This window comes from Megascapheus bottae, chromosome 29 (genome assembly GCF_031878675.1).
Source record: "Megascapheus bottae isolate mThoBot1 chromosome 29, mThoBot2.hap1, whole genome shotgun sequence".
Taxonomy (NCBI): domain Eukaryota; kingdom Metazoa; phylum Chordata; class Mammalia; order Rodentia; family Geomyidae; genus Megascapheus; species Megascapheus bottae.
Genome location: NC_143537.1, coordinates 10,869,739 through 10,941,012, shown reverse-complemented (window position 1 = coordinate 10,941,012; position 71,274 = coordinate 10,869,739). Strand labels below are relative to the sequence as shown.

Here is a 71,274-nt window from a genome sequence, read left to right as displayed (position 1 = left end):
CTCAGTTAGGGCATACAGGGGGTTTAGGATTTTAAACTATTCATTCCTTTTGACATTAAGTTTTACTACCCACTATTACCTACCCAGGTGTGAAGTAGATAGACATGGATATTTTTTTTTTGCCAGTCCTGGGCTTGAGCTCAGGGCCTGAGCACTGTCCTTGGGTTTTCTCAAGGCTAGAGCTCTACCACTTGAGCATCAGCACCACTTCCAGCTTTTTTCTATGTATGTGGTACCAAGGAATCGAACCCGGGTCTTCATGCATGCTAGGCAAGCATTTTAACCACTAGGCCAAACTCCGGGCCCAGACATGGATATTACAAAGAAATTCTTACAAACTGTTCTATGACCTCACAACTCTGATTAATTGCGAAAGGAAAAACACAAGTGACTCTAGGATCTGACACCATCTCTGCCATCCAAACAATGGCTTGTTGCATCTGGAGGTTCCATTGCTTTAGTCCCAGGAACGTCTTTTTCACACAGGGGTAAATGCACCTTTGGCATTCTCCTCGCTTGCTGGACTTGAACTCAGGGCCTGGGTGTTGTCCCTCAGCTCTCCAGCTGAAGGCTAGCACTCTGCCACTTTGAGCTCCAAAGCAATCCTTCTCCTCAATGCGCTGCTGGTTAATGAGATGACAACCTCACGAGGACCTTTCTCTACCTGAGATGGGTTCAAACTCCAGTTCTCAGATCAAGGAGTCATTTAAAAGACCACTTTACTCCAATTAAAAGCAACAAGTCAGCCAACAAAAAAGTAGTCTTTAAGCTTGGTCTTACATGGAACTTGTTAAGGACCAAAGTGACATCTGACAAACTTAATAGCAATGAAATAATCATTTCGGTGCTCCTATTTTTCCTTTTTTCACTTTGAAACAATTAGGACAACCTCACTTCCAAGTTTTATCCAGAAACACATTTCTATTTTTTTTTAATTTTTCTAATCTTTTCTTTAAAACATCACACTTTAGGGGCCAGGAGTTTGGCCTAGTGGTTAAAGTGCTTGCCTAGCATGCATGAAGACCCGGGTTCGATTCCTCGGTACCACACACATAGAAAAAAAAAGCCGGAAGTGGTGCTGAGGCTCAAGTGGTAGAGCTCTAGCCTTGAGAAAGTCCAAGGACAGTGCTCAGGCCCTGAGCTCAAGACCAGGACTGGCAAAAAATAAAAAAAAAAACAAAAAAAAATCACACTTCAGCCTTTCTTTGCAGTTGAAGAACTCTCATGGGCTCAAGGCATTCCCCTTGCCTTCAGGACTCCTTTTAAAAGAGGCATTTTTTTTCTGCAGACTGAGCTACTGTCCAGAACTCCAAGAACAGTTTGAACTCAAATAACAGTTGTTCCTTAATGCAAGAATTACAAAACTGTAAGCCGGGCACAGTGGTCCATGCTTCTAATCCTGGATACTCAGGAGGCTGAGATGTGAGGATCAATTCAAAGCCAGCCCAGACTCTCAAGACCGTACAAAACAGGAAGTAGGGCTGAATCTCCAATGATAGGGGAATAGCCTAGAGCTGAAGAAGTCAGGGATATCGCCTTGGCCCAGGGGTAGAGCAGTAGCCTTGATCTGAAGACCTCAAGGACGTTGCCCAGGCTGAGAGTTCAATCCCCATGATTGCGACCATCCTCCGCCATCCCACAAAATAAAATTGCAAAAGCATCATTGTAACAAAAATTCATATTTAGCACCTTTTTTTGACCTAAAATATATCCAATTGCAAAATAGCATTGAAACCAAATCATCATATAGATAAAGTTTAAACCCATCATTCAAACTTTTTTTTAAGGGGGGTTGGGTTGTGGACTGGGAACTGTTGCTGACCTCTTCAGCTCAAGGCCACCACCCTACCCCAGGGCCTGGGAATTGTCCCTGAGCTCTTCAGTTCCGGGATAGCACCATATCCTTTGAGCCACAGCCCTATTTCTGGTTTTCTGGTGGTTAATTGGACATAAGAGTCTTAAGGACTTCAGTTACCAGGCTGGCTGTGAACCAGCCCTGGCACTAAAGAACCTGAGACTCATTTTTTTTTGCCAGTCCTGGGGCTTTGAACTCAGGGCCTGAACACTGTCCTTTGGGTTTTCTCAAGGTTAGAATTCTACCATTTGAGGCACAGCACAACTTTCCAGAATTTTCAATGTAGGTTGTCCCGAGGGATTGAACCCTGGTCTTGGTACATGCTAAGCAAGCACTCTACTAAAAACCTCGGCGCAATGTGAGACTCTTATATCCAATTAATAACTAGAAAACGGAAAGTGACGCTGTGACTCGGGATGTAGAGCGTTAGCCTCGAACCGAAGTGTTCAGGGAAGCACCTATACCCCGAGTTCAACCCTCATGAACCAAAAAAACAAAACAAAACAAAACAGGAAAATAAAGAAAAAAGGGTGGGAGGGGAGGGGAGGAGCGCTAGCTCTCTAAGAGCTGACATGGAGGACAGAGGAACAGGAGGAGGATGGAGCTGAAGGATTGAAGCAAACCGGGTGGGGGGCAGTGGGATAGTGGGGGCTTCTGGCCCCATCGCACCTGTCTGGCTGTGGGAACCAGCGCCGCTCCCGTCCTCTCCAGGTGCGCTCGGGCTGCTGCTCCCGCTGCAGACTGCAAAGCCACAGGTTGGGCGGGCTGGGCAGGCAGACCAGGGCCTGGTCCAGAGCCACCCACTGCGGAAGCTGCTTCTCTTTCGGCCTCTGCAGAGACTTTGAGCCCCTCGACCCCTGCTCCAGGCCCCAAGACCGTCCCTGCTGTGGTCCTATGACCCTGCCCCAGGCTCCGTGCCCGGCGTCTGCACTTCCCGTGGCTGTAGAGGTGAAAGCACCAGCTCCTAGAGCACCAGCGGTAGTGGTGGTGATGACGGAGGTAGAGGTGGAGCAGGCCATGTGCCAGGTTTCGCCGCCCTTCTGCTCCTTGATGGCCGGAAGCCAGACTCCACCACTAAGACTTGGCTGCGGGGGGGGGTGTCACCCCACCAATGCCAGTGCTGGGCTGATGGAGTCACCGAGCCCACAGATGCTCTCTCTTATCATAGCAGCAAAAGTCTGTATCCGTCCACATTGGTCTTGCTGTGCGCCGTCATCCGGGAGCGATCTGGTGGGTCTCACATCAGACCTCCCCCTCCCGGGCCTCAATGGTACGTCCCGCACCTCCCTGCCTACAAGGTGGAGAGAAAGCGCCAGTGTTGGTTTGCTGGGCGCTGCTGGTGCATGCTGGGAGCTGCTGTGCAGGGCTCCCTTTGGCGCCCTTCCTGTGGCCTCTGGGATCCAATCCCATCCTCCTCTGCTGCTGCTGACAGTTAACCTCCTGTGGCTTTGCAGACAGTTGTGGATCCCTGCTAATGCCCAGCAGCGTTAGATTGACAAGGACCCTTTTAAGCACTCTCACCTACGGTGTTTATCTTGCTATGATTGCATTTTTTTTTGCCAGTCCCAGTGCTTGTGCTCAGCGTTTGAGCACTGCCTTGGGCTTTCTCAAGGTTAGCGCTCTCCAACTTTGGTCCCAGCACCACTTCCAGCTTTTTCTATGTATATGTTATCAAGGAATTGTACCCAAGTCTTCATGCATGCTAGGCAAGCATTCTACCACTATGCCAAACTACCAGCCCCAGGCTATATGTAATGAAAACTACAGTTTTCTTCAAGTGTTTCATCCTATGATGAAGTGTTTTTCTTTGAAACTTTCTAATAAATATGTAATGTTGTAAGGATCGGCTCTTAAGCAAGTCACCAAGAGACGCTTCTTTTTTTTTTTTGCCAGTCCTGGGCTTGAGCTCAGGGCCTGAGCACTGTCCTTGGACTTTCTCAAGGCTAGAGCTCTACCACTTGAGCCTCAGCACCACTTCCGGCTTTTTCTATGTATGTGGTGCCAAGGAATCGAACCTGGGTCTTTGTGCATGCTAGGTAAGCACTTTAACCACTAGGCCAATCTCCCGGCCGAGATGCTTCTTATGCAAAAGCAAGAGCGAGCTTTATTCGGGCATGCTCGGGCTCTCAGGTACACGTGACCTCGACATCCGTGAGGTTCGGGTCAGTGGCTGAGAGCCCTGAGGCTTTTTGGAGAGGATCTTATATAGGGCTATACCTTCCGTTACCACAGAGCCCGCGCATTGATAACCAATAAGTTTAAAGCTTTACAGTGAGGTCTGCACTCAGACAGCCAACCCGTTCCATTGTGAAGGAGGTACGGTCACTGCTCAGGGCCCAATGACCTAAGCGGCTTTTCATATAAGACCTACCTGAACACAAACTGGAGGCCAAACACCCCTTGCCACAGTGCAATGTGGACACCTAGACAACATAAAAATCACACCTTGTCTTTTGAATCCTGAATTCCTCAGCTAGGCCTAGATTTTGTCCTGGACTGGGCTCCAAGAAGCCATTCCTAGGTCACATCAATACTTCCTTTGTCACAATTCCTCTCATCCTGCACAAATCATTTTGTCTCTCTGATCTTGCCATGGACTTTCTGCACACTTTGCTGACATTAGAACTCAGGACATTGTTAAGTGTTTATAACCTAAATATCAGATTTCCCTTGAAACCCCTTTGTGTTGTTCTGCAGAACAAATACTCATATTTATGTAATGGGACATAAAGACTTATCTCAAACAGTGTTATGCATCCTCATATGTACACAGGAATGAATGAGATTAGAAATATCATGCCTCTGGCCCTGCATAGGCAAACATAGCTTGTGGGATTGCATTTTCTGCAGAAAATGCTGTGCCTGTCAGAAATAGAACTGGGAGAAGAACAGTCTAGGCTATTTTGGGTAAAAGTGAGACCCTATCACAGAATATTTAGACTAAAAAGAGAAGAACAAATCCAGAATACTTGCCTTACAAATTGGAAGCATTGTTTTTATACACCAGTATGGATTGACTGCCTCCCCCCAACACACACAGTGAGTACTGGAGCCTTATCCCTCTAGTCTAAGTTACTCAGTAGGCAAAAATTTTGGGGTCAGGGTTTTGAACCAGCCTGCGCAGAAGCATCCATGAGAGTCTTCACTCCAATTATCCACCACAAACTGACAATTAGATCTTTTATGAAAGTTGTACCGAAAACACTTCAGGACAGTGTGCAACAAAACATACATAAATATACATGGTTTTAGAAGTAAAATAGGGCTGAGCGTGGTGGCTCCCACCTGTAATCCTAGCTACTCGAAGGTTGAGCTCCTAGGATGATGATTCAAAGTCACCCCGGGAATATACAACCTGAGATTTATCTCCAATAATTCACTAGAAAATGGTAAGTGGGACTGTGATGGTAGACTTGAGCTGAAGAGCTCAGGAACAGTGGCCAGGCCCAGATTTCAAGCCCCATTACCCACAAAAATTTGTACAATATGATCTGTGAAAGGCATGACAAGTTCAAATCACAGGTCTGGAAGTTGCAGGCTAGTGTTTGGTAAATAAAATACTGGATTTGCCCTTAACTGTCCACTAGGATGGTACTATGGACTTTATAAACAGTTTACTTAGAAATATTTTAGGTATGGTGTATAATTCTAGTAGTTAGAGGCAGTAAGTTATTGGGTGTGTAGTGGCAGTGGTATATACTGCAACATTCTCAATAAACCTAATAATTATAATTATGATAATAAAATGAATATTCACTTTCTATGATTTCTACTTTCAATTTATGTATTGAGTTCTTTTCTGATAGGATTTAGATTAAGATATAAAGCTATCCTATAACTCAGTAAACACATTTCCTTTATGTATGTACTGACAAATTTTTCTATCCTCATACTTCTTTTTATTAAAGAATTTATTAACATTCATTTTTACATCATATTTCAAATGACATATTTAACAAACAAGCATTCAAGAAGGGAATCTCTATATACAATCACAGGAACTTTGATTTTAGAAAATAGTTAGAATAAGACAGGTTTTGTTTGTCATAGGTACATATTAATCTATGTAATAAAACATAATTTCTATAGAATCATAAATTTTTGTCTATGTAGTTATGTTTATATTTCCACTACCATGTCCACAATATTGAGCATGCAAATATTGAGTCCTTGCTCTTGTACTGTTTGGACCTAATAGCCACCATACCTTCTTATACTTTTTTTTCTACTAAAGTCTCAGACACAGGTACATGCATTAGGAAGCACTAATGAATGTTAATTCTTTTTTTTTTGCCAGTACTGGGCTTGAGCTCAGGGCCTGAGCACTGTCCTTGGACTTTCTCAAGGCCAGAGCTCTACCACTTGAGCCTCAGCACCACTTCTGGCTTTTTTCTATGTATGTGGAATGGAGGAATCGAACCCGGGTCTTCATGCATGCTAGGCAAGCACTCTATCACTAGGCCAAACTCCCGGCCCCTGAATGTTAATTCTTTATCTTTTACTCTACATCTTTCTTCTTGAAATGTCTGGAGAAGTTACATTCATGGAACTGTCAGCTCTCATCAATCTCTCATCAACTGAGAGGCATCTGGGTTGGTTCCATATCTTTGCTCTGGTAAATAGTGGTGCAATGAAATCGTTGTGCTAGTGGATTTAGTATGTCCTTGTTTCTGGATGATTGGGCAAATGAGAAGTAGTGGAATTGCTGGGTCATAGGAGAGTTCTATGTTTGTTCTTTTGAGGAATCGCCACACTGCTTTCCATAGGAGTTGAGCGAGTTTGCACTCCCGCCTAGTGTTCCCTCCTGCCCACATGTCCTCTAGCATCAGTTATTAGATTTCTTGTTTGGCTTAGGTAAAAGCATTTGGTCCACAGATAAATATGGCTTCTAAAAGGGAAATATTCATTTTCAATCAAAGGTAGAATAAGGGAAAGCAATGAATCAGCACAGAATACACTAAAACATGAAAATCCTGAGTTTTGAAAGAAGTTATAGGCCATAGTTAAATCAAAATTCAGTAAAAAGAAACACCAGAATACAGGCACTTTAAGGAGAAGGGAGTAATCAAATGGAAGCAGGTAGCATAAGGAAAAAGGAGGGGGAAAAGTAGTAAAACTTTAATACATACAAAAAGTGAGCAAAGTGGGGTTGTGAGGGATGAGTGAGAATGTTCAAATGGGCAAAATTAAGCAAGGCCTATTGTGTATATAAATTGCCTGAATGGCAGCTACTTTGTATAACTACATAAAAATATTACATATATAAGTAAATACATAAAATAAGGAGAACAATGTAAACTTAAATGATGAAAGGAATGCAAACAACATTATCAGAATGGTAGAAACTCAGAATTAAAGAGAAAGACATCACCTCAGTCTGAGTAATCACTGCAATTGGTATAATAGGGAAACGAAAATAATTTCAGTTAAAGGATGAGACTTACAAGAAAGAGAAGAGGTTGGTGTTTCCAAACAAATGAAACAGCAATGTTAAGGTTAAAGCCTCATGCCTATAATCCTAGCTACTCAGGAGGCTGAGATCTGAGGATCAAAGTATAAAGCTAGCCCAGGCACTGAAGACCAAGAGACTCTTCAATTAATCACTAAAAAATGGAAAATGGGGCTTGGCTCAAGAGGTAGGGTGGTGGCATTGAGCTAAAGAGTTCTGAGACAGCGCCTAGGCCTAGTGTTCAAGGCCCATCACCTACAGAAAAAAAGTGTCACATAAAAGCTAACTTTGAAAATAAGATAACCACAGTGGAGATGTCAGAAAGCTTAAAATATTAAAGCAAAGACACAAGCAAATAACAGAACTTCCAGCTTTTTTCTATGTATGTGGAACTGAGGAATCAAACCAGGTGTTCATGCATGCTAGGCAAGTATTCTACCACTAGGCCAAACTGGTGCATCATCAGTCTTTTCTAATCACTTTCCAAATCACCCTGGAGATGATGTGACTCCAGTATCAAAGGGTACATCTCTTTATTTCTCAGAAGAGTTCATAACATTACTTTGACAAACCATTCCTCAGTACAATAGGCAAAAGTCAACAACTTCCATCTTTTATTTGTCAAGCCCAGAAAAAATTAAGGCACATCACTCATGTCCAAATCCTTTGAATAATAACTAGGTACATCATCCCCACTCCAGGTAAGAAGAGGACAAGAAATGTTGGTTCAGTGAAAGACCAAGGGTGTAAAATGGTTTCCCAACACATCTAGTTTACCTGTGTTATGAAGCATTTCTCAGTATCATTTCCTGAGGTTTCTGACAAAGATTTTCATGAACTGGGATTTTTCCTACACAGGTGTTCCAACGGTTGCTGAAGATACGCTTCTGGTAGGAACACTACCCCTAATGTTTACACTTACATAGATTCTGTCATGTGTTCAGGTCTCTAATATGTGTTGAAGAGTGACTTCTGGTTAAATTATTTTTCCCCATATGTCATACTCAGAGTTCCTCTCCTGTGTATGTTTTCCAATGCAGCGAGGACTGAATTCCAAATAAAAGTCTTTGAACATGAGTTATTTTCTCATTGTTGATCACTTCTCACATCAACACTGAGGTATTGGTTCCAGATGTCCTTTGTGTGTTTTATATAGTTCTTTCAAGGACTTTCCACAGTTGTCGCATTTATACCATTTCTCCCCTGTGTGTGTTCTCTGAAGGACAACGAAGTATGCTTTCTGGGTGATTTTCCATGATTGTTATATTGATAAGGTTCTGTCTGGTGTATGTTCTTTGATAGAAGTTCACTAAAAGATATGAATAGCCTACAAAAGTTAATGCATAGAATACAAAATACAAAAAGTGAGCAAAGTGGGAGTGTGAGGGAAAGGTGAGAATGTTCAAATGGGCAACACTGAGCAAGGCCTACTATATTTATAAACTGCTGGGTTGAATGGCAAATACTTTGTATAACAACATAAAATATTACATAAATAAGTAAATACATAAAACGAGGAGAACAATCTAAACCTATATGATGTAAGAAATGCAAACATCAGAATGGTAGAAACTCAGAATTAAAGAGAAAGACATCAACTCAGTCTGAGGAATCACTGAAATTGGTATAATAGGGAAACAACAATAATTTCAGTGACAGGTTGAGACTTACAAGAAGGAGAAGAGGTTGGTGTTTCCAAACAAATGAAACAGCAATGTTAAGGTTATAGCCTCATGCCTATAATCCTAGGTACTCAGGAGGCTGAGATCTGAATACCAAAGTTCAAAGCCAGCCCGGGCACTAAACACCAAGGGACTCTTTTTTTTTAATTTTTTATTGTAATTAATAAAAGGGTTACATGATATTTACCAGATAGAAGGTGCATTAATTCACATACATTGATACCCTTTCACATGTCTTAGTACCCATTACCCTCCCCCCCACCCCCCCCAAGAGACTCTTATCTCCAATTACTCACTAGAAAATGGGAAGTGGAGCTTGGCTCTAGGGAGAGGGTGGTAGTGTTGAGCAGAAAAGCTCCCAAACAGCGCCTAGGCCCAGTGTTCAAGCCCTATGATCCACACAAAAAAAGGTTCACATGAAAGCTAAATTTGAAGATAACCACAGTGGAGATGTCAGAAAGCTTAAAATATTAAAGCAAAGACACAAGCAAATAACAGAACCTCCGGCTTTTTTCTATGTATGTGGTACCGAGGAATCAAACCCGGGTCTTCATGCATGCTAGGCAAGCACTGTACCAGTAGGCCAAATTCCAGCCCATCACGATCTTTTCTAATCACTTTCCAAACCACCCTGGAGATGACATGACTCCAGTATCAATCTCTTTATTTCTCAGAAGAGTTTATAAAATTACTTTGACAAACCATTCTTCAGCACAAAAGGCACAAGTCAAAAACTTTACTCTTTTAATTACTTGTCAAGCCTAGAAGAAATTAATGCCCATAAGTTGTGTCCAAATCCTTTGAATAATAACTATGTACATTATCCCCTCTCAAGTAATAAGAGGACAAGAAATGTTGGCTCAGTGAATGACCAAGGGTAAAAAATGGTTTCCCAACATAGCCAGTTTACCTGTGCTGTGAAGCCTATCTCCGTATCATTTACTGAGGTTTCTGACAAAGATTTTCATGAACTGGGATTCTTTCCTATGCAGGTCTTCCAATGATTGCTAAAGATAGACTTCTGGTGGGAAGACTCACCCTAACGTTTACATTTACAGAGATTCTGTCATGTATTCAGATCTGTGATACCTGTTGAAGAGTGACCTCTGCTTCAATTATTTTTCTTCATATATCATACCCAGAGTTCCTCTCCTGTGTATGTTTTCAAATGCACTGAGGACTGAATTACAAATAAGTCATTGCACATTATTTCTTTTTTCTATGTTAATCACTTCTCAGATGAACACTGAGGTATGCATTCCAGATGATAGATTTTACAGTCGCAATATTAAGGTTTCTGTCCTTTGTGTGTTTTATACACTTCTTTAAAGGACTCCTATAGTTGTAGCATTTATACAATTTCTCTCCTGTGTGTGTTCTCTGGTGGAAAGTAAGCTTTTTGGGTGAATTTCTGTAACTGTTACATTGATAGGGTTTCTCTCTGGTGTTGTTACCATATTCATCACATTCATAAGGTTTCTCTCTTGCATGTACTCTAAAGGATAGAAAGGTGTGCATTCTATAGAAAAGACTTCACATTTTCTTCATTTATAAAGTTTATCTCACGATTTTCTTCATTTATAAAGTTTATCTCACGTGTGTTCTCTTATGAAATGAAAGTCTGCCTTATGAGCCAAAGACTTTCCACATTTGTCACATTCAAAGGTTTCTCTCTGTGTGTCCTTTGATGACGGAGAAGGTGTGCCTTCTGAGTAAAAGATTTATCACACTTGTTACATTCATGAGGTCTCTCTCCGGTGTGTATTCTCTGATGAACATTAAAGGCTGACTTTTTCCTGAAAGACTTTCCACATTCTTTACATTCATAAGGTTTCTCTCCTGTGTGTGTTCTCTGATGAACCTTCAAGTGTGCCTTTTCCTTAAAAGACTTTTCACATTTGTTACATTCATAAGGTCTCTCTCCTGTGTGTGTTCTTTGATGAACACGAAAGCATGAGTTTTGCCTGAAAGACTTTCCACATTTGTTACATTCATAAGGTCTCTCTCCTGTGTGTGTTCTTTGATGAACAAGAAGGCTTGAGTTTTGGCTGAAAGACTTTCCACATTCGTTACATTCATAAGGTCTCTCTCCTGTGTGTATTCTCTGATGAACATTAAAGGCTGACTTTTGCCTGAAAGACTTTCCACATTCGTTACATTCATAAGGTTTCTCTTCTGTGTGCGTTCTCTGATTGTGTAACTTACTGGTCAAAGACTTCCCATATTTAGTATATTCATAAGGTTTCTCTCCTGTGTGTGTACTTTGATGAACACAAATGTCTTTCTTCTGGGTGAAAAGACTTCCTACTTTTGTTACATTCATATAAGGTTTCTCTCCTGTGTGTGTTCCCTGATGCAAAGCAAGGTATGACTTCTGTCTGAAAAACTTCCCACATTTGACACACTCATAAGGTTTCTCTGTCCTCATCTCTAAGGAGTTTTCATTATTCCTTATTAGCCCTGGTCTATGTCTGGAGCTCAAATGAAAACTTGTTCCTAATCTTACTCTTTCCTCAATGGTGTTACAATTTGTGACTGCTACTTCACACACACTTCCATGTGGACTTTCCGGGCATGTCTTAATTGCATCCTCCATTTCTTGGACATCTAAAACAAGTCACAGAAAAAAGTATAAAAATATAAATGAGATAGAAAGGTTCTCTAAAGTTAAAAGATATTTTCTCCCATCTGAACTGTAAGAGATTTTAAAGTATCAAAGTGGGAACTGAAATGTATGATTTTTCACCATAATGTATTAATTTAGGAGGGAATACTGATATTTTACCATGGAAAATAATGTTCCTCTGTAATTCAGTTTTTTCTTCTTTTTCATACCTCCTTTTTACTCAGATTATTCAACTACACATTACTAGAGTTTTAAGCTAAGCACTTTAGCATTTTTGGAGTTTTGTTTAGACACCGTTTCACTTACCATTGGGGAATACATGGTTTGTTTGTTTGTTTGTTTGTTTTGCCAGTCCTGGGCTTGAGCTCAGGGCCTGAGCACTGTCCTTGGACTTTCTCAAGGCTTGAGCTCTACCACTTGAGCCTCAGCACCAGTTCCAGGTTTTTTGTATGTATGTGGTACCAAGGAATTGAATACGGGTCTTCGCGCATGCTAGGAAAGCACTTTAACTACTACGCCAAACTCCAGGCCCCTATTTATTTATTTTTTTTGCCAGTCCTGAGACTTGAACTCGGAGACTGAGCACAGACTTTGGGCTTTCTCAAGGTTAGAGCTCTACTATTTAAGCCACAGCACCACTCTGACTTTTTCTTTGAATGTGGTGCCAAGGAACTGAACCTGATCTTCCTACATGCTAGACAAACACTCTACGTTTTCTTTCTCAACCATTAGGTGATGTACAGCAATATTTTGTACATGCAGCAACCATTAATGTGGTTTAGACATTATTTCGCTTTTCACCTAAGCAGGAATAGTTCCTGAGAGTAAGGATTTATAGCTACATCTCTTTAACTTCTCACTAAAAATCTTAGGGAATTTCAAAATGCTTTTCTCTTAATTTTAGACCAACTCTCATCAAAATTCCTTTTCTGTCATTCCAGTCAGAACCATGGAAGACGAGTTACTCCAGCTGACCATCTAGTTAATCATCTTCTCTGGACTAAAACTTTTGGTTTTGGATCACAATCTCTGCCTACCACCAAGAAGCTACTATATTTATGAGAGAATAACACCCTGGAATACTAATTTCATCAACATGCATAGCCCTAGTTTCCAAAAAAAAAAGGGGGAGGGAATTTCACCTAGTTCTCTGCCACATGTAGGACTCAGGAAAAGTAATATTATTACTGAATATGCTACAAGTTGAAGCTACTAACTGAACCTTGAATCTAACAAAAACGACTGTGCAAGATGCATTAGCTCACCTATGAAATTCTTCTCTGAGGTTTCTCCTATCCATGGTTCTTCATCTTGTTCCAGCTTGACAATCAATTCAGGTTTATAAACACAATGCCCTGTTAATAAAAAATAGTGTAGAACTATTGATTATTCTGAGTTATCAGTAGTATAAGATCTCAGACATCCTATTCACACAGTTACTTTTGAATCCTGTTTCTCATTTCTCACATGGCTGACTTTCTTCCAGCTTGGAATTTATTCTGCTGGTTTTGTGACCTCAACCTGATCAGCTCGTACGCTCAACCCAAACATTCTGTCAGTTTGAGTTCCAGTTTCACTTCTAGTTTTGGGTGGTTAATTGGAGATAAGCATCTCATGAGGACTTTCTGTCCTTGCTGGTTACAAACTAAAATCCTCAGATTTCAGCCTCTTGAATTGCTAGGATTACAGCTATGAATCCCTGTATCAGGTATCAGATTTGGATTATAAATACACACTAGAGGGGCTAGGAGTTTGGCCTAGTGGTAGAGTGCTTGCCTAGCATGCACGAAGACCCGGGTTCGATTCCTTGGTACCACATACTTAGAAAAAGCCAGAAGTGGTGCTGAGGCTCAAGTGGTAGAGTTCTAGCCTTGAGAAAAATCCAAGGATAGTGCTCAGGCCCTGAGCTTAAGCCCAGGACTGGCAAAAAAATAAAATAAAATAAATAAATAAATAAATACACACTAGAAATTAAGGGTTTCCCAATCATTCCTACAATAGTGATTTATGTCCTATTTTATAATGAATATCCACCCACAATAATTAACTCAACTTGGGGAAGAAAGTTAGTTATTGACACATAGATTTATCAAAATGTTCCTTTGACTTCTTGAAGAACGAGAATACAAATGCCTGTAGAGTTTCATAATCTAGTTAAAGTTTATCTTAGAAAGAAATGACATTTCACATGGAATGGAATCTTACACATAAATAACAAATATTCATGTATCTACTAAAAAATAAATTTGAACTTGAAACTTAATGTGACTTTTGCTCACCCAAGAACACCAGGTTGCTGTAGGTCTCCAGCATTACATCTCTATACAGGGTCCTCTGAGCAATGTCCAGTTCTTGCCACTCCTCCCAGCTGAAATCCACAGCTACATCATCAAATGACACCAGCTTCTGTGAGGGCACATTTATTTCTATAAATTAATTAACCCTGAGTCATGAGAACACCAATTCTGGAATTTCAGTCTTCTCCATCCGTTTCTGTCTCAGTATAAAATGTTTGGGTCTTGCTGTGTTGCTTATTCAATGGGAGAACTAAACATAACAGTAGAAATCTTTGGCTCTATATTAACTTAGTTTCTCTAATTTATCAAAACACATTTCTAGTGCTAGCAATAGAGATATGGCAACAATTCTTAGGAGCTAGGGTCAGAAGAGGGTGTTGAGCTTATATAGATGAAATTTACTATGTATCAGGAAAACAGTGAATAAAACAAAACATCTCTTCTGGTATTTTCACATTCTGCCTCAATGGAAAGTCTATTCAGTTCCATTAAAAAGTACTCACAAGCTGGGCACAGTGGCTCATGCCTAGCTACTCAGGCACTGAGATCTGAGGATCAGTTCAAGGCCAGCCCAGGCACTACAAAGCCTACAAAGCATGAAACACTTACCTCCAATTATTAATTTCAACATGGAAAGTGGGGCTATGGTTCAAGGGTAGGGCAGTACCATGCAGCTGAAGATCTCAAGGACAAAGCCCAGGCCCTGGGATAGGGTGGTATGTTGAGCTGAAGAGCTCAAGGACAGGGCCCAGGCCCTGAGTTCAAGCCCCATGACCCTTTCCCCCCTATATAAAAAATACTCCCGTAGTTCTACTGTGGCTCAAGGGGTGAGGTGGTAGCCTTGAGGTACAGAGCTCAGGGACAGTGCCCGGGCTCAAAGTTCAAATCAGAGGACTGACAGAAAATATAAGTATCTACCCTTTCATGGGCAGAAGTTTGGCCTAGTGGTAGAATGCTTGCCTAGCATACAGAAGACCCTGGTTTTATTCCTCAGTACCTCACACACAGGAAAAAATGCTGGAAGTGGTGCTCTGTTTATTACAGGTTGGAGTCATAGCTCAAATGATAGTACCAGCAGTGAATGAAAAAGCTGACTGTGATGCCTGTGAGTTTAATCTCCAGTAGTACAAGAAAGTCCTGATGGAGACAGAGGTAGGTGTATCCCATGTTTCTAAGTTAGACAACAATTGTGGAAGCAAAGCAAGTCCTCGTGTCAGGCATAAGGTGAAAAGAAAAACAAATGGCAGAGACTCAAGGGGAAAAAAAGGGCACGGTGGCTCACTCCTGTAATCTTAACTACTCAGGGGGCTGTGATCTGAGCATCTCAGTTCAAAGCCAGCCCAGGCACTAAAGTCTCTGAGACTATTATCTCCAATTAATCACTGGAAAACCGGATGTAGGGCTGACACTCAGGGAAAGGGTGGTCGCTTGAGGGCCAGGAATAGGGCGATAGCCTTGAGTTGAAGAGCTCAGAAGCAATGCCCAGGCCAGGGTTCAAGCCCTTCGACCTCCCACCCACCACACACACAACACCCATACACAAAACAAACGTTCCAGTAACATAATAACATCAGTTATTTTTTTTCTTGTAATGTATAGATGGGGTACAGTTATATTCGCCAGATAGTAGATGCATTCATTACTTCTCACACATTGATACCCCTTCTCATGTTTGTCTCTCCATTTCTCTCCCCACACTCCCTCCCGATAACAACAATTCTTCTGAAACAAAGGACTTTTACAATGGTAGTTACATATTACTCAGCAGTATATCAGGGGACATTCCTCCGAAAACAGGATCTAGGGTGTGGTCATGGAGAAACTGGGGTTTGTAATGTCTGTAAGGACTGGATTAAATTATGATTAGCACTATCAGCTAGTTCAGCTCCCTGAGTTTTAGGGGGAGGTCGCCCTCCAATGGGGAGAACTTAAACCAATAGCTATGATCTCCTTCCAATGACTCCTGGAGCTGTTACTGGACATCAGAGAAAGCACATAGCTTGGGGGTGGCAATTGTCATCAGACCTGGACAAACAGCATTCTTTGGTTAGGAAGAGCATACAACCCCTTCTCAGTTGTGCACCAAATAAGGCCCTCACAATTGGGAAACCTGCATCAAAGCATAACCCCCCTCAGGTGGACATAAAGAATAGTTCCACATCAGAGCACCAATCCTGACCCTGTTCTTATGATAGCTAGCTCAATTATATACCAACTTTTACTTGTAAGATTCATTCTTAAGATATACTCATACCATTTCCTACATATTCAAAACTTTCTGGGATTTGTCTTCCTCCCTTTTTCCCCTTCAGAACCAACATTTTAAGACAATCCTTACCATTCAGGCCCTTTCTTATCCAAAGGAAACCATTTTTCTGTTTCCTCAATTCTTTTCCTAAAGTTTTCTATACTAACTTTCCTCTTTCTTGTACATTTACCACAGAAAGAATGCCCCACAACCAAAGTCTTAGTTCAGCAGGTCCAAAGCAGCCTTCCTCTAGATGGAGTCAGGGAGGAGTGTTCTGTCCACTTTTTCCAGATGGGATGGACAGCCACAGCATCTCCCAGGGTCTGTCTGTCCAGTGAACCATCACATCCCCTGCTGGGTCGCCTGCAAATGTCTGCACACTGGGGTTAAAGAAACTTAAGGCCCAACTTCAGTGAAATCCCCCAATATTTTCCTGATTGCTTTTCCAAAGCACATTGGCTTTTTTAGGCTGCTGCCCCATTGTTTTTAAGACAGTACTGCAGAGGTCCCAAAGTAATTCACCAGAGTTCCGATTTTTAACCAGATATTTTTTTAACCAGTCCTAGGACTTGAACTTAGGGCTTGAACTCTGTCCTTGGACTTTCCTCAAGGCTAGCACATTACCACTTGAGCCACAGCACCACCTCCAACTTTTACTACCTATGTGGTAATAAACCAGGTCTTCCAGCATGCTACGAAAGCACTCTTACTACTAGGCCAAACTCCCAGCCCTTAAGCAGTTTTGTTTTGTGGGTTTTTTTTTTAATAAGGCTGGGGGGTTGTGGAAGGAAAATGGGGGCAAAAACATGAGAAGGGGTAGCAATGATTCTTAAGAAATGTATCTTCTACCTGGCCCACAGGGCGGAGACAAAGCACAAGTGTTGCTTTGCTGGGTGCTGACTGGTCCATGCTGGGAGCAGGGGTGCAGGGCTCCCTTTGGTGCCCTTCCTGTGGCCTAGGGGATCCAATCCCATCCTCTTCTTCTGCTGCTGACAATCACCTTCCTGTGATGGCTTTGCAGACAACTGTGGATCCCTGCTGACGCTCTGACCTAGGGGATCTGGGGCTCCGCCCTCTTGCTTTTGCTGGGGCTGAGTGGACCAAGACCTGCTTTGATCCTGTTATGGTCTCTGGGCAAACACTAGCACTAAGGCCCACTCCCAGCACCGAGCCTGGTCTTTCTCACCAACACAAGCCACCTTCTTCATTCTCCATTTGAAGTTGAACCTTTTTGCCCAAGGATGATATTCTACTAATTATTCCCACCTCAATTCCTTTCTTTTTTCTTTTTTTTAGGCAGCCCTAGGGCTTGGACTGGGCCTTGGCACTGTCCCTGAGCTCTTCAGTTAAAGGCAACTGCCCTACCTTTGAGCCAAATCCCATTTCCCATTTCTAGTGGTTAAGTGGAGATTTAGAGATAAAGAGTCTCAAGTCCTTTTGTGCCACACTGGCTTTGCATCTTAATCATGAGATCTTTGCCTCCTGAGTAGCTGGAATGATAATAATAAGCCACCACACCTGGCTGAGTTTCACATTATATAGTTCCTGGTGGGCTTTGAACCTCGATCTTCACCTCTCAGCCTGTTACCTAGGCATACAGGGTGAGACACTGCACCCAGCTACTTAAAATATTTTTAAAGAAACGTTCATGTTGTAGAATGGGTGAGACTGTCATTCCTCTTTATGGTTGAATAATAGTCCATTAAATGGATATACCACATTTAGTTTGTCCATCAATAGACATTTGGGTTGTCTCTATCCTTCTACTACTGTGAATACTGCCATAAATAACATTAGATGCCCTTTATATTGAGCACAGTGCTCTAACGGAGCATCGGAGGCATCCTTTCATAACAGACCCAGATGAAACTATTAGGACTCACTGGTGTCTTTCCTTCACATGAACTACCATGACAATTCTTATAGCAGATGAGGCCCATATGATGTGACTGACTTTTTCCTATCTGTACTGATCTTGCCATTTTTCAAAATAAATAAATATCTAACAAGTTGACAAATAAGGCAGTGCCTTTGCAAATTTGGCATGTACTTCTCTAGAAATTTCTTCAAAATTTTTTTTTGGTTTTGTTCAGTCATAGGGCTTAAACTTGAACTGGATACTGTCCCTGAATCTTCATCCCAAGGCTGGTGCTTGATCACTTGAGCCATAATGCTACTTCCTCTCCTAGACTTTGATGCTTGATGGGTCCTGCTGTAACCAGGAGGTTGATATCTAAGGATCTCTGTTCAAAACCAGCCTAGGCAGACAAAGCTGACAGGATCCTACCGCCCATAAATTAGCAAAAAAACTCAAAGTGAATATTTGGCTCAAGTAGTGGAGAATCTGCCTTTCAGGAAGAAATCAAGCACTGGAATGAGACCCTCAGTTCAAGCCCCAACACTGGTACAAGAGTGTGTGTGCATGTTCGTGTGCCTGAACACACAAATACATAAAAATAAATATTTGTGCTTCTCTCTATCTTCTCAGCAACTAGATCAAAAGTTTGCCTCAGCAAGCCCCTCTCTGGCCAACTGATCTAAAATATTAACTAAATTGTTAACTTTCCTTCCTCTCCCATTCCTTGATTTTTCTTCAGAACAAGTCTGCTGCAGCCTCCTTCTGTAGGCTGTGAGCTCCAAGCTCACACTGCTCTCCAGCATCCTTATCTCTAGCAGCACCTCCTTCCCTTCACTGAGAATCAGAAAACTGCTGCTTCTTCTAGGCAGAGGAGTTTGAAAAAGGGACCCCTCTTCCCTAGGACAAGCAGCCCAAGTGGAGCTGAGACCTGAGGACTCAACCATGGGAAGGTAACCTGAAGACATTCCCAGGTTAGGTACATTGTCACTACTATATTTCTTTTTCTTTTCTCTTTTTTTTTTCAGTCCTGGGCCAAAAGTTTCACTTTCTTACTTCAAAGAGTATAACTAAATAACATATCATAAAATGTCAATCCAAAGCAACATGAAAAGGCAGAACTACAAACAGAATGGTTGCTGAAGGTTTTAAATACCATCACAGTACATAACTTGTATTTTTTTTTCAACTTTACACCTGAAGGTACTGGTTTGGATTGTAATAGGGATAATTAAAGAATCAAAGGATTAATCTTTTTTGGCCAGTGCTGGGCTTCAGCTCAGGGCCTGAACACCTTCCTAGGGTTTTTCTCAAGACTAGAACTCAGCCACTTGAGCCACAGCACCACTTCTGGCTTTTTTTGATTGTATGTGGTACTAAGAAATAAAACCTGACTCTTCCTGCATGCTAGGCAAGCAGTCTACACTAGGCCAAACCCCTAGCCCCAGGTGTCAAAGGATTAAATTTCTGTCTGCTGAGAACCTGGTGGACAAGCTCCAAAAGTGGCTCTTACCAGCCGTATCTCAAGTACTCCCCTCTATACATTACACAAATAATAAAAAAAAACAAGTAGCTAATGATTTATTTGTTCCTTATAGAATTTGATTTACCACAATAGAAATATCCTCTGTTAACCATTTTTTTTTATTTTTTTGCCAGTCCTGGGCTTGAGCTCAGGGCCTAAGCACTGTCCTTGGACTTTTTTCTCAAGGCTAGAGCTCTACCACTTGAGCCTCAGCACCACTTCTGGCTTTTTTGTATGTATGTGGTACCGAGGAATTGAACCCGGGTCTTCATGCATGCTAGGCAAGCACTTTAACCACAAGGCCAAACTCCCGGCCCTCTGTTAACCATTTTTGTTATTAGATTTCTAAAGACTGAAGTTAGTGCCTGGGATGGCTTTGAACTGTGATTCTCAGAACTCAGCCTCCAGAGTATCGGGGATTACTGGAATGAGCCACTGTGCCTAACAAGACATTTATTTTCAGATGGAATGAAACACAGTTAAATTTTATTGTATAGAAGTAAAGTGACAGGGGCCAGGAGTTTGGCCTAGTGGTAGCCTGCTTGCCTAGCATGCATGAAGACCTGGGTTCAATTTCTTGGTACCACATACATAGAAAAAAATAAGCTGGAAGTGGTGCTGAGGCTCAAGTCGTAGAGCTCTAGCCTTGAGAAAGTCCAAGGACAGTTCTCAGGCCCTGAGCTCATGCCCAGTAGTGGCAAAAAAAAAAAGTAAAGGGACAGATTATTTTAATCTAATTTTGTAGGTTGTGGGGATTGAACTCTGGGCCTGGGCACTGGCCCTGAGCTCTTCAGCTCAAGTCTGCCACTTCCTGGTTAATTGTGGCTCAGTGGAGATAGGAGTTTCAGGGACCTGTGTGTACTGTTAAATATTCAGGTAAGAAAAAAAGAAAAACAAAACATTACAAGTACTTCTGGTTCAGGACTGGTATCCTACCCTAGCTACTAAAAAGAGACTGAGGCCTGGAAGCCAACCTGGGTAGATAACTCAAACTAATCAGCTAATGAACAAGTTGGAGTCATGGCTCAAATGATTATATCAGCAGTGAAAGAAGAAATAGACTGTGATGTCTGTGAGTTTAATCTCCAGTAGTAGTACAGGAAAGTCATGATGGAGACAGGGGTAGGTGTATCACATGTTTCTAAGTTAGACACCAATTGTGGAAAACAAAGCAAGTCCTCTTCTCAGACATAAGGTGAAAAGAAAACCAAATGAAAGAGAGACAAGGGAAACAAAGGGGCAGGGAAAAGAATGAAGAAGAGGGACAAGAAAGGAGTGGAGAGGAGAGGAAAGGAGAGAAACGAAAAGGAGGAAAAGAAGAGAGGAGGAAGAGTGTCTGCCTACCAAATACATAGAAAAAGCCAGAAGTGGTGTTGTAACTCAAACAGTAGGGTGCTAATCTTGAGGAAGTTCAAGGACAATGCCCAGGGCCTCACTTCAAGCCCAAGAATGGCAAAAATAAATTAAAAAGAAACAACTCACCAGAGATTCTTTCATTCTTTCTTCCTGTTGACAATGACCACAATATTCTGGAAATATAGCTGGGAGAGAAGGCAAATGAAGTAGTCAAAGAAGAGCCTGTGATTTTTCCTCCAGATTTTCCTGGTCAAAACATTATACATGGGCTGGGCACGATGGCTCCTGCATGTAATTCTAGCTACTCAGGAGACTGAGATGTGAAGTTGGAGGTGTGAAGCCAGCCCGGGCACTAAAGAACATGAGATTCTTATCTCCAATAAGAAAAAGAAAATTATATCTTTATTAATACTAGATATTTTTCTTTTTCTCTTTTTCTCTCTTTCTTTCTCTTTTTCTCTCTTTCTGTCCCTTCCTTGAGCAAGACACATTACCTTAAGTTTTCTTCTGTATCTTTTCTTATAATGCCAAAGAGACATGGCAAACTAAAAAGGATAGTGGGGAAAGGCTGAATACATTCATCACAATAATATTAAGGATTAGTACATAAAGATACCTTTAGTTTTGATAATTATCCTTCCACCCTAAACCACAGCATAATGTCCCCTCTGAAAACTTGGCTCTGGCTTATTCCTCAGTCCAGCACAATTGCCCACTTAACAGTTGGTTTAAACCTTCTAACACCACCAAGTGACTGATAGTGTTGGAGGAAAGACTATCACATGAATCTTGTGTTCTGAGAAGTAGAACCAATTAATGTTTAAGACAAAGAAAGCTAAAATCATCATCCCCTGTCTGTGTTTTTCTACCTCTGCTCTGTAGGGCTTGTCAGAGGTGACCAGGTCTGTCTTTCAGAAGGGAGATTGCTATCCAGAGGGCCCTCCTTCCAACATTCCTAAGTTTCACTCATAAAATTACAGGACAAGGGGCTAAGAGTTTGGCCTAGTAATAGAGTGCTTGTCTAGCATGCACGCGGGCCTGGTCAGATTCCTCAGTACCACATATATAGAAAAAAGCCACAAGTAGTGCTTTGGCTCAAGAGGTAAGGTTTTAGCCTTGAGAAAGCCCAAGGACAGTGTTTAGGTCCTCAGCTTAAGGCCCGGGATTGGCAAAAAAAAAAAAAAAGTATAGGACAAGCACATATTACTCTAATATCCCATATAGAACATTCCCTAGACACAAGTTCATGTAGAAACACATGTGAACCCAAGCAAGGATTGCTAAGGGCAAAAAGCTAGAAGCAGAGCACAAAAACCTTTAGGAGAAAGAACACAAAACCTAAAAATTCAGTTGCAAGATGACAAGACTCAAGGTAGGTACACACTTCACGATTTCATTAGACTTATTGCTCTGCTCATCTTACACTTTGGCCAAGTCACCTGAGTGAACAGAAGACTCTGTGGGTCAGCAGATAAACAGACAGCTTTCCAACTTTCTTAGTCTGGAGAATCATCCAACATGCTCTTGGAACCTCAGGAGCCAGGTTCTAGCATCTGGAGTCATGAGGGCTTAGGGCAACAGAAACTCAGGAACCTCAAACCAATCATCAATCCCAGACTGGAGGAACATGTGGATGGTAGACTCAGGTTCTGAATCAGCTGCCTGGGATTCTTACCTGACATCGGTTCTATAGACTGAGATCCCTTCTGATTACAGCTCCCAAAGTCCACTAAAGACAGGCTGGGTACTGGCCTCAGAGCTTGGGCCTAGAGAATACAAAACTGTATCAGAGTTCTTCTAGTAGCACACTCCTTGTGTCAATTTACAGTTCTCAAAATCAAACAACAAATTTCTCTGAGACTCCCAAATCTCAGCTATGAATATTAAGGAGTTTATAACTTTACTCCAATTAAAAGCAACAAGTCAGTCAACAAAAAGCCATCTATTTTTAAGCTTGGTCTTACCTGGAACTCATAAAGGACCAAAGTTACATCTGACAGATTTGTAAGAATCTGCTGTCCTTCTCTGTGGGCCTGCTAGAAATTGTTACCAAAAGCTTATAAGGGCAAATTGAAATAGCAATTAAAGAATCGTTTTGGTAGTCCTAATTTTCCTTTTTTCACTTTGAAACAATGAGGACAATCTCATTTCCACGTTTTTCCAGAAAACATTTCTATTTTTTTTAACTTTTCCTGATTTTTGCTTTAAAACTTCACACTTTAGCCTTTCTTTGCAGTTGAAGAACTCTCATGGGCTCAAGGCACTCCCCTTTGCCTCCATGCCTCCTTTTAAAGGAGGCATTTTTTTTCTCTGCAGACTGAGCTACTGCTTAGAACTCCAATAACAGTTTGAACTCAAATAACAGTTTTTCCTTAATGCAAGAATTACAAAATCGTAAGCCGGGCCCGGTGGTTCATGCCTGTAATCCTAGTTACTCAGGAGGCTGAGATCTGAGGATCAATTCAAAGCCAGTGTAGACTAAAGACCTTAGAAAACAGGAAGTGGGGCTGAGGCTCCAGGGGTAGGGGAGCTCAGGGACAATTCCTTGGCCCAGGTGTAGGGCATTAGCCTTGATGTGAAGCGCTCAAGGACAATGCCCAGACCCAGAGTTCAATCCCCATACCCCTCTCCCCACAAAATTACAAAATCATCATTGTAACAAAAATCCATATTTAGCACAGGTTGTTTACGTAAAATATATCCAATTTCAAAATAGTATTGAAGCCAAATCAAAATATGGATAAATTTTGAACCCTTCATTCAAAAGTTTTAAAAAAAATATTTGGTGGTCGTTTGTGGGACTGAGCACTGTCTGTGACCTACCACCAAACCCCAGGGCCTGGGCATTGTTCCTGACCTCTTCAGCTCAAGTATACCACCCTAACCTTTGAGCCGCAGCCCCACACCTGCTTTTCTGGTGGTTAATTAGAGATAGGAGTTTTATGGTCTTTAGTGACCAGGCTGGCTTGGAACCAGCCCTAGAACTAAAGAACTTGGGACTGTTTTTTTGCCATTCCTGGGGCTTTGAACTCAGGGCCTGAACACTGTCCTTTGGGTCTTCTCAAGGCTAGAGTTTTACCATTTGAGCCACAGCACCACTTTCCAGCTTTTTCTATGGATGTGGTACTGAGGGATTGAACCCGGGTCTTGCTGCATGCTAAGCAAGTACTCTACCAAAACTCTTGGCCTAATGTGAGACTCTTATTTCCAAGTAATCACTAGAAAACAGGAAGTGACACTGTGATTCAAGGGGTAGAGCGGTAGCCTCGAGCTGAGGAGTTTAGGGACAGCACCAATGCCCAGAGTTCAAGCCCCATAAACAACAAAAGAAAAAAAAAGGAAAAGAAAGAAAAGAAGGCGGGAGGGGTGGGGAGAAGGGAGAGTTTTCTCTAAGAGCTGCCCATGGAGGACTCAGGAAGAGGAGGAAGATGGAGCTGAAGGATTGAAGCAAACCGGGTGGGGGGCAGTGGAAAGTGGGGGCTTCTGGCCCCATGGCACCTGTCTGGCTGTGGGAACCAGCGCCGCTCCCGTCCTCTCCAGGTGCCCTCGGCTGCTGCTCCTGCTACAGGCTGCAAAGCCACAGGTTGGGCGGGCTGGGCAGGCAGACCAGGGCCGCTGGTGCAGAGCCACCCGCTGCGGAAGCTGCTTCTCTTTCGGCCTCTGCAGAGACTTTGAGCCCCTCGACCCCTGCTCCAGGCCCGAAGTCCGTCCCTGCTGTGGTCCTGTGGCCCTGCCCCAGGCTCCGTGCGCGGTGTCTGCACTTACCGTGAACGAAACACCTCCTAGAGCATCAGCGGTAATGGCGGTTAAGATGGTGATGGCCGCAGGCCATGTGCCAGGTTTCCCCGCCCTTCCGGTCCTTGATGGCGGGAAGCCAGACTCCACCACTAAGTCATGGCTGTGGGGGGGGGGTCACCACATGAAAGCCAGTGCTGGGCTCGCGGAGCCACAGAGCCCATGATTCTCTATCCTATCATGTGAGCAAAAGTCTGCATGCATCCACATCGGTCTTCCTGTGGAGCCCGCCTGAGATCTGGTGGGTCTCACATCAGACCTCCCCCCTCCCGGGCCTCAATGGTACGTCCCGCACCTCCCTGTAGCTGCCATCACACTACCAAAACAGAGTGGAATACTTATGGTAGGACATGTGGATCTCAAAGACTAGACTATTGACTCTGCTCCTTTACAGAAAATGTTGGCCTGAACCTGTGCCCAATGAATGGCATTTCTAGTACAGATCTACACTCCTTTGTATATGCAATTTTTTGTCTTTTCCTGTCTTCCTTCCTTCTTCCCTCCTCTTTGTATTCCCCTCTATGGGTGTGTGTGTGTGTGTGTATGTGTGTGTGTGTGTGTGTGTGTGTGTGTTCCCATACAAGTCCTCATGCATGTGTCCACAAATCCATGAATGGAAGTTCTAGTCCTGAAGACCTCACTCAAGTCCCTTAGCTTTTCCCTACGTCTTAGGCCACAGATCCACTTCCAGATTTTGGGTGGTTAAATGGAGGTAAAACCCTTGCCAACTTTTCTGCCCAGGCAGGCTTCAAATCTTGATTCTCATATTCCAGCCTTTGGAGAAGAGGTAATATCCTCTTTTATATGGTTTTTATTTTACACAATTTAAAATAAAAAAAATCTATGGGCCGGGACTTTGGCCTAGTGGTAGAGTGCTTTCCTAACATGCACGAAGACCCATGTTTGATTTCTGAGTACCACATACATAGAAAAAAGCTAGAAGTGGTGCTATGCCTTGAGAAAGCCCAAGGACCAGTGTTGAGGCCCTGAGTTCAAGCCACAGGAATGAAAAAAAAAAAGGAGGAAAAAAAGCCACCATAAGGAAATAACTAGGCAAATGTGATATATGCAATAGCTTATTACACAACTGACTCAGAATCTTCCATATGAAAGGACAACATTATATAAAGACATAGGGCTGGGGGCCAGGAGTTTGGCCTAGTGGTTAAAGTGCTTGCCTAGCATGCATGAAGACCCGGGTTCGATTCCTCGGTACCACATATAGAAAAAAGCCAGAAGTGGTGCTGAGGCTCAAGTGGTAGAGCTCTAGCCTTGAGAAAGTCCAAGGACAGTGCTCAGGCCCTGAGCTCAAGCCCAGGACTGGCAAAAAATAAATAAATAAATAAAAAATAAAGACATAGGGCTAACATTTTAGAGTATAAGAAACTAAAGTGACGTTACATACACCATCTTAACCCTAATGAAAATTAACTTGAATAATAACTTAGTATTTTTGTCTCAAGTGGTAAAGTCCCATCCACATGCAAAAAAAACAAAAAACAAAAAACAAAAAACCTCAGTGGTAATGTCTTGAGTACAAGCTCCATACCAGCACAAAACAAGTTTCTCAGTTCTGAACTTTGCCCTCCAGGCAGACTTATCCTAAAAAGTCTTCCAGATGATACTGTTGTGCATATAAGTTTATTAACTCAAAATTAAATACACCCTGACCTCACCATCAGCACCCGTTTTTACTTGTTGGAGTAGGTATCATACAATCCTAACTTTCTAACCTCAGTTCCAAAAACTGAGCAATCTTCTTTCTTTGAGTGCAGCAGCACTAAAAAGAAAGAGTTTGCAAATGAGAACACAGGACACAAGTGGAATACAGTGAGAATTCTGAAAACACTCAAATGTAAAATTTTCTTTCCTGGAATTCTTCAAATTTTCAATTCATTAAAAGAAAAAAGAAGAATGAGATAGGCTCACACCTGTAATCCTAGCTATTCATGAGGCTGAGAACTGAGGATCATGGATTGAAACCACACTGGGCATGAAAGGTCTTGAGAACCTTTCTCTCAAGTAATAATATCAACGAAAGAAAAACAGAAAAAAGAGCCCTCACCCCAAAATACCCACAAAGAAAAAGGAAGTGCAGCTACTGTTCAAAGTAGTAGAGGCCTAGCCTGCAGCAAAAATGATGACAGACAGCCCAGGCCCTGAAATGGAAAGAATTCCCCAGTCTAAGCCAGGAAAGGCTGAGTAGCCCTGAGCTTGAAGAAGGAACACTCACTTTCTAAACAAAATAGCCAGCACTTGCTCCATTGTCCCAGAGTCTATAATTGTGTAGAAAGTTTTGAATTAAGAAAAGATCGCCTTTCTGGTGGGCAGAGAGCAGGTTCATCACCTGCATCTCCAGCAGGCCTGCCTCCGGGCTCCACACGTTACAGGGCACATTCACAGGCCTGACTGAGTCATTGTCTCTTGAAGGGAGTAATGAAAAAAATCTCTTTTAAAAGTGGAAACCGTAGCACATTTCAAACTGTGTAAATATGACAGAGTAGACTGAAAACCACACAGAAAATGTTCTCTTCCATTGGCACTGAAAAGCACACAAGAAGAATGTATCTTGACTATATCTCATCTGAGTTGCCTTGTGTTTACCCCTCGGAAAATATACTGAAATATTGAACTGGTGGCTGAGCACGGTTCCAAACCCTCCAGGTTCTAAAGGGCCACTCATAACCCAATTTCCTGAGACCCAAGTCTCCTGTCCATTCTCCTACCCCACGAGAACATCTTTACCCTTCCTGAGTCACAGGCTAAGTGAGCTGGCTTGACCAGACTATCAGTTATGGTTCCAGGCTACCAGGGTTCCATGTTCCATTGCATTGTGAAGGAGGTACGGTCATTGCTCAAGGCCCAATGACCTAAGTTGCTTCTCACATACGACCTACCTGAACACAAACTGGAGGCCAAACACCCCTTGCCACAGTGCAATGTGGACACCTAGACAACATAAAAATCACACCTTGTCTTTTGAATCCTGAATTCCTCAGCTAGGCCTAGATTTTGTCCTGGACAGGGCTTCAAGGAGCCATTCCTAGGTCATATCAATACCTTCTTTGTCACAATTCCTCTCATCCTGCACAAATCATGTTGTCTCTCTGACCTTGCCATGGACTTTCTGCACCCTTTGCTGACATTAGAACTCAGGACATTGTTAAATGTTTATAACCTAAATATCAGATTTCCCTTGAAACCCCTTTGTGTTGTTCTGCAGAACAAATACTCATATTTATGTAATGGGACATAAAGACTTATCTCAAACAGTGTTATGCATCCTCATATGTACACAGGAATGAATGAGATTAGAAATATCATGCCTCTGGCCCTCATAGGCAAACATAGCTTGCGGGATCGCATTTTCTGCAGAAAATGCTGTGCCTGTCAGAAATAGAACTGGAAGAACAGTCTAGGCTATTTTGGGTAAAAATGAGACCCTATCACAGAATATCTAGACTAAAAAGAGAAGAACAAATCCAGAATACTTGCCTTACAAATTGGAAGCATTGTATTTATACACCAGTATGGATTGACTGCCCCCCCCAAAACACACAGTGAGTACTGGAGCCTTATCCCTCTAGTCTAAGTTACTCAGTAGGCTAAGATTTTTGGGTCAGGGCTTTGAACCAGCCTGCGCAGAAGCGTCCATGAGTCTTCACTCCAATTATCCACCACAAACTGACAATTAGATCTTTTATGACAGTTGTTGCAAAAACACTTCAGTACAGTGTGTAACACAACATGCATAAATATACATGGTTTTAGAAGTAAAATAGGGCTGAGCGTGGTGGCTCCCACCTGTAATCCTAGCTACTCAAAGATTGAGCTCTGAGGATCATGATTCAAAGTAAGCCCAGGAGTATACAACCTGAGACTCTTATCTCCAATAATTCACTAGAAAATGGGAAGTGGGACTGTGCTGGTTGACTTGAGCTGAAGAGCTCAGGGACAGCAGCCAGGCCAAGATTTCAAGCGCCTTGACCCACAAAAAAATTTGTAAAATGTGATCTGTCAAAGGCATGACAAGTTCAACTCACAGGTCTGGAAGTTGCAAGCTAGTGTTTGATAAATAAAATATGGATTTGCCCTTCACTGTCCACTACAATGGTACAAGGGACTTTATAAACAGTTTACTTAGGATTCTCAAGTTATTAGAAATATTTTAGGCTTGGTGTATAATTCTGGTAGTTAGAGGCAGTAGGTTATTGGGTTTGTGGTAGCAATGCTATATACTGCAACATTCTCAATAAACCTAATAATTATAATTATGATAAAATCAATCTTCACTTACTATAATTTCTACTTTCCATTTATGTATTCAGTTCTTCTCTGATAGGATTTAGATTAAGATACAAAGCTATCCTATAACTCACTAAATGCATTTCCTTTATGTATGTAGAGACAAATTTTTCTATCCTCATACTCTTTTTATTAAAGAATTTATTTTTTTTATTTTTATTTTTTGCCAGTCCTAGGCTTGAGCTCAGGGCCTGAGCACTGTCCTTGGACTTTCTCAAGGCTAGAGCTCTACCACTTGAGCCTCAGCACCACTTCCAGCTTTTTTCTATGTATGTGGTACCGAGGAATCGAACCCGGGTCTTCATGCATGCTAGGCAAGCACTTTAACCACTAGGCCAAACTCCCGGCCCCTATTAAAGAATTTATTAACATTTATTTTTTACATCATATTTCAAGTGATGTATTTAACAAACAAGTATTCAAGAAGGGAATATCTATATACAATCACAGGAACTTCAATTTTAGAACATAATTAGAATAAGACAGAGGTTTTGTTTGTAACAGATACATATTAATCTATGTAATAAAACATTGATTTAGAATCATAAATTTTTAAGTCTAGGCAGTTCTGTTTATATTTCCAATACCATTTCTGAAGTGTTGAGCACACATATATCCAGTTCTTGCTCTTGTACTGTTTGGACCTAATAGCCACCATACCTTTTTATAATTGTTTTTCTACTAAAGTCTCAGACACAGGCACATGCATTAGGGGGTGCTAGGAAATGATAATTCTCTCTCTTTTACTCGACATCTTTTTTCTTGAAATGTCTGGAGAAGTTACATTCATGGAACTGTCACCTCCCATCAACTGAGGGGCATCTGGGTTGGTTCCATATCTTTGCTCTGGTAAATAGTGCTGCAATGAACATCATTGTGCTAGTGGATTTAGTATGTCCTTGTTTCTGGACGATTGTGTAAATGCCAAGCAGTGGAATTACTGGGTCATAGGGGAGTTCTATGTTTGGTCTTTTACCTAAGCCAAACAAGAAATTAGGCTTCTAAAAGGAAAATATTTATTTTCAATCAAAGGTAGAATAAGGGAAAACAATGAATCTGCACAGAATACACTAAAACATGAAAATTCTGAGTTTTGAAAGAAGTTATAGGCCATAGTACAATTTTTGAAAATAGCTACATCAAAAATCAGTAACAAGAAACACCAGAAAACAGAGACTTTAAGGAGAAGGGAGCAATCAAGGGGAAGCAGGTAGCATGAGGAAAAAGGAGGGGGAAAAGTAATAAAACTTTAATGCATAGCCTACAAAATTACTAAAAGTGAGCAAAGTGGGGTTGTGAGGGATGAGTGAGAATGTTCAAATGGGCAAAATTAAGCAAGGCCTAATGTATATATAAATTGCCTGAATGGCAGCTACTTTGTATAACTACATAAAAATATTACATATATAAGTAAATACATAAAATAAGGAGAACAATGTAAACTTAAATGATGGAAGGAATGAAAACGACATTATCAGAATGGTAGAAACTCAGAATTAAAGAGAAAGATATCACCTCAGTCTGAGAAATCACTGAAATTGGTATAATAGGGAAACGAAAATCTCAGTGAAAGGTTGAGACTTACAAGGAAGAGAATTGGTGCTTGTTTCCAAACGAATGAAACAGCAATGTTAAGGTTATAGCCTCATGCCTATAATCCTAGCTACTCAGGAGGCTGAGATCTGAGGATCAAAGTATAAAGCTAGCCCAGGCACTAAAGACCAAGAGACTCTTCAATTAATCACTAAAACATGGGAAGTGGGGCTTGGCTCAAGAGGTAGGGTGATAGCATTGAGCTAAAGAGCTCTGAGACAGCACCTAGGCCTAGTGTTCAAGGCCCATGACCTACACAAAAATAGTGTCACATAAAAGCTAACTTTGAAAATAAGACAACCTCAGTGGACATGTCACAAAGCTTAAAATATTAAAGCAAAGACACAAGCAAATAACAGAACTTCCGGCTTTTTTCTATGTATGTGGTACTGAGGAATCAAACCAGGTGTTCATGCATGCTAGGCAAGCACTCTACCACTAGGCCAAACTGGTGCATCATCAGTCTTTTCTAATCACTTTCCAAATCACCCTGGAGATGATGTGACTCCAGTATCAAAGGGTACATCTCTTTATTTCTCAGAAGAGTTTATAAAATTACTTTGACAAACCATTCCTCAGTACAAAAGGAACAAGTCAACAAGTTCAATCTTTTAATTATTTGTCAAGCCCAAAAGAAATTAAGGCACATCACTCCTGTCCAAATCCTTTGAATAATAACTAGGTACATCATCCTCACTCCAGGTAAGAAGAGGGCAAGAAATGTTGGCTCAGTGAAAGACCAAGGGTGAAAAATGGTTTTCCAGCACATCTGTGCTATGAAGCATTTCTCAGTGTCATTTCCTGAGGTTTCTGACAAAGATTTTCATGAACTGGGATTCTTTCCTACATAGGTGCTCCAACAGTTGCTGAAGATATGCTTCTGGTAGGAACACTACTCCTAATGTTTACACTTACATAGATTCTGTCATGTGTTCAGGTCTCTAATATGTGTTGAAGAGTGACTTCTGGTTAAATTATTTTTCCCCATGTGTCACACTCAGAGTACCTCTCCTGTGTATGTTTTCCAATGCAGCGAAGACTGAATTCTGAATATAGTCATCGAACATTATTTTCTCAATGCTGATCATTCTAACATGAACACTGAGGTATGGGTTCCAGATATCCTTTGTGTGTTTTATATAGTTCTTGATTTTTTTTTTGGCCAGTCCTGGGCTTGGGCTCAGGGCTTGAGCACTGTCTTTGGACTTTCTCAAGGCTAGCACTCTACCACTGAGCCTCAGCACCACTTCCGGCTTTTTGCTATGTATGTGGGGTACCTAGGAATCGAACCCGGGTCTTTCTGCATGCTAGGCAAGCACTGTACCACTAGGCCAAACTCCCGGCCCCGTGTTTTATATAGTTCTTTCAAGGACTTTCCACAGTTGTCGCATTTATACCATTTCTCCCGTGTGTGTGTTCTCTGAAGGATAACAACGTAGCTTTCCGGGTGATTTTCCATAATTGTTATATTGATAAGGTTTCTCTCTGCTGTATGTTCTTTGATTGACAGTAAGGTGTCGGAGTGAAAGACTTACACATTCAGCATGTTCTCTAATGGCCAGTAAAGTGTGCGTTCTGTGTGAAAGACTCCACATTTTTTCCATTCTTTGAAGTTTCTCTCCTGTGTGTTCCCTTATGAAATGAAGATCTGACCTACGAGTCGAAGACTTTCTACATTTGTTAAATTCATAAGGTTTCTGTCCTGTGTGCTCTCTGATGAACATGAAGGTTTGACTTAAAGGAGAAAGATTTTTCACATTTGTCACATTCATAAGGTTTCTCTCCTGTGTGTGTTCTCTGATGAGCATTACAGCTTGACTTTCGGGTAAAAGATTTTCCACATTTGTTACATTCGTAAGGTTTCTCTCCTGTGTGTGTTCTCTGATGGACAGTAAGTTTTGATGTTGTATTGAAAGACTTTCCACAAATATCACATTCATAGGGTTTCTCTCCTGTATGTGTTCGCTCATGGACAGTAAGATTTGATTTCTCATGGAAACACTTTCCACAAATGTTACATTCATAAGGTTTCTCTCCTGTATGTCTTCTCTGATGAACCTTCAAGTGCGACTTTTGCGTGAAAGACTTTCCACATCTGTTACATTCATAAGGTTTCTCTCCTGAGTGTCTTCTCTGGTGAGCATTACAGTTTGACTTTTGGGTAAAAGATTTTCCACATTTGTTACATTCATAAGGTCTTTCTCCTGTGTGTGTTCTTTGATGGACATTAAAGATTGACATTTTCCTGAAAGACTTTCCACATTTCTTACATTTATAAGGTTTCTCTCCTGTGTGTGTTCTCTGATGATCAGAAAGGCTAAACTTCCGGGAGAAAAATTTTCCACATTTGTTACATTCATAAGGTTTCTCTCCTGTGTGTGTTCTCTGTTTTTGTAACTTAGTGGTCAAAAATTTCCCACATTTATTGCCTTCATAAGGTTTCTCTCCTGTGTGTGTTCTTTGATGCAAAGCAAGGTATGACTTCTGTCTGAAAACCTTCCGACATTTGTCACACTCATAAGGTTTCTCTCCTTTTTGTATTATCTGATACCTACTGAGAGTAACCTTCTGACTGGAATTTTTCCTACATTCCTCATATTCACAGACTTTCTCTTCAGTGGGCATCTGAGGCTCAGAAGTCGGGTCTGACTTGTGACAGACAGATTTTGCACATTTGCTATACTCGATGAACTTCTTGGGATATGTGCTCTGAGGTCTTGTAAAGTGTCCTTCCTTACTGAATGATTGCTTACATTTAGTACATATACAAGAATTCTGTCCTGTGTACTTCTGATGTGTAGTGACTTCAGGTTTTAACTTGTATATTTTTCCACATATAGTACATTCAGAAGTATTTGTCCCTCCCTGAACTATTTCTTGGGCAAGAACAGCAGATTTATCATACTCTTCTCTACATTTTTCATGGCTATTGAAGGACTTTGCCATACAAATCCAATTAGGTCTCAAGAATTTAGTCTCTGGGTTTAATACCTTCCCTTCTCCACCATACTGAAAATACTGCAGCATAATTGGCATATCACACTTTTCACTCAAATGCTTTGAAGATCTGGCAGATTCTTCAAACACAGGCCTGTATGCAGCATGCATCTCATCTGGTTTACTAGAGAGAAGCACATTCTGATACTCAATGAACTCTTCAGTCCTCACCTCTAAGGAGTTTTCATTATTCCTAATTAGCTCTGGTTGATGTTTGGAACTCCAATGAAAACTTGTTACTAATTTTACTCTTTCCTCAATGGTGTTACAATTTGTGAGTGCTACTTCACACACACTTTCATATGGACTTTCCAGGCATGTCTTAATCACATCCTCCATTTGCTGGACATCTAAAACAAGTCACAGAAAAAAATATAAACATATGCATGAGATACAAAGGTTCTGTAAAGTTAAAGATACTTTCTCCCATCTGAACTGTAAAACATTCACACATGTGCATGCATACACACACACATGCATGTACATTTTTTTTTGCCAGTCGTGGGCTTGAGCTCAGGGCCTGAGCACTGTCCTTGGACTTTCTCAAGGCTAGAGCTCTAGCCCTTGAGCCTCAGCACCATTTCTGGCTTTTTTCTATGTATGTGATACTGAAGAATCGAACGCGGGTCTTCATGCATGCTAGGCAAGCACTTTAACCATTAGGCCAAACTCCCAGCCCCTGAACTGTAAAACATTTTGAAGTGTCAAAGTGGGAACTGACACGAGAAATGTATGATTTTCTCCATAATATATTAATTGAGGAGGTATTGATAATTTACCATGGAAAATAATGTTCGTCTGTAATACAGCTTTTTCTTCTTTTTTATATCTCCTTTTTGCTCAGATTATTCAACTATTCATTGGTAGAGTTTTTAAAAATGCATTTCAGTATTTTTGGAGTTTTCTCCAGATATTGATTTACTTTTCATTGGGGAATAGCTGGTTTGTTTTATTTATTTTTGTTGCCAGTCTTGGGTCGTGAATGGAGGGCCCGAGGACAGTCTTTGGGCTTTCTCAAGGCTAGAGCTCTACTACTTGAGCCACAGCACCACTTCTGGCTTTTTCTTTGAATATGGTATTGAGGAACTGAACCTAGGTCTTCTTGCATGCTAGACAAGCACTCTACCACTAGACCAAACTCCAGGTCTACTTTGCTTTCTTTTATTTTCTTGTAATCACCTCTATATATCTTGATGCTTTCCTTCTCAACCATTAGGTGACATATAACAGTATTTCGTATATCCACAGTCCATTAGAGTGGTTTAGACATTCCTGTGCTTTTCACTTCATGAGGAAAAGTTCCTGAGAATAAAGTTTATAGCAACAGCTCTTCAGTTCTGACTTTTTACTAATAATCTTAGGGAATTTCAAAATGCATTTCTCTTAATTTTAGACCAAACCTCCTCAAAATTCCACTTCTGTCATTCCAGTCAGATTCATGGAAGACAAGATACTCCAGCTGACCACCTAGTTAAAGATCTTGTCTGGACTAAAACTTTTGGTTTTGGATCACAATCTCTACTTTACTTTCCAGAATAACACCCTGGAGTACTTATTTCATCAACATGCAGAGCCCTAGTTTCGAAAAAAAAAAAAGGAATCTCTTTCTACACTTTTAATTTTCTTTTTTTGTTTTAGAGCAATTTCCAACAACACAAAGATAATTGCTAACTTTAACTTTACTGTCACACAGAATTTAAGACATCTCCATACAAATTCTTTATTGAAAAGTGTTGTGACAAAAGATCACCTAGTTTTCTGTCACATGCAGGACTCAGAAAAAGTAATATTATTGCTGAATATACCACAAGTTGAAGCTACTAACTGAACCTGAACTCTGGATCTAACAGAAACCACTGTGCAAGACACCTAGCTCACAAATGAAATTTTTTTTTGCCAGTCCTGGGCTTGAGTTCAGAGCCTGAGCACTGTCCTTGGACTTTCTCAAGGCTAGAGCTCTAGCACTTGAGCCTCAGCACCATTTCTGGCTTTTTTCTATGTATGTGGTACCAAGGAATCTAGGCCAAACTCCCGGCCCTCACCAATGAAATTCTTCTCTAAAGTTTCTCCTATCCATGGTTCTTCATCTTGCTCCAGCTTGACAATCAATTCAGGTTTATAAACACAATGACCTGTTAATAAGAAATAGTGGAGAACCACTGATTATGCTGGGTTATCAGTACTGAAAGATCTCAGACATCCTATTCACAAAGTTGCATTTAAATCCTGTTTCTCATTTCTCACATGGTTGACTTTCTCCCAGCTTTGAATTTATTTTGCTGGTTTTGTGACCTCAACCTGATCAGCTCTTTCCTCAACCTTAACATTCTATCAGTTGGAGTTCCAGTTTCACTTCTAGTTTTTGAGTGGTTAATTGGAGATAAGCATCTCATGGGGACTTTCTGTCCTTGCTAGTTACAAACTAAAATGCTCAGATTTCAGCCTCTTGAATAGCTAGGACTACAGGTAGGAACCCCTGTACCAGGAATCAGATTTGGATTATAAATACATACTGGAAACTAATGGCTTCCAAATCATTCTTACAATAGTGATTTATGTCCTATTCTATAGTGAATATCCACCCACAATAATTAACTCAACTTTGGGAAGAAAGTCTGTTAGTGACACATACATTTATCAAAATGTTCCTTTGCCTTCTTGAAGAATGAGAATATAATTGCCTGTAGAGTTTCATAATCTAGTTAAAGTTTATCTTAGAAAGAAATGACTTTTCACATGGAATGGAATCTTACACATAAATAACAAATATTCATATATCTACTAAAAAAATAAAGCATTTAAACTTCAAAGTTAATGTGACTTTTGCTCACCCAAGAACACCAGGTTGCTGTAGGTCTCCAGCATTACATCTCTATACAAGGTCCTCTGAGCAACGTCCAGTTCTTGCCACTCCTCCCAGCTGAAATCCACAGCTACATCATCAAATGACACCACCTTCTGTGAGAACACATTTATTTCTATAAATTAATTATCCCTGAGTCATGAGAACACCAACTCTGGAATTTCAGTCTTCTCCATCTGTTTCTGTTTCAATATGAAATGTTTGGGTCTTGCTGTGTTACTTCTATGGGAGAACTAAACATCAAAGGAGAAATATTTGAAACTATATTAACTTGGTAATTACAAATACAAAGTTTTCCTAATATATCAGAACACATTTCTAGTGCTAGCAATACAGATATGGCAACAATTCTTAAGCGCTAATAATCTGTCAAAATAATATTATCATGAAGGGTCTGAAGAGGGTGTTGAGAGGGTGTTGATAAAATTTACTATGTATCAGGAAAACAGTGAAGAAAACAAATCATGTTTTTGGTATTTTCAAATTCTGCGCAATGAAAGGTGTATTCAGATCTATTAAAGAGTACTCTCAAGCTGGGTGTGGTGGCTTATGCCTGCAAATGTAGCTACTCAGGAGGCTGAGATCTGAGGATAAGTTCAAGGCCAGCCCAGGCAGTTTAAGCCTACAAACTGTGAGACACTTATCTCCAATTATTAATTTGAAAATGGGAAGTGGGGCTGTGGTTTAAGCGTAGGGCAGTACCCTAGAGCTTATCAGGTCAAGAACAAAGCCCAGGCCCTGAGTTCAAGCCTCATGATCCCCCCCCTCTACAAAAAAATTACTCCCAAAGTGGTACTGTGGCTCAAAGAATAAAGTGGTAGCCTTGAGCAACAGAGCTCAGGGACAGAGCCCGAGCTCAAAGTTCAAATCCTAGGACTGACAGAAAAAAAAAGTGTCTACCCTTTTTGGGGCAGAAGTTTGGCCTACTGGTAGAATGCTTGCCTAGCATACACAAAGACCTTGATTTGATTCCTCAGTACCTCACACACAGGAAAAAATGCTGGAAGTGGTGCGGTAGCTCAAGTGGCAGAGCTCTGGCTTTGAGTGAAAAAAAAAAAAAACACAAGGACAGTGCTCAAGCCCTGAGTTCAAGCCCCAGATGTGGCAAATAAAAAAAAATACCCTCTAAGAGTCATGAGGGTAGTCTAGTAGAGAATACTGGCTTAGCATTTACAAATACCTGGGTTCGATACCTCAATATCACATACATAGAAAAAAGTGGCGCTGTGACTGGAGTGGTTAATGGCTAGCCTTGAGCAAATAGTGTTCAAGAACAGTGACCAGGCCCCAACTTCAAGCACCTCAACTGGCAAAAGAAAAAATCCTCTCAAAAACAATCAGAACACATTCAGGACACCTTGTGGATTCTATATCACTTTAGTAGATCTGCAAAATGCACAGTGTCCTAGGAGATGTTAGAGGGAGTAACTATACTCAAGAAGTAGCTAATGAAAGCCAGCACAATGACTCACAATTGTAATTCTAGCTACTCAGGAGGCTGAGATCTGAGAGTCAGTTCAAAGCTAGCCCAGGCATTAAGGAACCTGAGACTCTTATCTCAATTAATCAATAGAAAATGGGAAAAGGGGCTGTGGCTCAAGGGGTAGGGCAGGAGCCTTGAGCTAAAGAGCTCAAGGACAGCACCCAGGCCCAGTTCAAAAAAAAACAAAATATAAATGGAACCATGTCACAAGAAAGTATATCAATGTTTGTGAAGTTATGCACCTTCTATCTGGTGAGTATAATGTAACCCTTCTATTAATCACAATAAAAATTATAATAAAATAATATAAAAATGGAAAAAGAACCAACTAATGAGGAACAAGGTAGGGGGAGGAAAAAGGGGACAAAAACAGGAGAAGGGCAATCAAGTTTCGAGAAGTAATGCACCCACTACCTGATGAATATAACTATAACCACTCAATACATTACCCAAGCAATAAAAAAAAGAAGTAGCTAATGATTTATTTGGTCCTTAGAAAATCTGACCTATTTACCAGAGGTAGGTGTATCACATGTTTCTTAGTTAGACAACAACTCGGAAGCAATGCAAGTCCTCTTCTCAGACATAAGGTGAAAAGTGAAAAACAAATGCAAGAAAGACGAGGGGAACAAAGGGGCAGGGAAAAGAATGCAGAAGAGGGACAAGAAAGGAGTCGGGGGGGGGGGCAGGAGTTTGGCCTAGTGGTAGAGTGCTTGCCTAGCATGCACGAAGACCCGGGTTCGATTCCTCGGTATCCCACATACATAGGAAAAAGCCAGAAGTAGTACTGAGGCTAGCCTTGAGAAAGTCTAAGGACAGTGCTCAAGCCCTGAGCCGAAGCCCAAGACTGGCAAAAAAAAAAAAAAAAAAAAAAGGAATGGAGTGAAGATGAAACTGGAGAAAAGAAAGGAGCAAAGAGGAGGAGAGGAAAAGTGTCTGCCTACTACATACACAGAAAAACCCAGAAGCAGTGTTCTGACTCAAGTGGTAGAGTACTAATCTTGAGGATGTTCAAGGATAGTGCCCAGGCCCTCACTTCAAGCCCAGGATGGCAAACATAAATAAAGAAGAAACAACTCACCAGAGATTCTTTCATTCTTTCTTCCTGTTGACAATGACCACAGGATTCTGCAAGTATAGCTGGGAGAGAAGGCAAATGAAGTAGTCAAAGAAGAGCCTGTGTGATTTTTGCTCCAGATTTTCCTGATCAAAACATTATACATGGACTGGGCAGGATGGCTCCTGCCCTAACTACTCAGGAGGCTGAGATCTGAGGATGGAGTTTTGAAACCAGCCAGGGCACTACAGAACATGAGATTCTTACCTCCAATAATCAACTAGAAAATGGGAGGTGGGGCGGTGGCTGGAGGGGCAGGATGGTAGCCTAAAGCTAAAGAGCACAGGGACAACACCCAGGCCCAGAATTCAAGCCCCATGATTAAAAAAAGAAAGAAAGAAAAAAGAAAAAGAAAATGACATCTTTACTAAAACCAGATATTTTTATTTTCCTTTTCTTTCTCTTTCTTTATTTGTTTTTGTCAATCCCCAGCTTGAGATCAGAGCCTAAGCACTGTCCTTGACTTTTCACAAGCCTAGAGCTCTATCACTTGAGCCACAGCACATCTTCCAGCTTTTTTTCTATGTATAAAGTATTGAGGAATTGAACCAGACTCTCCATGCCTATTAGGCAAGCACTCTACCAGTAAACTAAACTCCCAGTCCTGAACTATTTTTCTAGTAATATACAGGATCCTAAGACTCCATTGGATATTTGTGCTCTACATCATTCATTTACATTTTCAAAATCCATGAAAAGCATGCATGGTAAGCTATTTTGCACCCAAAGTTCTGCAGATAAAATGTATATAGTACAACAAGAGCAATAACTGCTTGGTATTGGCACAAAAACAGATCAGAAGATCAGTGGAACAGAATAGAAGACCCAGAAATAGAACCACATACCTATAGGCAACTTGTATTTGACAAAGGAGCCAAAGATATACAGTGCAACAGACACAGTCTATTCAATTATTGGTGCTGGCAAAACTGGACAGCCACATGCAGAAAACTAAAAATTGACCCTAGCATTTCGCCACGTACAAGCATTTACTCAAAGTGGATCAAAGACCTCAAGGTCAGACTAGAAACCGTGAAAATGCTACATGATATAGTAGGTGAGACACTGGAACTCCTGGGGACAGGCAAAAGATTCCTGAACAGAATCCCAGGGTCACAACAGATTGGAGAGAGACTCGATAAATGGGACTACCTAAAAATAAAAAGTGCCTGTGCAGATAAAAACATAGTCGCTAACCAACTGGGAAAAGATATTCACCAATAATACATCTGACAAATGCTTAATATCCAGTATCTACAGGGAACTCAAGAAACTAATCCCCCCCCAAAACCAACAAACCATTCACTAAATGGGCAAGGGAACTAAAGAGAGACTTATCAGAAGAAGAGATTAAAATGGCAGAAAAGCATATGACAAAATGGTCATCATCTATGGTCATAAAGGAAATGCAAATAAAAACCCTAAGATACCACCTAACCCCAACAAAAAAGGCCAAGATTTTGAACTCAAACAATGACAGTTTCTGGCAGGATTGTGGAGAAAAATGAACCCTACTACACTGCTGGTGGGAATGTAAACTAGTTCAGCCACTCTGGAAAGCAGTGTGGAGGTTTCTTAAAGAACTGAAAATAGACCTTCCCTATGATCCCACCATACCACTTCTGGCCATCTACCCTGAACATCATAACCCAAGATATGATAAGGACACCTGCTCAGCTATGTTCACCTCTGCACTATTCATAATGGCCAGGCAATGGAAACAATCCAGATGCCCTACTGCAGATGAATAGATAGGAAAATGTATATATATACAATGGAATTCTACATAGCCAACAGAAAAGATAAAAAAATGGCATTTGCAGGGAAATGGATGAATCTAGAGCGAATCATATTAAGTGAGACAAGTCAACACCTAAGGAACCAAAGGCGCATGGTATCCTTAATATCCAAAGAATACAAGAGCGAGGACTCAATATTTGCACACCCAGTGCTATGGACATGGTAATGGAACTATAAACATAACTATATAGACATAAAAACCTATGACTCTATACATGTTTTATTTAATAAATTAATACATTTCTATGACAAACAAACCCTTAGCCTAATTTGGATTAAGTTCTAAAAACTAAGTCTCAGTGATTGCATATAGAGATTCCCTTCATGAACACTTGTTAAACTTGTCATTTGAAATATGATGTAAAAATCGTTAATAAATTCTTTAATAAAAATTGAAATTGGATCATAAAAAAGTATTTAGTACATATGTCTTGTGTTATAACGTTGATGCAAAGGTGGTTAAATGGCACATTTACCAGTATCCAAATATGCAGACCACCCTTGTGCCATGACTCACAATTTGCTACTTAACAAGCTTTGGCCAAAGAGACATCAGTAAGCATGGCACAAACACAGGCCTAGACATTCCTGATGCTCACTTCCATCAACAGTCACATGAAGAACCTTGGCCATGCTGCTGGAGATACAGGGCCTAATAAAGACTCATCATAAAATAATGCTCACAGGACTGACTCAATCCCAACCAACCATGCTCAGCCAAAAAGAAGCAGAAGATTACAGTCTCATATGTTACTTAAACAAAATTGACCAACCCAAGGACACCCCAAAATGTATATACTTAAAACATAATACAATAAATAAAACAAATATGTGCTTTTGCTTCTAACTGTTGCTTGGTTTATTACACAGGAAATGCTATTACCCAAAATTCAATTTTTTTCTTTACACAATCACATAGAGTATAAATTTTTAATATACAATCAACATGAACTTTATATTGACATATATAAAAACTGAAAATATACTCTGGAGACTTCAGGAAGGCTATATGTTCTAGGAAAGGCAATAAAAACAATCTTTGCATGTTAGTATTGGGATTTGTACATCACAAGAATGGTTTCTTACAACTTAAAATGATGGGCTGGGAGTTTGGACTAGTGGTAGAGTGCTTGCCTAGCATGCAAAAAGATCTGGTTCAATTTCTCGGTACCACATACACAGAAAAAGCCACAAGTGGTGCTCTGGCTGAAGGGGTAGAGCTCTAGCCTTGAGAAAGCTCAAGGACAGTGCTCAGACACTGAGTTCAAGCCCGGGACTGGAAAAAAAAACTTTAAATGAATTTGTTATAGACTAATTGTTCACATTCACAATACGTGAGGCCAGAAGTGTTACAGATTTCATGGTGGGATATTTTCTTTCTGTTTTGGGATTTGGACTCTCCGTACACATTAATGAATTAATACTGTTCTGAAAGTTATTTTCTCTTTTAGACTGTACAATTTTATTAGTGGGTATTTAAAAAGAAAGCTTTATAATTAAGTAGTTGTTGCTTGCTCATAGCTGTAATCCTTCCTACTCATACGTCTGAGTTCTGAGAATAAGAAACTAAAGGCCTGCGGTAGGGTAGAGTCTGAGAGACTCTGATCTTTAATAAACTACCCAAAGCAGTTGAAAGTGGAGATATAATGCAATGTGTTATATCAGTTGTTCAGAAATACATGTTTAGGCAGTCTCTCTTTTTGGGGGGAGGGCAGGGGTAATGAGGCTTGAATTCTGGACGTGGGCAATGTCCCTGCACTCTTCAGCTCAAAGCCCTACCCTTGGGACTGGGCGATGTCTGAGCCCTTCAGATAAAGGCGATATCCCTACCCCTTGACCCACAGCCCCACTTCCAGCTTTCTAGGGATTAATTGGAGATAAGAATCTCACATTCTTTAGTGCCTATCTAGGCTGGCTTTGAGGGCTGGGCTGGCTTTGAACAGAGATCTTCAAGTCTTACTCTCCTGACTACTGAGGATTACATGCATGAGACACCACAACAGTCTCATTTTACTTTACGTAAAACAGGCTCATTATCCTTGTGGAGAAATTGAAATTTACCAAGAACATAAATAAAGAGAACAGTATCCATGCATATTGGTAACATACTGGAAAATGCCATAGAAAATGCAAAGGTTAAAAATAGGATCACCAGGTATCAACAGGAATTTTTAAAGGAGTCCTTACTATTCATTGACTTCAATTCCCAAAAAGAATTTCCTAAGTGAAATAATTTTTGAGCAGATTGTGACAATAGGCTAACACTACCTAATTCTTCAGCATATGTAACAGCTACAAATCATACATAGAACTTTGAGCAAAACACATTTCCCCAAGTTTTCTTGTGCATTTTTCTTATAATACCAAAGAGAGATCGCAAACTAGAAAGGATAGTTGGGAAGGGCTGAATACATTCATCACATTAATATTAAGACCCCAAATCAAGGCATCATATCCTCTCTGAAAACTCGGCTCTGGCTTATTCCTCAGTCCAGCACAATTGCCCTCTTAACAGTTGGTTAAAACCTTCTAACACCACCAAGTGATTGACAGTGTTGGAGGAAAGACTATCACATGAATCTTGCATTCTGAGAAGTAGAACCAATTATTTTTTAAGGCAAAGAAAGCTAAAATCATCATCCCCTGTCTGTGTTTTTCTACCTCTCCTCCCTAGGGCTTGTCAGAAGTGACAAGGTCTGTCCTTTCAGGAGGGAGATTGCTATCCAGAGGGCCCCCCTTCCAACATTCCTAACTTTCATTCATAAAATTACAGGACAAGGGGCTAAGAGTTTGCCTAGCATGCACAAAGGCCTGGTTTGATTCCTTGGTACCACATACATAGGAAAACGCCAGATGTGGTGCTTTGGCTCAAGGGGTAGAGCTCTAACCTTGAGAAAGCTCAAGGACAGTGCTCAGGCATTGAGCTTAAGGCCCAGGACTGGCAAAAAAAAGTATAGGACAAGCACATACTACTCCAATATCCCATGTAGAACATTCTCTAGACACAAGGTCATGTACCAACATGTGTGAACCCAAGCCAGGATTGCTAAGGCTAACAAGCTAGAAGAGCAGAAAAACCTCTAGGAGAAAGAACACAAAACCTAAAAATTCAGTTGCAATATGACAAGACTCAAGGTAGGTACGCACTTCAGGATTTCATTAGAATTATTACTCTGCACATCTTAAACTTTGGCCAAGTGAAGAAAGTCACCTGAGTGAACAGTCAGAGGATAAACAGGTAGCTTTCCAACTTTCCCAGTCTGGAGAATCATCCAACATGCTCTTGGAACCTCAGGAGCCAGGTTCTAGCATCTGGAGGCATGTGGGCAATGCCAACAGAAACTCAGAAACCTCAAACCAATCATCAATCCACACTGGAGGAACATGTGGATGGTAGACTCGGGTCCTGAATCAAGAGCTTGGGGTTCTTACCTGACATCGGTTCTTATTACTGGCCTCAGAGCTTGGGCCTAGAGAAGACAAAACTGTGAATCAGAGAACTTCTAGCGGCATACTCCTTGTGTCAATTTAGAGCTCTCAAAATCAAACAATAAATTTCTCTGAGACTTCCAAATCTCAGCTATGAACTACTAAGGAGTTTATAGGTTTTCTGCCTTTCCTTTGTCTTGTGGTTTGAACTCAAAGCGAGGGCATTGTGCCTGAGCATCTGCTGTGTTCTACTTGCAATCATTCAATAATTACTTCAGCTAACTAGTATAAAGTTTCCTCATAGGGGTTTCTTAGAGCATAGTACATCACCTCTATTGTTCTTCAAAGACATGGTAGTTAGGGGTATCCGGATGAATGTGGGTAGAGGAGTGAAGTTTGGGGTAGGTCTGTGTTGCTGTGAATCTTGATTGCTTGCCTCAAACCAGTAGTAGTTTTCTTTTCAGTTTGCATGGCTCTTCTGTGATCAGGTCTTGAACACTGTCCTTAGACTTTCCTCAAGGCTAGCACACTACCACTTAAGCCACAGCACCACTTCCAGCTTTCTCTACATATGTGGTAATGAGGAATTGAACACGGGTCTTCATCCATGCTATGCAAGCAATCTTACTAGTAGGCCAAACTCCCAGACCATAAAGTTTGTTTGTTTTTTAATTAGGCTGGGGGTTAGGGAAGGGAAATGGGGACAAAAGCACAAGAAGGGGTAGCAATAATTGTTAAGAAATGTACCTTCTATCTGAATATACTGTAATCCTTCTATTAATTACAATAAAAAATTAAAAATAGGTAGATATGAAAGACTTGAGCCTGTAACCATTCTTCACACTTACACATTTGCTATTTACCAGTATATCCCATGCCTCTTTAATTTATTCTGCCTCATTCTCCACAAATGACTCTGGTCCCTTCATATTAAGGGCATTGATGGGTGAAGATCCATCTTTTGTAACTTCTTCAAGCTGACTCAAGGGTGCTGTCACTACTTTTCCAGGAACCTATAACTTGGCCTACTTTAAAAAAGGATTACCAGGATCAGATGTCATTAGGAACAGTATTTTATGACAAATTGGTAATTACAGACAACATTTTACTTTTGGCAACTGCACAGACCCTCTTTTTGGAGGGGCTACAGCAGCGTAGGCTGTTTAGCACTCTGGGTTGTAAAAGAACTTTCCTGACTGGGGAACTTGATTTCTTGGAACCCTAACAATGTCTCAGTTATTTATGTTGGCCTATATATACTTCAATAAGGACATAGTCTCAGGTCCACAAATTTCTTTCCTGAATGAATGTGACTTCTGGCAGCCCAAAATTTGCTCAGTTAGGGCAGATACAGGGGGTTTAGGATTTGAAACTATCCATTCCTTGGACAATCTTAAGTTTTTACTACACACAATTACAGATGACTGGTAAGCTCCTGCCCAGGTGTGAGGTAGATAGACATGGGCATTAGAAAGGAATGCTTACAAACTGTTCTATGACCTCCCAGCTCTGATTAATTTTGAAAGGCAAAACACAAGTGACTCTAGGATCTGACACCATCTCTGCCATCCAAACAATGGCTTGTTGCATCTGGAGGCTCCATTGTTTAGTCCCAGGAGTGTCCTTTCCACGCAGGGATAAATGCACCTTTGGCATTCCCCTTGCTAGCTGGACTCGAACTCAGAGCCTGAGTGTTGTCCCTCAGCTCTCCAGCTCAAGACTAGCACTCTGCCACTTAGAACTCCAAAGCAATTCGGCTTCTCTGTACTCTGATGGTGATGAGATGACAATCTCACAAGGACCTTTCTCTGCCTGGGCTGGGTTCAAACTGCAGTTTTCAGATCAATGAGTGGTTTAAAAGGCCACTTTACTCCAATTAAAAGCAACAAGTCAGTCAACAAAAAAGTAGTCTTTAAGTTTCATCTTACATGGAACTTGTTAAGGACCAAAGTTACATCTGACAGTTTGACTTGTCAAACTGTACTGTCCTTCTCTGTGGGCCTCCTGGAAATTGTTACAAAAAGTTTGCAAGGGCAAATTGAAAGCGCAATTAAACAATCATTTTGGTAGTCCTAATTTTCCTTTTCTCACTTTGAAACCATTAGGACAATCTCACTTCCATGTTTTATCCAGAAACACATTTCTAATTTTTTTTAACTTTTCCTGAAATTTGCTTTAAAACTTCACCCTTTTGCCTTTCTTTGCAGTTGTAGAACTCTCCTAGGCTCAAGGCACTTTCCTTTGCCTCCCAGCCTCCATTAAAGGAGGCATTTTTTTCCCCTGCAGACAGAGCTACTGCTTAGAACTTCAATAGTGGTTTGAACACAAATAACAGTTTTTCCTTAATGCAAGAATTAGGAAATCCTAAGACAGGCACAATGATTCATGCCTGTAATCCTAGTTACTCAGGAGGCTGAGATCTGAGGATCAATTCAAAGCCAGCCTAGACTAAAGACCCTAGAAAACAGGAAGTGGGGCTGAGGCTCTGGGGGGGGGGAGTAGCCTTGAGGTGAAGAGCTCAGGGACAATCTCTTGGCCCAGGTGTAGGGGATTAGCCTTGATGTGAAGAGCTCAAGGACAATGCTCAGACCCAGAGTTCAATTGCCATGACACCTCTCCCTGCAAAATTACAAAATCATCATTGTAATGTAAATCCGTATTTAGCACACGTTGTTTAACTAAAATATATCCAATTTCAAAAAAGCATTGAAGACAAATCATCATACACACGAATTTTAAACCCTTCATTAAAATGTTCTTAAAGAATATTTGGTGGTGGGGTTGAGCTACAACCCAACACCAGGGCCTGGGCATCTTCCCTGAGCTCTTCAGCTCAGGTATACCAACCTAACCTTTGAGCCACAACCCCACTTCTCCTTTTCTGGTGGTTAATTACAGATAGGAGCCTTTTGGTCTTTAGTGACCAGGCTGGCTTTGTAACAGTCCTAGCACTAAACAATTTGGGACACTTTTATTTTTGGCCATTCCTAGGGCTTTGAACTCAGAGCCTGAACACTGTCCTTTGGGTCTTCTCAAGGCTAGAGTTCTAGCATTTGAGCCACAGCACCACTTTCCAGCTTTTTCTATGGATGTAGTACCGAGGGATTGAACCCGGGTCTTGCTGCATGCTAAGCAAGCATTCTAACAAATCTATCCGCCTAATGTGATACTCTCAATTCCAAGCAATCAGTAGAAAACGGGAAGTGACACTGTGATTCAAGGGGTAGAGCGGTAGCTTCGAGCTCAAGAGTTCAGGGAAGCACCAATGCCCAGAGTTCAAGCCCCATGAATCACCAAAAAAAAATAAATAAATAAATAACTAAAAGGAAAAGAAAGAAAAACGGGTGGCAGGGGAGGGGAGGAGGGCTAACTATCTAAGAGCTGCCATGGAGGACAGAGGAACAGGAGGCGGATGGAGCTGGAGGTTTGAAGCAAACCGGGTGGGGGGCAGTGGATAGTGGGGGCTTCTGGCCCCATCGCACCTGTCTGGCTGTGGGAACCAGCGCCGCTCCCGTCCTCTCCAGGTGCCCTTGGTTGCTGCTCCCGCTACAGACTGCAAAGCCACAGGTTGGGCGGGCTGGGCAGGCAGACCAGGGCCTGGTCCAGAGCCACCCGCTGCGGAAGCTGCTTCTCTTTCGGCCTCTGCAGAGACTTTGAGCCCCTCGACCCCTGCTCCAGGGTCCACGTCCGTCTCTGCTGTGGTCCTATGACCCTGCCCCAGGATCTGTGCCCGGCGTCTGCACTTCCCGTGGCTGTAGAGGTGAAAGCACCAGCTCCTAGAGCACCAGCGGTAGTGGTGGTGATGATGGAGGTAGAGGTGGAGCAGGCCATGTGCCAGGTTTCGCCGCCCTTCCGGTCCTTGATGGCCGGAAGCCAGACTCCACCACTAAGACATGGCTGCGGGGGGGGTGTCACCCCACCAATGCCAGTGCTGGGCTGATGGAGTCACCGAGCCCACAGATGCTCTCTCTTATCATAGCAGCAAAAGTCTGTATCCGTCCACATCTGCCTTCCCGTGGAGTACTCTGGTCATCCTGGAGCGATCTGGTGGGTCTGACCTCAGACCTCCCCCTCCTGGGCCTCAATGGTACGTCCCGCTCCTCCCTGCCTACAGGGCCAAGAGAAAGCTCCAATGTTGGTTTGCTGGGCGCTGACTGGTGCATGCTGGGAGCTGCTGTGCAGGGCTCCCTTTGGCGCCCTTCCTGTGGCCTCTGGGATCCAATCCCATCCTCCTCTGCTGCTGCTGACAATCACCTTCCTGTGTCGCTTTGCAGATAGCTGTGAATCCCTGCTGATGCTCTGACCTAGGGGTCTGGGGCTCCCCTCTTGCTTTTGCTGGGGCTGAGGAAACCAAGACCTGCTTTGATCCGGGTATGGGCTCGGGGCAAACACTACCACTAAGCCACACTCCCAGCACCGAGCCTGGTCTTTCTCACCAACACCAGCCACCTTCTTCATTCTCCATTTGAAGTTGAACCTTTTTGCCCAAGGCTGATGTTCTACTAGTGATTCCTACCTCACTTCCTTTTTTTTTTTTTTTTTTTATTAAATCAGCTCTTGGGGATGGACTCCGCGTGGGCCCTGTGCCTGGGCTCTTCAGTTAAAGGCTACCGCCCTACCTTGGAGCCAAATCCCATTTCCATTTTCTAGTGCTTAATTGGAGATAAGAGTCTCAAGACCTTTTGTGCCAGACTGGCTTTGCATCTTGATTGTGAGATCTCTGCCTCCTGAGTAGAAAGGGTGATAGGAGTAAGTCATCATGCCTGGCTGCATCTCATACTATTAGTTCCCTGGATGGCTTTGAACCTCGATCCTCAGATCTCAGCCTCCTTACCTACATACAGGGGTAAGGCACTGCGCCCAGCTACTTAAAATATTTTTGAAGGTTCATTCCCATTGTAGCATGGCTCAGAATGTCATTCCTATTTAAGATTGAATAATTTTCCATTAAATGGATATACCACATTTAGTTTGTCCATCAATACACATTTAGATTGTCTTTACCTTTCTCTACTGTAAATAATGTCATAAATAATATTATATGCCTTTTATATTGAGCACACTGCTATAACAGAGCAGCCAGAGGCATCCTTTCATAATAGTCCAGGTGGAACTATTAGGACTCACTGGTGTCTTTCTTTCACATGAACTTCCATGACAATTCTTACAGCAAATGAGGCCCATATGATGTGACTGACTTTTCTCCTAGCTACACTGATTTTGCCATTTATAAATAAATAAATATCTAACAAGTTGACAAGACAGTGCCTTTGCAAATTTGGCATGTTCTTCTCGAGAAACTTCTTCAAAAAATTTTTTTGGTCAGTAACTGGGTTTGAACTTGAACTGGGTGCTGTCACTGTATCTTCATCTCAAAGCAGGTGCTTGATTACTTGAGCAATAAGGCTACTTCCTCTTCTAAACCTTTCAGTGGACCTTGATGCTTAATGGCTCCTGCCTGTAATCAAGAGGTTGATATCTAAAGATCTCTATTCAAAACCAGCCTAGGCAGACAAAACTGAGAGACTGCTATTTCCCTTAAATTAGCAAAAACCTCAAAGTGAATATTTGGCTCAAGTAGTAGAGAATCTGTCTTTCAGGAAGAAGTCAAGCACTGGAATGAGACCCTCAGTTCAAGCCCCATCACTGGTGCAAGTGTATGTGCCTGAGTATGTGCCTGCACACACACAAATACACAAAAATAAATATATTTGCTTCTCTCTTTCTTCTCAGGAACTAGATCAAAAAGTTGCTTCAGCAAGGCCCTCTCTGGCCAACTGATCTAAAATATTAACTAAATTATTAACTTTCCTTCCTCTCCCATTCCTAGGTTTTTCTTCAGAACAAGTCTGTTGCAGTCTCCTTCTGTAGGCTGTGAGCTCCAAGCTCACACTGCTCTCCAGCATCCTTATCTCTAGCAGTACCTCCTTCCCTTCATTGAGAATCAGAAAACTGCTGCTTCTTTTAGGCAGAGAAGTTTGCAAAAAGGGACTCCTCTTCCCTGGGACATGTGGAAGGTAAGCTGAAGACATTCCCAGATTAGGTACATTGCAACCACTATATTTCATTTTTTCTTTTCTTCTTTTTTTTTTCGAGTCCTGGGCTTAAGCTCAGAGCCTGAACTCTACTACTTGGGCCTCAGCAGCACTTACAGCTTTTCTAAGTATGTGGTAACAAGGAATAGAACCTAGGTCTTTGGGCATGCTAAGCAAGCACTCTACCACTAGGCCAAACTCTAAGCGATACAACTACTGTATTTCATATTTACTGCTTGAGCAAAGTTTAGCAATCAAGGGCATATCAGGAAGGAAACTACCTGGAGTTTCTCACTCTTTTCCATATCCTCTTCTAGTTACCTAGAAGAAGTGAAGGAAATTGGATTTGTGGTGTGGATTTTCTTTGTTTTTTGGGTGGGGGGAAAGTGGGCTTATATTGTTCCAGAGTCCCCAGTTGATCAAACGTACACAACAGCACAGTGTTCCCATATTAGTGGGTTTGAACTAAGAACCCAGATTTAATCTCAGACCTCTTTTTATCACTGTAACAATATAAGATGCACTCCATAGGTGGAGCTTCTAAGTCTTTGTCCTCCTCCCAGAGACAAGATTACTTCCAGAAGAAATACGGATCTGAGCAGCAATTGAAACTGAACCAGAACTGCTACATTCAGACTGAGCTTTCCTATTGGATCAGTCATAGGCATTAAATGAGATAATGCATAATAAAGGATTGCCTGGCCCCTGTTACTCATATTTGTATTTGTAGTAGGGAAACTGAAGCCTGAGGACTGGTGATTGATCTCAGGTTTGGTGCCCTCCTTGAGCTTTTTTTTTTTTTTTTTGCCAGTCCTGGGCTTGAGCTCAGGGCCTGAGCACTGTCCTTGGACTTTCTCAAGGCTAGAGCTCTACCACTTGAGCCTCAGCACCACTTCCAGCTTTTTTGCATATATGTGGTTCCAAGGAATCGAACCCGGGTCTTTGTGCATGCTAAGCAAGCACTTTAACCACTAGGCCAAACTCCAGGCCCCCTCCTTGAGCTTTTATCTTCAGGCTGACATTCTACCACTTGAGCCACAGATCCCATTTAGAACTTATTTCTAGTTAATGGGAGATAAGTGTTTGACAGATTTTTCCCATTTGATTTTAAACCTTGATCCTCAGATCTCAGCCCTCTGGGTAGTTTGGATCATAGGTGTGAGCCAGCAGCATTTGATTAACAAGGATCGTTTTAAGCACTCTCACCTACAGTGTTTATCTTGCTATGGTTGCTTTTTTTTGCCAGTCCTAGTGCTTGTGCTCAGGGTTTGAGCACTGTCATAGGGCTTTCTTTTTTTTTTTTTTTTTTGCCAGTCCTGGGCTTGAGCTCAGGGCCTGAGCACTGTCCTTGAACTCCTCAAGGCTAGCTCTACCACTTGAGCCTCAGCACCACTTCCGGCTTTTTTTGTATGTATGTGGTACTGAGGAATCGAACCCGGGTCTTCATGCATGCTAGGCAAGCACTTTAACCACTAGGCCAAAGTCCAGGCCCTGTCATAGGGCTTTCTCAAGGCTAGCGCTCTCCAATTTGAGGCACAACAACACTTCCAGCTTTTACTATGTATGTGTTACCAAGGAATTGAACCCAAGGCTTCATACACGCTAGGCAAGGACTCTACCACTATGCCAAACTACCAGCCCCAGGCTATATGTAATTTAAACTATAGTTTTCTTCAAGTGTTTCATCCTATGATGAAGTGTTTTTCTTTGAAACTTTCTAATAAATATGTAATGTATTCAATTTGGAGACTTCTGGTGTGCCTCACGTTTATTCGTGGCCTTTCTGAAATCCAGATTGCACTGGGTGTGACTGTAAAAATTTTCCTATGTCACAGGCAACATTGTTGAACACATAATATCTGGCTACTTAGAGAACAGAGGATGTGAAGCTATGGTAACCAGACAAAGAACTTCCAGCACAGGCCAGGAGTTTCGCTTAGTGGTTGAGTGCTTGCTTAGAATCCACAGAGACCTGGGTTCCATTCCTCAGAACCATATACATAGAAAGAGCTGGAAGTGGTGCTGTGGCTCTAGTGGTAGATCTCTAGCCTTGAGAAAGACCAAGGACAATGCAGTCCAAGGACCCTGCTCAGGGCCTGAGTTCAAGGTCAATGACTACCAAGAAAATAAAAAAAAAACATCCAGCAAAATTCAAAGGCACCTCATGTACTATAATAATCTAGCAGGCTTAGCTACCAAATTATTTTTGTTTTTGTGAAAATGTTTAAACTGCTGAACCACCTACCAGTGCTTTTATCCTTCTGGTTATTGATAATGGGCATTTTTATATGTTACACTTTGGAATGGAGCTCCTGACCCTCGTGTCTGTCTGTCTGTCTGTCTGTCTGTCTGTCTCTCTCTCTGTCTCTCTCTGTCTCTCTGTCTCTCTCTCTCTCTCTCTCTCTCTCTCTCTCTCTCTCTTTCCTCTCTCTTTTTCTTTTTTTTTCTTTTTTTTATTGTAATTAGTAAAAGGGTTACATGATATTTGCCAGATAGAAGGTGCATTAATTCACATACATTGATACCCTTTCACATGTCTTGGTACCCGTTTCCCTCCCCCCTCCTCTCTCTTTTTCTTTAATCAGTCCTGGGGCTTGAACTCTGGGCTTGGGCACTGTTCCTGAGTTCTTCAGATCAAGACTAGCACTCTACCACTTTAACTATGTGCCAATTCCATTTTTCTGGTGGGTAATTGTATTAAGCATCTCATGAATGGACTATCATGCCTGCGCTGCCTTTGAACCACAATCCTCAGATCTCAGCCATAGAAGTAGCTAGGATTACAGGTGTCAACCACTGGCCCCTGACCCTCCCTATGTTCTTATTGGTGTATATCAGTGTTGCACCATGAGCCTAATTCTTCTGCAGCTTAGTGGAGAGTTGGGGAATGGGCAGAGTTGGGGGGACCATAGTGGGGGAGCGGGATGAGGTTAGTGGTTATGGAGCTTTGTGATGGGGTAGCAGCCCCAGGGTCCTGCATCCCAAGTTATGCAGCAAGTTTGCATCATGGTTCAAGCATGGGCACACGGCAAGGGGAGCCATGGCTGTGGGACTTTGTGTATGGGATGCATGGTTGGGGACCCAGAATTATGTCCTGATAGGTCAGCACTGCTGTTGCAGCCTGTATGCATCAGCTGCTTCTGGGACAACCACAGTTGGTGTCTTTAGGCCTAGGGGAGCCCTGGCTATGTTGAGGGGGTGCACATGGGGAGCGTTCAGGGGACGTGGCCTCCATGCAGGGTTGCGGCTGATCCCCAAGAGAAGCAGGGCATGCAGGGAACGGTTCGGTGGTCTGACCCCTGGATCTTGGCATGGAAGTCCACCTTGAACCACAGGTCAGTGAAGCTCCTGTTCTTGTTGCTGCTCTTGGCAGCAGAGCCACCGCAGGGGCTGAGGACCTTGAGTCACAGGCCAGGGAAGATAGAAGGTAATGGAAGAGTTGTTGCAGGAATATCAGGTGGGGTGTATGCACCACTAGGTGCACGGTGCAGGTGTGAATGCATGTGTGCCATGCCATCTGGCTGCAGATGGGCCTGAACATGCAGGGAATGGAGGTGTGGGGGGAGAGGTGTCATGAATCAAGAAGTCTGACCATCTCTGCCCTATTAGGTACCCCAAAAGAAACATGAACTGGCATGGCCTGTTCACACAGTCCCAGATCTGGCCCTGGGATGAAGGCTCAACAACCCCCAGTACTGCTTTTGTGACCACACTGGAGTTCTGAGTAGGGCCTAGACTCTGGCCATGATTTTTTTCCCCTCTAGACTGGCATTCCAACCACTGGAGCCACAGCTCCACCTGTGGGGTTTAGCTGGTTCATTGGGTGGACTTTGCTGCCCCAGCGGCTTTGAACCCTGATTCTCCAGATCTCAGCCTCCTGAGTTATACAGATGAGATGACAGGAGTGAGCTCTAGAGTGTAGCCCTGGGCCCCACCTACTGCCTCATCCAAGAACCCCTACTTGACACTTCACCATATGGGGCCACCCCACAAGACAAACCCTTCCATGGAGAGGAGGGCCCCTTCATCCTTGTCTGAGTTTCTATGAAACAGATGGCCTCCCTTGGCCACTCAGACTTAGGCACAATTGGCTGGGGCTGCATCTCCATCACCAGCCATGCATTCCCAGCTAGGCTTAATCCACTCCCTGGTGATGCAGAGTGGAGATTATTGTGGGGTGCACCTTGCCCCGCACTCAGTGGAGTATGGAGGGGTGCATCATACAACCCAAGAACATTGGAGTACCATGGCCTGTGGTTGATTCCCAGACTGAGGCCCCCAAGAAACTCACCCACCTCCCCCAACTTTCAGATTCCTTCCAAATCTACTCCAAGATCATCCTCAATTTCCAGATCTCAGCCCCCTGGTCCTCCAGCACAAGATGCCTGGAAGATGGGAAAGGCAGGGTCCAGCTTGGGCCTGAGGGCAGGTAGAGAGTGATGGCCACCCCAGGCCCCAGTCCTTTTACCTCCACTCCAGGTAGCTCTGGGAGACTTGTGGACTGGTAAAGTCAGTGTTGTGTTCAGGAGACTGGGGATGTGGGCACCCTGGGGCAGAGGAATGCGGAACTCCAGAGGGTGGGGCGCCACCTGCTGGAATGCCCAGTGTACTCATGTTCACATAGGACTCCACACAGCAGGTGTTTAGGTGCCAGGCGGTGCCCAGGATGATGCCTTCAAGGACAGAAGCTGTCACTGCTGGGTCACAGGGCCCCTAGCTCTCAGGTATCCCCTCTGCTCCTCCAGCTCCCCGACATCTACCCTGCCCAATTCCTAAGGGTTTTCCTCAACTCCTAGGCATCTCCAAGCTCCACACTGCCTCTGCACCCATCTTTTGACATCTGGTTTTCCTGTTTTCACCATGTGGCTCATTGGTTCTGGAACCAAACCTAGAGATCATGGAGTGGTGGGGAGATACCGAACTTGGCCCCAGATCAGGAACCTATCAAAAAACAACCACAGGAACAACAAAAATAGAGCTGTTATATTTCAGAAATTGATGAGAGACTCACAAGTTATAACTAACTTGATGAATATAGTAGAGGACCTCAAAACCACCTATACCTCTATTTTTTTCCTTCATCTTAAAATTTCAAAGTAAAAGAAAAATGAAGACAATACATTAAGAATAGAGGTTTCATTACTGATTTGAAATGCCACTTGCAACCAATTCTACTGTACTTGTGTTTTTCCAATATAAAAACCACTAATAAATGTTCTTGCAACAACTATCAATCCTTCATTATATGAAATACACCCACCTCCCCAAGAGACTCAGGAGCAATGTCCCAGCCCGGGCATTGAAGTCTGTGAGATTCTTTTTTGGGGGGGATGGGGGTGGAGGATCATGTGGCTTGAGCTCAGCCCGGGCACTAAAGATCAAGAGACTCTTATATCTATTTAATCAGTAGAAAACCAGAAGTGGCGCTGTGGTTCAAGGAATAGGGTGGTAGCCTTGAGCTGAAGAGCTCAGAAACAGCACCCGTGCCCAGAGTTCAAGTCCCAGGACTGACCAAAAAAAGTTTTTAATTCACTAGAGCAAATGAACCATAGATCCTGACCTACAGCTACAAATGTCCCTTGATAAAATCTAGAACATTCTATTTCTCTTAGAGCAATGAAGGCTGCCAGGAAACTGGTAGTGCGAAGTAGGTTTGTAACGGCTGACATTTTACAAAAGACTTATTAGCATGTGAAGATACCCACAAAAGCCACAAAGTGTATTAGCTTTCCTTGGGAAGACACACAACTCATCCCACAGAGAAAGACCCTTGGGAGGAGGAGGTTGTACTGAAGAAGCAGCTGAATGCACGTCTTCTCGTGTCTCCATCCATGCACTCTGTGGGGCTTTCTCAGGTTCTCACTGCTCACTAAGGTAAACCTCAGACATCCCAGGGGAATCACCAGCAGCCAGGACTCAGGTAATTGCCAATGCTCTGCTCTCCCTGTGGAAACATCACCAATGAATGAAAAAGAGAAAGTCCACTTCAGGGGGACATTAAAAAGAACCACGGTTTGGGTGCCGGGAGTTTGGCCTAGTGGTTAAAGTGCTTGCCAAGCATGCATGAAGACCTGGGTTCGATTCCTCGGCACCACATACATAGAAAAAAGCCAGAAGTGGTGCTAGGCTCAAGTGGTAGAGCTCTAGCCTTGTGAAAGTCCAAGGACAGTACTCAGGCCCTGAGCTCAAAACCCAGAACTGGTAAAAAAAATAATAATAATAAAATAAAATAAATAAAAATAAAAAGAACCACAGTGCTTTTGGGAATACTGACAATGTGTGTGTGTGTGTGTGTGTTTGTGTGTGTGTGTGTGTGTGTGTGTGTGTGTGTGTGTGTGTGTGTGTATGAGTATGTGTTTGTGTGTCATGGTACTTGCAATTGAACACCAGGCTTGGGAATTATCCTTTGGTACCTATCCTTTAGCTTTTTTTTTGCTCAAGGCTAGTGCTCTACCAGTCAAGCCAGCTTCACTTTTGGAGTTTTTGTCTGAAATGAAGGTAAGAGTCCCATGATGTTTCCTGTTCAGGTTGACTTTGAAGCTTGATTCTTAAATTTCAGTCTGAGTAGTTAAAATTACAAGCATGAGCCATCAATGCCTGGCTTCAGTCAGTGTGGCAAAGTACTGAATTTGAGCTCCCATGCCAGTATGAAAACAAAATTAAAAAAAACTTAGGGTATATAAATATACAGAAAATATTAAAACAATGTGATGAAATGTGGGGACCTGGGTTAAAGATATCAGAAAATTATCACTAATATCTTTTCTTGTTTTTTGTTTTTGTTTTTTTTTTTCTAGGCCATTCCTTCAACTCAAGGCCTAAGAACTGACCTTGGGCTTTCTCAAGGCTAGGGCTCTGTCACTGGAGCCACAGCACCAATTCTGAATTTTTTTTTCTATATATGTGGTAACAGGGAATCGAACCCGGGACTTCTTTTGTGCTTATTCACGCAGTCAACAATTAGCCCAAACTCCCAGGCCTTACCTTTATTTTGAAAACCTAAATTTACTTTCCATAAAAGTAAACTGACATCAGGTCAGGAGTTTGGCCTAGTTTCCCTAGCATGCATGATTGAATTCCTCAATTCCACATACATAGAAAAAAGCTGAAAGTGGTGATTTTGCTCAAGTGTTAGAATACTAGCCTTTGGTTAAAAAGCTTGGGAACAGTACCCACACACGGACTTCAAGCCCCATAGCAGACAAAAAATAAAAACAATAGCTGGTTGCAGTGGCTCACGCCTGTAATCCTAAAAACCCCATGGCTGAGATCTGAGGAGCCTGGTTCAAAGCCAGCTTGAGCACTAAATTCTGTGAGACTCATCTCCCATTAACCACTAGAAAACCAAAAGTTGTGCTGTGGCTCAACGGCGGGGCAGTAGCCATGAGCTGAAGAGCTCTGGGACAGTGCCCAGACCCTGAGTTTTAAGCGCCATGACTGACCAAAACAAAAAAGGAAGAAAAAATATAAAAAAATAAAAACAACCACAAAAAAAACTACTGTTATCCTCATTAGTACTGCTAGTATGAAATCAGGTATTATTTCAGGCTTTTCTTCTAAGATGTTCTAAATAAAAATTTCTCCAAAATACTACTAAAGAAACAATCTTTCAACAACTTCAATTTTTTTTTCTTTGGCAGTCCTGGGCCTGAGCTCAGGGCCTGAGCACTGTCCTTGGACTTTCTCGAGGCTAGAACTATACCACTGAGTCTCAGCACCACTTGCGGCTGTTTTCTATGTATGTGGTACTGAGGAATTGAATCCGGGTCTTCGTGCATGCTATGCAAGCACTCCACCACTAGCCAAACTCCCAGCCCAACAACTTCAAAATTTTTATCCTAGGCACTGAAGTACATTATATGTCTTTCTGGTATACAGAATTACAATAATTTTTTGCCTTTTTCTTTAGAACTGATGTTGTGGAGGTTTATTTTCTTTAAAAAAGGACAGAGAAACACTCATTAGATCATATGATCTCACCAGGCTGAGATATGAGGTTCATAGTTTAAAAGCAAAACAGGGATAAAAAGCTGGAAGTAAAGGTATGTATCAAGAGGTACAGTAATAATCTTGAGGGAAAAAAGAGGAAACAGACAACACCCACACCCTGAGATCAATCACAATACACACACACACACACACACACACACACACACACACACACACACACACATGCACACATACACAATATAAATAACAATACAGGTGTGACTGAGCTTCATTGCATCATCTGAACTGTCTAATGGGAAGTGTACAAAACAATTTTAAAGTTTCTGTGGCTGTATATGGAAACTCCATTATAAGGTCATTTTTTTTTGCCAGTCCTGGGCCTTGAACTCATGTCCTGAGCACTGTCCTTGGGCTTTCTCAAGGCTAGACCTCTACCACTTGAGCATCAGCACCACTTCCAGCTTTTCTGTATATACATGGTACCGAGGAATTGAACCTGGGTCTTTGTGCATGCTAGGCAAGCACTCTACCACATGGTCAAAAGCCACGCACTATAAAGTCACTTTTGCCACAGCATCATTTAAAGTACTTGAAGGTTAAGACAGGAAAGTTTATTCTGAATCATTACTGCAATTGAGGACTTATCTGTGCCTTTAAGTTCTTTATGTCTCTCAATGATGAAGTCACCTAAGATAACACATACATTCACCCATAGCCTTTCAACAAGAAGTCTGACCTAACATGGTGGATATTGCTAGTGTGGAATGGAGCATGCAAGATGGGAACAGAGGAATCTGAGGGGAGACTTCAGGCTACAGCAAATCACTGTGGTTGAACTGATATTGCTGGTTTTGTGGACATTGAAGGCCTCACCACTAAGCTTCCAGGGTTATGTGATATGGTAGGACAATCCCTTCCCCTCCACACACACTCCTTGGAACATAAAGTTCATCAGTTTCTACCATCATATTTGTTTCCAGACTATGACTATATAACAATAGATTAAAAAAGACCCCAAATCACAGAATATTCTAATACACTACAATAAAAAAATATTCTACTCTTTTCATCCTACACACATACAGGGAGAAATCAAAAGGGTCTGTTGGGGCTAGGGATATAGCTCAATGACAAAGTACTTGCCTAGTTATGAAACTTCCTGGGTTCAAACCCCATTGCCAAAAAAGAAAAAAGAAAACCATATAACTACAAAAATTCTTAATTCTGATAATTTTTAAGATGCAACATATTTACTTTAAACATTCTTCTGATATACAAAACAAAACTGATATCAAAGTTAGCTTCAGAAAAAAAGTATCCTCAAATCAAAACTTCTGACAGTTCAAAGACAGCCTAGTGAGTAAAGTTGATCATAAGACTCATCTCCAGCTAGCTGACAAAAGTTAGAAGTGGAATTATGGCTCAAGTAGTAAAGTACTAACCTCCAGCAAAATGTTAAGTGAGAGCCATTGTAATCCTAGCTACTCAGGAGGCTGAGATCTGAGGATCAGGGTTCAAAGCCAGCCTGAGCACTAAAACGTCCATGAGACTCTTATTTCCAATTAACCACCAGAACACAAGAAGTGGCACTGTTGCTCACGGTGGTAGGGTGGTAACCTTGAGCTGAAGAACTCAGGGACAACAAGAAGTCTCACAACCAGCCAAAAAAAAAAAAACTGTTAAGTGACAGTGCTGGCTTTAAGTCTCAGTAATGCCACCAAAAAAGAAGGAATTTATTCTTTAGGAATTTAAATATATGGAATTACAGGAATTCTTATGACTAAAGTATAAGGTTTCCAAAGCAAAGATTTCTTTAGTATACATCAATTCTTTTGTTGAATGCATAAACTATGACTGTGGCCAAGCCACAAGAGGCCGCGGTGGCCTCTGAGCGCCTTCTTCCCTCTCTGGTGCCGGTTGTCCCTCAGCAGCCAGGGTCACCGGGTGCGCGTGCGCATGCGTGCCACTTCTCCAGGGCCCAGCCTTGTGCGGCCGCGCATGCGCGTGCGGTACTGGGCTAATCCTGCGGTGGTGCAGCTCCATTTGCAAGTCAGCCCCGAGGTTAGCAGAGCCCAGTTCCCATATGAAAGCGTGGAAAAAAGTAGTTTCAGGGGCATCTTCCTGGGCTTGAACACTATCATATAAAGTTGGAGTTTGGGGCTCTCTCTCTCTCTGTCCGTCCCTCCCTCTCACTCTGTCTCTGCTTGCTTTTTCTCTTGACTGGTGCTCTCCCAATGGAGCCATACCTCCACTTCTGGCTTTTTTTTCTTTTCTTTTTTTCTTGGTGATTTATTGTTAATTAGAGCCTCTCAGACTTTCCTGTCCAGGCTAGCTTTGAACTGAGATTCTCTTATCTCTGAATCCTCAGTGGCTAGGTTTACAGCTGTGAGCCACCAGTAGCCAACACAAGGTTTTCCATTGTATGGGGACTGAATTTTGGCCCTGGTTCTTGATGAAAAGTTCTGAAGTGAAGACATGTAGTAGCAAAACAGTTTTTATACAGGAAGGAAAAAGATAAAAGAAGGAAGCCAGATACCAGTGCCTCACACTTGCACTCCTAGCTGCTCATTAGACTGAGATCTGAGGTTACCACTTCCAAAAGAGCCCAACCATGAGAGTCTCTTATCTTCCATAAATTTCCAAAAGCTGCTCTGGGGCTCAAGTGGTAGAGTAAAAATTGTGAACAAAAAAGCTGTGGGACAGCACTGTGACCAAGAATCAAGCCAAAGTACAAACAAAAAAAATTACTTTGTCTTTCAATATGAAGGGTCCAATCTTAGCACAGTGTATATTCCCCATTTCCTGGATTATTGTGCCTCTCTGTATTCACTGGTAAATCTCGCAGATTTACGCCCCCAAATGCAGGTCTCCCTGTGTCCCCCCACTCAGGAGCCATGTATTGAGACATTAGATTGTACGAGGAAAAGAACACTGTTTTCTGCTCAAGAATTGTGCAGGAGCTGGGTTACGTGTATAATGAGTGTAATCCTAGCTACTCAGGAGGCTGAGATCTCAGGATCAAGGTTCAAGCCAGGATGGGCACCAAAGGACCTGAAATTCCAATTAATCTCTAGAAAAAGGGCAAGTTGGTCTAGGCTCAAGGGTAGGGTAGCCTTCTGAAGAGATCAGGGACACTTCCCAGGCAAGAGGTAGGGCAGTAGCCTTGAGCTTAAGTAGCTCAGGGACAGCGCCCAGGTTGAGTTCAAGCCTCATGTTCCACCAAAAAAAGAAATTCTGCTGGGTGGGAGTTTGACCTAGTGGTAGAATGCTTGCCTAGCATGCACGAAGACACAGTTTGATTCCTCAGAACCACATACAGAGAAAAAGCCCAAAGTGCTGGCATGATTTAAGTGGTAGAGTGCCAACTTTGAGGAAAGCCCAAAGACAGTGCTCAGGCCCCACGTTTATTGCCACCCCCAAGAAAAAAGAATTGTATAACATAATTCAACTTTTAATAAAACAGTTTTTGGTATAAGCATTAGAGAGCAGACAGCAATCATTCCCAAAAATAAAAATTTGCCAGGAACATTGGGTGGGGAAGTGGGATAGGGTGGGTGGAGGCAGGCTCTAACACCACATTGTGCTCAAAGTTGCCTGCAGATAGAAAGGCTAATTCAGGGTCCACAGGGGTATCTACCACCTTATGAAAGACAAGGTGTTCTTCCTGACTCTCATTTATTGAGTGTACTAAACTTAAGCATGGAGAAATTTAACATTAACTCCACAGGTCATGTTATATTGCTAACCAAGCTTTGCCAATTTCAACTATTTTTTAGCAGATCTACATGGTGTCTCTAGGTAGATCTGCCACATTTTGGGTTAAGAACAAGTTGAGTGTCCATACAATTCAAAACTGAGTTGGGCCTTTGTGCAAATGAAAAACTGCACAACATCCACAGGATTCTGCAGTAGTGATGGCTCCAGATCTCCATCTGTCACATCACTGGTGGCTTCTAGGTGCAGAGTTCTGGGGTGATGCATTCTGTAGGCCCAAATCTGAGAATGGAAATAAATACATGATTATCAGGGAAGTTCTGGGGTGACACAATGCCATGAGGAATTAAGGGAAAAGCTGTAGAATGTGAATTTGGACTGAACATTGATAGAAAGTAGGGTGTATTTAACGAGTGGCTAAGCCTGTTTTCTTTCTAAGAGAACACACGTTACCTGAAAGAGAATTTCCATAAAAGGCCATTTTGCCAAACTGGTAGTAATAAGGACACACGGCCAATCACCAGCCCGGGAGACCTTCCCTGGGACACTGTGTTCATCCACACTCACAAGCTCTCAGGCGCCTACACAAGACTCCTTCGACTTGTTCTTAGTCTGATAGGTCACAGGTTCTTCCAGCTGGTTAAGGAGAATTTGAAAACCCAAGAGGAGAACCGAAGAGGGCATGTTGAACATCACATAGAACATGAGTTCATGCAGGGTGTGTCTGTTCTTGCGATCATAGAAATCATCAGGAGAAAAGTCCATCCACATCGAAAAAATGAAACAAAGGGTGCTGTGGGCAGATGGTTGACAGGAGAGTGAACAGCCACCCTCCCTATCATCAGGACCTCCCACCATAGCCCATTTCTCCCATGATTCCCATGCAGAGGCTGTTCATCTTAGATGCACACATGCAACTGGTGAAAGTAGTAGACACTCCTGCAAGCAGGATGCTCTTCACCAAACAATTCTAGAAGCTTCTGGAGAACAAGTCTTCAAAATTCTCATCGAGATAGGCATTTTTAACATGGATTCTAGACTTTGGGCACAGAGCCCTCCCTGTCATCCCTGAGACCAGAAGCACACACAAGTGTGTGCTCTGCCATCCGCTCAAGTCCCAAGCATCAGTCCCCTGCTGAAAATCATAACTGGTGTACAAATGTGAAATTTGTATTTAGAATCAGAAGCTCCAAAAATCCAAAGTTTCAAAGACAGCTCTTCCCTTGGGCCCAGTGCTCACTTACTTCTTCACTTGCTCATCTTCCTCACAGTTAGGGCGGCACAATTTGTACCTGATGAGGAACAGGAGGAAGTTACTCTGTGGCTCCCATTTCCAGAAGTTAGAGGACACCTATCGGGTTGGCTAAGTCACAGTTGAGAATACAAAACTAAATAGCACATGAAAGAAGTCTATGATTTTCTCTGATAAGCTGAAGAGGTTTGAAGGAATGTGTCCAACATAAATGCTCTGCATGGTGACAGTGGCTGGTGCCTTGTAATCCTATTTAAGAGGCTGAGCTCTGAGGAACAGAGTTCAATACCAGTGTGTAGAGGAGCCTTGAGCTGAAGAGTTCAGGGACAACACCCAAGCCCAGAGTTCAAGACCCATTATCAAAAAAAACAAAAACAAAAAACAAAGAAAGATAGAAAAAAGAAAAAGAAATTTATATCTTTATTAATACTAGATATTTTTCTTTTTCTCTTTTCTCTCTCTCTTTTTTTTTTTGCCAGTCCTGGGCTTCAGCTCAGGGCCTGAGCACTGTCCTTGGACTTTCTCAAGGCTAGAGCTCTACCACTTGAGCCTCAGCACCACTTGTGGCTTTTTTCTATGTATGTGGTACCGAGGAATCGAACCGAGGTCTTCATGCTTGCTAGGCAAGCACTTTAACCACTAGGCCAAACTCCTGGCCCCTCTTTCTTTCCTTCTTTCTTTCTTTCTTCCTTCTTTCCTTCCTTCCTTTTTCTTTCTTTCTTACTTTCTTTCTCTTTCTTTTTCTTGCTCTCAGTCTGCTCGGTGCCTGAGCATTGTCCTTGGCTTTTCACAAGGCTAGAGATCTATCGCTTGAGCCGCAGCACAACTTCCAGGTTTTTCTTCCTATGTATATGGTACTGAGGAATTGAACTAAACTCTTCATGCCTACTAGGCAAGCGCTCTACCAGTAGGCTAAACTCCCCCAGTCCTGAAATATTTTTCTGGTAATATACAGGATCCTAGGACTCCATTGGACATTTGTGCTCTACATCATATATTTACATCTTGAAAATCCATGAAAAGCATGCATGGTAAGCTATTTTGCACCCAAAGTTATTCAGGAAAAATGTATACAGTTCATATGCAGACCACCCTTGTGCCATGACTCACAATCTGCAACCTAACAAGCTTTGGCCAAAGAGACATCAGTAAAGATGGCACAAACACAGGCCTAGATATTCCTGATGCTCACTTTCATCAACAGTCACATGAAGAACCTTGGCCATGCTGCTGGAGATACAGGGCCTAATAAAGACTCATCATAAAATAATGCTCACAGGATTGACTCAATCCCAACCAAACATGCGCAGCCAAAAAGAAGCAGAAGATTACAGTCTCATATGTTACTTAAACCATATTAACACAAATGACCAACCCAAGGACACCCCAAAATATATATACTTAAGCATAATACAATAAATAAAACAAATACGTGCTTTTGCTTGTATCTGTTGGGTGGTTTATTACACAAAAAATGCTATTACCCAAAATTCAATTTTTTTACACAATCACATAGAGTGTAAATTCTTAATATACAATAATATGAACTTTATATTGACATATACAAAAAGTGAAAATGTACTCTGGAGACTTCAGGGACACTGTGTGTGCTAGGAAAGACAATAAGAATTATTTAAAAACAATGTTTGCATTATGCTATTAGGATTTATATATGACAAGAATGGTTTCTTACTTTAAAATGTAAAATGATGGGTCAAGAGTTTGGCCTAGTGGTAGAGTGCTTGCCTAGCATGCACAAAGACCTGGTTCAATTTCTCATACCACATAAACAGGAAAAGCCAGAAGTGGTGCTTTGGCACAAGTAGTAGAGCTCCAGCCTTGAGAAACCCTAGGACAATGTTCAGGCCCTGAGTTCAAGCCTGGGAATGGAAAAAAAAAACTTAAAATGAATTTATTATAGACTAAGTGTTCTTATTCAGAATACTTAAGGTCAGAAGTGTTACAGATTTCCGGGTGGGATATTTCCGTTCTGTTTTGGGACTTGGACTCTCCCTACACATTAATTCATGTACATCATCCTTGAAATTTAGTTTCTATTATAGACTATACTGTTTTATTAGGGGGTATTTAAAAGAAGGCACTGTAATTAGGTAGTGGTTTCTTACACATGGCTATAATCCTCGCTACTCAGAAGCCTGAGTTCTGAGGATAAGAAACTAAAGGCCAGGGGCTGGGAGTTTGGCCTAGTGGTTAAAGTGCTTGCCTAGCATGCATGAAGACCCGGGTTCGATTCCGCGCTACCACATACATAGAAAAAAGCCGGAAGTGGTGCTGAGGCTCAGGTGGTAGAGCTCTAGCCTTGAGAAAGTCCAAGGACAGTGCTCAGGCCCTGATCCCAAGCCCAGGACTGGCAAAAAAAAAAAAAAAGAAACTAAAGGCCAGCTGTAGGGGACAGTCTGATAGATTCTGATCTCCAGTCAACTACCGAAAGCAGCTGAAAGTGGAGATATGATGCACTGGGTTTTATCAATTGTTCAGAAATACATGTTTAGGCAGTCCCTTTTTTTTGGAAGGGGGGTTATGGGGCTTGAATTCTGGGCCTGGGCTTTGTCCCTGAACTCTTCAGCTCAAAGCTACTGCCCTACCCTTGGGGTTGGGCGTTGTCTCTGAGCTCCTCAGTTAAAAGGCTATAGCCCAACCCCTTGAGTCATAGCCCCACTTCCACTTTTCTAGGGATTAAATGGAGATAAGATTCTCACATTCTTTATTGCCTGTTTGGGTTGGCTTTGAACAGAGATGTTCAGGTTTCAGCCTCCAGAGTACCTAGGATTACATACATGAGACACCACAACAGTCTCATTTCACTTTAGGTAAAACAGGCTCATTATCCTTGTGAAGAAATTGTAATTTGCCAAGAACATAACTAAAAAGAACAATATCCATATTAGTAACATTCTCAAGTGGAAAAAGCCATAAAAATGTAGAGGTTAAAAATAGGATCAACAAGTATGAACAAGAATTTTTAAAGGAGTCCTTACTATTAATTGACTCCAATTCTCAAAAAGAACTTCCTAAGTGAAATAACACTTTTTTGAGCAGATTGTGACAATAGGCTAACACTACCTAATACTTCAGCATATGTAACAGCTACAAATCATATAACCTTGAGCAAGACACATTACCTGAAGTTTTCTTCTGTATCTTTTCTTATAATGCCAAAGAGACATGGCAAACTAAAAAGGATAGTGGGGAAAGGCTGAATACATTCATCACAATAATATTAAGGATTAGTAAATAAAGATACTTTTAGTTTTGACAATTATCCTTCCACCCTAAACCACAGCATCATGGCCCCTCTGAAAACTAGGCTTTGGCTTATTCTCAGTCCAGCACAATTGCCCACTTAACAGTTGGTCTAAACCTTCTAACACCACCAAGTGATTGACAGTGTTGGAGGAAAGACTATCCCATGAATCTTGTATTCTGAAAAGTAGAACCAATTATTGTTTAAGGCAAAGAAAGCTAATATCATCATCCCCTGTCTGTGCTTTTCTACCTCTGCTCTGTAGGGCTTCTCACAGGTGACAAGGTCTGTCCTTTCAGGAGGGAGATTGCGATCCAGAGGGCCCTCCTTCCAAAATTCCTAAGTTTCACTCATAAAATTACAAGACAAGGGGCTAAGAGTTTGGCCTAGAAATAGAGTGCTTGCCTAGCATGCACGCAGGCCTGGTCAGATTCCTCAGTACCACATACATAGAAAAAAGCCACAAGTGGTGCTTTGGCTCAAGAGGTAGGGTTCTAGCCTTGAGAAAGCTCAAGGACAGTGCTTAGGTCATCAGTCGAAGGCCCAGGATTGGCAAAAAAAAAAAAAAAGTATAGGACAAGCACATACTACTCCAATATCCCATGTAGAACATTCCCTAGACACAAGGTCATGTATCAACATGTGTGAACCCAACCTAGGATTGGTAAGGCTAACAAACTAGAAGCAGAGCAGACCTCTAGGAAAAAGAACACAAAACCTAAAAATACAGTTGCAATATGACAAGACTCAAGGTAGGTACACACTTCACGATTTCATTAGGATTATTACTCTGCTCATCTTACACTTTGGTCAAGTGAAGAAAGTCACCTGAGTGAACAGCAGACTCTCTGGGTCAGAGGATAAACGGACAGCTTTCCAACTCGTCTAGTCTGGAGAATCATCCAACATGCTCTTGGAACCTCAGGAGCCAGGTTCTAGCATCTGGAGTCATGAGGGCTAATGGTAACAACAGCTCAGGAACCTCAAACCAATCATCGATCCACACTGGAGGAACATGTGGATGGTAGACTCAGGTTGTGAATCAACAGCCTGGGATTCTTCCCTGACATCAGTTCTGCAGACTGAGATCCCTTCTGATTACAGCTGCCAAACTCCACTCCACTAAAGACAGCCTGGGTACTGGCCTCAGAGTTTGGGCCTACAGAATACAAAACTGTGTATCAAAGTTCTTCTAGCAGCACACTCCTTGTGTCAATTTACAGTTCTCAAAATCAAACAATAAATTTCTCTGAGACTCCCAACTCTCAGCTATGAAATATTAAGGAGTTTATATGTTTTTTGCCTTTAATTGCAGTAAAGGTAACTTTACTCCAATTAAAAGCAACAAGTAAGTCAACAAAAAAGTCATCTATTTTGGGGCTGGGAGTTCGGCCTAGTGGTAGAGTGCTTGCCTAGCATGCACGAAAACCCGGGTTCCATTCCTTGGTACCACATACTTAGAAAAAGTCAGAAGTGGTGCTGAGGCTCGAGTGGTAGAGTTCTAGCCTTGAAAAAATTCCAAGGATAGTGCTCAGAGCCTGAGCTTAAGCCCAAGACTGGCAAAAAAAAAAAAAAAATTCCTTCTCTGTGGGCCGGCTAGCAATTGTTACTAAAAGTTTATAAGGGCAAATTGAAATACCAAATAAACAATCATTTGGTAGTCCTAATTTTCCTTTTTTCACTTTGAAACAATGAGGACAATCTCATTTCCACATTTATCCACAAACACATTTCTAATTTTTTTTTAACTTTTCCTGATTTTTGCTTTAAAACTTCACACTTCAGCCTTTCTTTGCAGCTGAAGGTATTCCCTTTGTCTCCATGCCTCCTTTTAAAGGAGGCATTTTGTTTTTCTGCAGACTGAGCTACATCTTTGAACTCCAATAATAGTTTCAACTCAAATAACAGTTTTTCCATAATGCAAGAATGACAAAATCCTAAGCCAGGCGGTAATCTCAGGAGGCTGAGTTCCGAGGATCAATTCAAAGCCAGCATAGACTAAACACCCTAGAAAACAGGAAGTGGGGCTGGGGCTCTAGGGGTGGGGGACCAGCCTTGAGCTGAAGAGCTCAGGGACAATACCTTGGTCCAGGTGTAGGGCATTAGCCATGAAGTGAAGAGCTCAATCTGAATTCCATATTTTATAATTTGCCTTTTGGTAAGTCATTCTCTTTTCATATAAAACATGTGTAACCCCTTTGCTTAATACTTTAAATAATTCCAGTATGTGATTATATCATAACTCCTCAATTTCTTTTCTCCCATCCCCCTCCTCTCTATCCTAGTGCTTAAACTCAAGGCATCACTTATGCTAGGCAGGTGCTCTACCAGCTGAGCTGCACACCCTGCTCTTTTTCTTTTACTCATTTTTATAGCAGGGTTTGTTTATGACAAGGTCAGCTTGGACCACAATCTTCCTTTTTACACTTCCTAAGTAGCTGATCTAAAAAGCACAATGCACTGGGTTCACCTATTGATTGCAATGTGGTATTGTGAATATTTTGCCGAATCCTCAGTTTCTCAGTATCTTTTTTTTTGTGGGATATGGGACTTGACTGGGCCTGGGCATTGTCCCTGATCTTTTCAGCTCACAGCTACCAACATATCACTGGACAGATGGCTCCACTTCCCTTTTTCAGAATCAGTAAGAGTAAGGTTATGGATAATATTGTTTTTAAATTGTTTTTTTTTTTTAAAGGAGACTATAGTATTAGCAGTAATTATCCTGCAGTTTTTTTTCTTTTTTTGCCAGTCTTGAGACTTGAACTCAGGGCCTGGGCACTGTCCTTGGGCTTTGAGCTACAGCACTACTTCCAGCTTTTTCTGTGTGTTACTGAGGAAATGAACCCAGGTCTTTGTGCATGCTAGGCAAGCACTCTAACCACTAAGCCACACTCCCAGCCCCCTGCACTACTGGTACTTTATATTACTAAATAATGGAGAACACATTTTTTCCCACCTTTGGTCCCCAAAACCAATGCATAACATCTAACTCTCAGGAAGGTTTATTAGAACTGGGTCTGAACTGAAGAAGAATCTTACCTACAGGATCTTACTCTTCACTAGATGAGCCATATCTTTTCCTATTCCAGGCTGTGCAGACACAAACATTGCCAAGAATGTTCTTCAGTCACTCCTGTATCAGACTAGATTGTGCTATGTGCTGTGTTGTTTTGATGCGGTTGGGCCTAAAGTTCATATTCTGGAGGCTTTTTCCTGACTGCGGCAGTGATAGGTGAAACCTTTCCAAGATATTGCCTTAGAAAGGTAAAAGTTTATTTGTGTATACCACACTATGAATGCTTTTAGTACCACTCAGGCCCCATGTGGTTTCATGTATTCTAACTATAATCCAAACCTCTGAATCCTAGAAGTTTTCTCCTGTATTATGAATATTATGTATGCTGAAATAGATACTGTGAAGGAAATGGGAGCACCCTGGCTGTACACAAGAAGAGACAGGACAATTCTATCCTCCTCACCATCCAAATCAATCACATTCATGTGACTTAGTCCATTGGCATTGTCATTTCCACCTCTTCCTGCATCCCCCTCTAATAATATGAAAGAGATTACAGTGAGAATGAGGCTGTCTTGGGTCAAATGGCACAGGTGCATCCATAGTTGACTGTTGACAGCCAGAGACATGAGTTCCTTGAGCAACACGTCAGAATCTGTCACCTGCCTGGTGTGGGTGGCTCGCATCTATAATCCTAGCTCCTCAGGAGGCTGTGATCTGAGGATTGTGGTTCAAAGCCAGCCTGGGCAATTAAGTCTGTGAAAATCTTATCTCTAATTAACCAGCAGAAAACCAGAAGTGACACTGTGGCTTAAGTGAGAGAGTGATAACCTTGAGCTGAAGAGCTCACGGACAGCTCCCAGGCCTAGAGTGTAAGCCCATGACTGACCAAAAAAAAAAAAAAAAAAAAAAAAAAATGGAAACCTGAGGCTTGCTAGTTTGGTTAGAAGGCATAGTTAGTTTTCTTAGCCTTGGAAGCTACAACAAAAGGTCAGATAGCTTCGGTTTCAAGCCATCACATCTTCATATAAATTGATGAGATGGACATTCTCTCTCTACTTGCCTTTACTTGTGCAAGTGCCTGTATAAATAAATGCACTGAACTATGGCATGTGCTGCTTCAGTCCACATGACATTTGAATGCTGACAGCCCACCTGGCAACAGTTTTCTCTATTATGTGCATTTATATCTTTTTCTCCATATCCTATTATCTTTACAGAAAAACTGATCAAGTCAAGGTTAACATTAAAATTGCTGCTACCAAGAAACACATGACTTTCACAGTCAAGCATGAAGGAATCTTTTTTGCATATATAACATTCATTTATTTGAACCTTTTAAAATATATTGAAGTAGTTATTATAGAATACAGTACAACCTCAAATGACAGAGAGCATTCTGCAATTTTGATTATGATAGTCTAGGTTTAGGAGCAAGAACTCCCTAATATGTTGGCTAGGAATATTGTGACAGAAGAGTGAGTGCAAATCTCTAGCTCAGGTGACAACAATATGTAAAAGGTGTTTATTTTTTATTACAAGAATGCCAAGGTATTCCATACAGACATTCATTAATGCGCAATTGATAAATTACTACTGATAGTAATAATTATTGCATTGATAATATTTTGCCGATTGTCAATGTTATTAAATATCAGCATTATTAAATTTTCTTCTTGAAAGTTATACTCAATAATTTATTAATTAACTGCTATGAAAAAATAGACAAATTTGCCAGGCTTGGTGGCTCATGCCTGCAATCCT

General features: G+C 41.9%; 3 protein-coding genes across 6 annotated transcripts in view; all 3 read right to left on the bottom strand.

The window, feature by feature from the left end:
- Nucleotides 1-10,580: 10,580 nt before the first annotated feature.
- Nucleotides 10,581-22,575, bottom strand: LOC150044734 (uncharacterized). The gene is made up of 5 exons (XM_090321153.1): nucleotides 22,569-22,575; nucleotides 21,020-21,078; nucleotides 13,892-14,018; nucleotides 12,878-12,967; nucleotides 10,581-11,593 (listed from the first exon to the last, which is right to left on the bottom strand). The coding sequence occupies exons 1-5, from the start codon at nucleotides 22,573-22,575 to the stop codon at nucleotides 10,593-10,595; spliced, it is 1,284 nt and encodes a 427-aa protein (XP_090177279.1). The 3' UTR covers nucleotides 10,581-10,592.
- A 1,729-nt stretch (nucleotides 22,576-24,304) lies between these two features.
- LOC150044733 (uncharacterized) lies at nucleotides 24,305-44,285 on the bottom strand. The gene is given in 10 exon segments (XM_090321152.1): nucleotides 24,305-24,791; nucleotides 26,422-26,468; nucleotides 27,036-27,111; nucleotides 27,586-27,637; nucleotides 32,244-32,296; nucleotides 32,298-33,707; nucleotides 35,613-35,715; nucleotides 36,415-36,541; nucleotides 39,011-39,069; nucleotides 44,279-44,285. Coding segments are annotated over 10 exon segments (2,421 nt in total).
- Nucleotides 44,286-70,825: 26,540 nt separating this feature from the next.
- Nucleotides 70,826-71,274, bottom strand: part of LOC150044732 (uncharacterized) — a 24,977-nt gene continuing 24,528 nt past the window's right edge. For all 4 annotated transcript variants that reach the window (XM_090320893.1, XM_090320895.1, XM_090320894.1 and 1 more), the window contains one exon: nucleotides 70,826-71,274. This exon is cut by the window's right edge and continues 5,139 nt beyond it. The gene's annotated coding sequence lies outside the window, so the exon portion shown is untranslated.

Excerpts from the sequence above, each read along its gene's own strand:
- LOC150044734 (XM_090321153.1), bottom strand. Across the intron at positions 14,019-21,019 it reads AAAGAATGAAAGAATCTCTG|AAGCTGGTGTCATTTGATGA; the intron begins GTGAGTTGTTTC and ends GTGCCCTCACAG. Across the intron at positions 11,594-12,877 it reads CTCAGAGAAGAATTTCATAG|ATGTCCAAGAAATGGAGGAT; the intron begins GTGAGCTAATGC and ends GACTTGTTTTAG.